The sequence below is a fragment of the Apium graveolens genome, unplaced genomic scaffold (assembly GCF_009905375.1).
Source record: "Apium graveolens cultivar Ventura unplaced genomic scaffold, ASM990537v1 ctg5576, whole genome shotgun sequence".
Taxonomy (NCBI): Eukaryota; Viridiplantae; Streptophyta; class Magnoliopsida; order Apiales; family Apiaceae; genus Apium; species Apium graveolens.
The window spans coordinates 26,734-98,822 of record NW_027419012.1 but is presented as its reverse complement, the minus strand read 5'-3'; the positions used below and the strand labels follow the sequence as shown (position 1 = coordinate 98,822).

Sequence of the window (72,089 nt, the reverse complement as noted above, 5' to 3'; positions counted from 1 at the left end):
ATCTTGCTTATGCATTGTTTATTACACTGAATTATTTTAGAATTGGATAGTTTTCTTATGTGGACAAGATTCGTGGTCGAATTAGGCCAATGTGTGCCTTGGATCCTGTAATTAGAGCAGTGTTGTGTGCTTTGCTTGGGGTTAGTGCGTGACTGATCAGCAGCCTAACCTTGTTTTTAAAACTTAAAATGAATATCCAATTCTAATGATTAGTTAAAAAGAAACTTGATTCATCTGAATCATCTCACTTGATCATTGTTTAACCTCAGTTATCATTATTATGACTTGCTGAGCTAGTTAGCTCACTCTTGCGAATCTTTTTATGTATTTTACAGTTAAAAAAGGATACGGTTGATAGCGAGGTTTCCCAGTTCAATGTACGAGCTAGGATTCCAGATTGAGTTGGATCGAGCTAGCAGAAGCTTATGGAGGTAGTGAGATAGTAAGAATAATTTTATTACCAGTTGTAAGTTAAATTAGTTGGGATTTGGTACGTTGTAATAAAAATTAATGTTGTGGCTTGTTTTCATATTTAAACCTGTTGCGATCCATGGTTACATAGAGCAGGGTCATTGTAATTAATATTTCATATACAGGTTGATATATTTTGTTTGTGTTATGGACCCCAAACTTCTGACCCGGGTTTGGAGGGCGCCACAGGTTGGTATCAGAGCTATAGGTTATAAGTCACTGAAACAAGCCTATATTGTCGGGATTGGGTAGAGAGTTAGGAATATGAATAGGAAATAGAAAGATAAGACGTTGTGAGGTTGAGTGCGATGGTATAGTAGGTCTCCGGCACGGTTCGTATTGCGATTCGGGATTCTCAGCTTGCAACGTGATTTCCTGACAACGGCAATGGCAGATCTTGATTTCCCGGTGTCATTTGATTGTTTGGAGCGTTCAGTTCGAGGATCGTCATCTTCTCTCAGATTGGATTTGCACCTTGTTCCTCCACCAGCATTAATGGTACTACCTTCTGTTATAACGGTTGTACTTCTTCAAGCTATTCTACGCTAATTTTCCACCTCTTGATACGAGATTACCTATTCAAGGACCTCCATCTATTTATTCTTGCTTTACTGGACATTCGGCTGTGAGTGTATCTCTTTAGTTTACCTTACATCCTATTCTATACCCCCAGTTTAGAACTTATCCTATGAAGCGATTGTACCTACGAGGATGGATTCGAGAGCTACAGTAAATGGTGAGCGCTTGAGATATAAATAAAGGTGAGAAGAAGTTTAGAGAGGAGATTTAAGTGTTTCAGAGGATAGCTGTTATCGGGTTAAAAGAAGCCATTAGTGACTAAGCCACCCGTGAATAATTATGGGATGAATTAGATGAATTTTGAAAGAGTTAGAGAGAAAGGTATAAATCTGGAATTTTTGATGGAATAAATGATGGTGCTATGAAAAATGCGATATGTAAAGTAGTGATGTGATGTGATACGAGCAAACTTTGTTCAATGAAATAGACTTGTTGACTATTGGATAGCATGTTCTACTTAACTACTGCAACGATAATGTCGGGAGTATTACCAGTATGTGAGCCTTGATGTGAAGCTACGAATAAGATAATGTGCGACAACAATTGAAGTTTCGTCGATTAAGGAAGGTAAAGTGGACACGATGAAGGAGAAAAGGTATATTGAAGTGAATGGACCTTTATATGATCGTTCCATTAATTTGGTACCTTGTTATAGGTCGGAAGGACAACAACCAACTCATATAGTAAGGACAACCAGGTTTGTGATTTTCCAAACTTTTTAAACAAGTTTTCGAAAAAGATTTTCCTTTACAAATTTCTAAAAGCCTTTTCGAATAAAATGATTTTTAAACATTGGTTGTCAAGTTACTACTTGAGTTTCTTGTTTGTTAGAAAGCCCAGATTACCTGGAAGGATGTTGTTATTCCTAGTGGACTAACAATGAGATTTACAGAAGGGGGGTTGAATGTAAATCTCAAAACTTTTTCAAGTTTTGAGCAGTTTATGAAAGTTGTGTGTTCAAGAAGAACAAGTGTGTGAATTGCTTTAAGCTAATACAGACAGATATATATTCAAGCACAAATGTAAAGAACACAACAGACCTTAAAAACTTTTCTGGTGGATTTGTTGTTCCACCAGAGATGGTATTTTAGAAAATCTGTGATTAAACAATGTTGATCACAGCTGCATCCTAGTACAAACTAGATGAATTTTCTCTCAATATTTTTCTAAACAGCTCTGGAAAATCTCACTTCTAATTACTAGCTTCTACTTGGTTTATATATTACCAAGTGTACAAGTGAAGAACAATATAAAATACAGTAATAAAATAAGATCTTCACTTGCTTCTTTTCCTGTTCACTCCAGTACTTTGTTGACTATTGCATCTTTGTACTAGAGAAGAACGGCTGCTTTTTCTGTTGTTCCTGAAATTCGGCTACCACATCTCAGTTGTCTCTATCAACCCATGTGCCTCTGTTTGTAGGTACAACTACCCCTTATCAACGGCTAATCATCAGAACATCCGTTGAAGCTTTCATCCGTTGATGCACTCATCCGTTGAAGGATGTTATCCGTTGAAGCTTTCATCCGTTGATGCACTCATCCGTTGAAGGATGTTATCCGTTGAAGCTTTCATCCGTTGATGCACTCATCCGTTGAAGGATGTTATCCGTTGATGACTTTATCCGTTGAAGCTTTAGAGACATCCGTTGAAGCTTAGCTTCTCATCCGTTGAAGGTCTTTAAGTCATCCGTTGATACCACTTCACTTATACAAAATTACAAGGCATGAAGTATTTACAATTGGCCTTCCTATCTGCATATCATCTAGTAGTCAACATGACTCATAGTTTCTCTCAACTTCCAAGAATTACATTTTAAATACAGAGACTGAAATATGCTACAACACTAGACTTATTTCTAAGTAAAGCTACACCATCAACGGATAGCCAAAGTGGTCTTATCCGTTGAGGCTACAGACACTAAATTTCTACTTAAGTATTTTGTTAAACATATCATCAAACTAATGCACATACATTCCTAACAATCTCCCCCTATTTATGTCTATAAGAATTGTAGGCATAAATTCAGGGTTAACTTGATGATAACAAAACACTTAACAGATATATGAATTGAAACTAAGTAGAAATTTAAAAATGCTGCAAAAGTGTATGTACTAGGAGATAATTGAAGATTTACAGTGTTTCCAAGGACACTCCTTTAGTCTGAGCAAATCATCTTTTTCTTCTTTGTTCCCTGGTTTTCTTTCCTAGCCTTTTGTCATTTTCCTCAATTTGGAGTTGGAGTTGTCTGAAGAATTCAGCTTCATCTTCAACACTGACATCCAACTTAGATTGCATTTCTTTGAGAGTTTCATTGCTGGCAATCTTGAGTTGGTCTTCAAGTCTGAAAAATCTTCTGACTCCTTTATCATCTCTAAATTCCATCAACCAATGAGGTGATTTGAGAATTTTCATTTCCCTTTCTTGAATGAGTAAAGTCCTGGGTAAAGCATTGGGCTCCCTCCAAGTTTTCCTTATATTGGCTATCTTGTTGAGAATTTCAGTCTTGGCAGTTCTGGTAAAGCCAGAATCCTTTTGTATAGCTGAATAGACTCTAATCAAGGTAGAGTAGCCTTCATCCAGAATCCTGTGGAGAGGCCATGTTCTTTCCCCAGCTCCTTTATATCTGAACACTAATCTCTCTGGTAACTGTCTGTAGGCAGCTATTCCCCTTACATCCTCCAGCTCATCCAGATAGAGTTCAATGTCTGAAATTTCTTTTATGTCACAGATGTGAACATAATCATCTTTAGAAATGGGTGACTTAGGCTTAGGTTTTTGTTTTTGAGTGAATTTCTTAGAGGTTATGGGAGGTGTAGATTTTGGTTTTCTTTTCTGTTTCTTTGGTAGTGGAAGAGTGGTTAGAAAGGTAGGCAATTTGATAGTGTCCCAATCAATAGGTTCCTCTTTTGGAATGATTGGTTCACCATGGATGTTTATTGTGGGATCAGCAACAAGGGGTTCAGGTATGGAAGGTAGTGGTTTAGATATAGATTTGGTTATTTCAGTGTTATCTCCACTCCTTTTATTTGCCTTGGCCTTTCTTCTGTTTCCCTTCTGCCATTCCTCTCTTTCTTCCACACTCTCACCAAATATACTCCCTAAAACCTCATCTAGGTTTGTAGTCTTGTCTTCACCCCTGACTTCAATCCCTTTTTCTTTTTCAACTAGACTTGACTTTAGCTGTTGTTCAAGCTTTGCTTGTGCTCTTTTGTCAGCCTTTAATTGCTTGTCTTCTTCCTTCTTGGCTATTGAGAATTTGGGATGTCCTTGCATCACACATATGCTCTTTCCCTCTCTAATGATAATAGCTCTATTTCTCCTTACAGCCTCATCCATGGTCTTTTTGAGATAAGCAATACTTCTGCCTAAAATCTTGTTCTCATCAGCTTTTGGAGGAGGAAAGTCCACTTCTTTTAAAGGATTCTTTGTTGAGTCCTTATTGGATCTTTCATTGGGCTTGAGAATTATAGCTTGTAGTTCTTTGGAAGAAGCTTCTCCATCCTTATGACTCCCTACTGGCATGAGCTCCATGTTGATTGGTTCAATTTTTGTGCTGTATTTCACAGATGTTGATTTGTCTTGTGTAGAACCAAACAACAGTTGCAACCTTTCATCAATTCTCCTCCTTTGCTCTTTCACTTGAATTTCAGCTGCTGCTAGCTGAATCAAATCAATTCCATCAGGCTTGCCCTTGATTTGAATGATTGGAGAAGTAGTGATGGCAGGAACTAGCACTTTAGATATGTTGACTTTTGTAGATGGCTCTCCTTCCCCTTCCCTTTTACTCTCCCCCTTTTTGTTATCATCAAGGAGAGGGGTCAAGCCTTGTGCTTTTGCCAGCTGCATTAGGAGACTGGTTTGAGATTGTTGATTGTGAAGAATGGTGGCCACAGAATTTTCAATAACTTGAACTCTGTCTTCTAACTTGGCCAACCGTTTTTCAGTAACAGATTCTTTCTTCAATCTCAAAACCAAGTCCTGCAATGTACCATAGGGCATGACTGAATCCAATTTTTCTGAAGTATAGGTTTTCAAGTCAGCAATATCCTTCCTGAGATCATCCATACTCAGATTCTGCTTCACTTGCTGCAGCTTCATGAGATGCAGTGAGTCCAGGTGAGCTTGAAGGATAGCCTTGATACTTGCATGTGAAGTATTCTGAATGGCCTGTTGAATAGTGTTGATTTGTTTGACTAAAGAGACATTGAATTCCCCTGATCTGTACTACTTAGTCAAGGCCCATTCAGGTAGATTTGGAATTGAACTAGGGCCTTCATCTCCCCCTAAGTTCATGCTTCCATCAAAAGAAATAGAGTCATCATCATCAGAATTTGCTCCAAATTCCTCAGATGGCTCACCAGCTGTAGAAGGCATTTTGTTAATGGCAGCTTTATCCCTTTGAAGAGATTCTGTTGTGTGCACTAGATGTAGTGACCTTTCTGCTTTCTCATTGCCCTGAGCAGCCAACAGTTGATAGGCTGTCACAGGATGAGTAAAAGTGTCAGCATCCAAGGAAATGTTATCAATTACAGCTTTGTAATGTTGCTGAAATTGTCTTTCCTTTTCAGCATCATCCACAATCATTGACTCATTAGCAATGGCTGGTTCCACCCTTGTATCTACTGTACCTTCTTTTCTCTCTTTTTCTCTATGTTCTTGCATCAGGGGCTCCCCCTGGCTCACACAACTCACTCCCTCACCTTCACCTACTAAGGTGGTACTCCACTCACTTACTTTTGCCATGCTGGAAGAAATAGCATGCATTTTTGAGCTCTCAATCTCTCCTTTTGCCTGGGAGCAACCCAGCCTCTCACTCAAATTGTCACTCCCTTCCCTCAATCCTAAGAGTGATTGCACAGTATTCATGTCTTCTACACTTGGGATTAATTCAGTTATTTGTGTAGAGACTGTCAACGGATGTGGAATATCCGTTGAAGGTGAAACTGATGTTATCAACGGATAACTGCTGTTAAGCTTATCCGTTGAAGAACAACCACTTGTCAACGGATGAGTGATATCTGTTGAAGAAGGAAAAGAAGTTGAAATTGAAAGTGATATAACTGTTGAATCTGTGTAGATTGATTTGAGATGTGGTGACACAGATCCTTCAATTATATCTGAAAGAATTTGCGGGTGATCCAACAAATCATCCAAGAGATGATGATCACCTGTATTTGAGTGGGGCTTATCCCTGAGTTGTAAAGAGGGAGAATCAGGAATTGATGGGAATAACATATCCACATCCAGAGATGGTGATGAAGTGTTTGGTGATTGATGTGTGTTTATTGTGAGAGAATGGGGCTGTGACTCCACATTTATTGGAGTCACATCAAACTGAGTTTGAGAAGGCATAGATACAGATGGATGTATCTGTGCAGTGTGTGCACCCTGTGTAGAAGATTGGGTTCTAGCCTTCTTTCTTCTAATAAAGGCTTTTGTTGGTGAGTGTTTAGCTTTAGTGTCCCTCCCTCGTTTGTTCTGTGTTCCTGGTTTGGAACTATTTTCAATAGTAACATCCTTTTGGGAGGATGCTACTAGGGATGTGCTAGATACCTTTTCAACCACCACAGCTTTTTGAGAAACTGTGGCTTGGCTAGCTTGGGAAGCACTCAACTTTCCTTCCTTATCCTGGGGGTTTCTTTGATGTTCACCCCTCCCCTCACCACTCACACCCTGTTCACTCACCTCAGGGTTAATAGTTGGTGTTACAACTGTTGTCTTTTGAGAAACAATAGAGGTGGATTTCTTTGTCTTTGATTTTGAAAGTTTAGTTTTGGTGACCTTGGTAGAAATCTGTTGGGGCATCACAGATTTCATGGCCACATTAGAAGATAAAGAAATAGAGGGGTTGGAAGAAGTAGGAGTTGTAGAAGCAATTACCTCACCTACCTGAGGTGCATTCATGATTGGTAAATATACCAATGACACACTGCTGTTAAGATCCATTCTCATCAAGTCTGCAAGAACTCTTTTCTCTTGTGCCCAGCACTTGAGTTTATTATTCTCATTGATTATGACTAAACCTTCAGCAACATGGTTAGCCAATAACATAAAGAATCTAGCATAATAGATGTTATTAGGTCTATTAGCTTTGTTACCTAATCTAGTACCTAATTCTAGCATCACATAGTTGCTAAAGTTAAAATACCTATCAGAAACAAGCATATAGAGCATATTAACCAGAGATGAAGTTATGGCATCAAAATTACTAATTTTCCCAGAGAAAACCTTTATAAAGGCATCCCCAAGGAAACTCCATTCTTTCCTAAGGCCTTTTCTTCTAATACTCCCTAAATTAGCAGAGTTAAGAGAATAACCTATGGAATCTAACATGCTGGATACATCACTATCAGTGTGTGGTGTCATGGCATTGTTCTCAGGCAATTTAAAACATGCTTGTAAATCATCACAGTTAATACAGTGAGTTTTACCTTTGAGAGTGAAGGAGATAGTCATATCCATGGAGTTGAACTCAGCAGTTGTCCAAATCTCCTCAACTACTTCACAGAAAATTGTTGGGGCTTCCAGCATTGCATAGCTAAGTTTACAGTTTTTGATGAAGTCCATCATTTTGTGATAGTCTGAGTGGGCTTCATTCTTTTCTACCAAAGCTATGAAATTGTTCTTTTCATAGATGAACCCAGATTGAGACATAATCTTCACGACTGGTGCCATTGTTGTGAGTAGAAATTGCAGAGAATAACTTGAAGTTTTTGCAGAGAGAAAATGGTAAATGCTTGAAATTTTAAGAAAGCGTAAAGTAAAAATGAACAATCAGAAGGACTTATATGCTTTCTCAAATTAATAAACAAAAATATAAAATAAAGATTTATCAATAAATATGCGTTAGTGAATTTCAGCCGTTTTAAGAATAAACTGTAAGTATTCTAAAAACTACCTTTAAAACCTAATACATACAGATGTATGTATGAGTATCAACGGTTAAGAGAATAGAATCAACGGCTGTTAAACACCTGAATCGATTGATGTGACATTTCAACGGATAAGGCAAATTGTCATCCGTTGAAAGGTACTTCAGTTTTATCCGTTGACGGATAAAAATTCCAGAAATGTATTTGTCTTTCAACGGATAATGATTATCCGTTGATAGAGCAATTTTGACTTTCAACGGATAGGGAACATCCGTTGATGGAATAAACTATGTTAAAAGTCAAATTTGTTCTTAGCAACTAATATATTTCAGGCTTCAATTCAAATTGCAATAAAGACATGAATTTTAAGAGTAATTAAGCATACCTAGCTCACTTACCAATCTTGTGAATGTTGATTCATCAAGTGGCTTGGTAAATATGTCAGCAATTTGTTGTTCACTTAGAACAAAGTGTAGTTCCACTGTACCATTCATGACATGCTCCCTAATGAAGTGGTACTTGATATCAATGTGCTTGGTCCTTGAGTGCTGCACAGGATTCTCTGTTATGGCTATGGCACTTGTGTTGTCACAAAAGATAGGAATTCTATCAACATGAAGTCCATAGTCAAGGAGTTGGTTCCTCATCCATAACACTTGAGAACAGCAACTTCCAGCAGCAATGTATTCAGCCTCAGCTGTAGAAGTAGAGACTGAATTTTGCTTTTTGCTAAACCATGATACAAGCTTGTTTCCCAGGAATTGGCAGGAGCCTGTTGTACTTTTCCTATCTATTTTGCAACCTGCATAGTCTGCATCTGAATAACCAATTAGATCAAAGCCAGATTCTCTAGGATACCAAATACCTAAATTTGGTGTACCCTTGAGATATCTGAAAATCCTTTTGATAGCAATTAAGTGAGACTCCCTAGGATCAGCTTGGAATCTAGCACATAGACATGTAGCAAACATTATATCTGGTCTGCTAGCAGTTAAATATAAAAGTGAACCAACCATGCCTCTATAACTTGTAATATCCACAGACCTTTCAGTCTTATTTAATTCAAGTTTGGTGGCAGTGGCCATGGGAGTTTTTGCAGATGAACATTCCATTAAGTCAAACTTCTTTAAAAGATCATAAATATATTTAGTTTGACTAATGAAAATTCCATCACTAACTTGTTTAACTTGTAAACCAAGAAAATAGGTTAGTTCTCCCATTAGGCTCATTTCATAATTACTTTGCATTAGCTTAGCAAACTTTTTGCAAAGTTTATCATCTATAGAGCCAAATATTATGTCATCTACATAAATTTGAACAAGTATACTAGAGCCATTAACATCCCTAAAGAAGAGAGTTTTATCAACAGTACCTCTAGTGAAGTGATTCTCCAAAAGAAATTTTGATAAGGTTTCATACCAGGCTCTAGGTGCTTGCTTCAGTCCATAGAGTGCTTTCAACAGATAATACACATAGTCTGGAAAATTTGGATCTTCAAATCCTGGAGGTTGACTTACATAGACTTCTTCCTCTAATTTCCCATTTAGAAATGCACTCTTGACATCCATTTGATAGACTTTGAAATTGGCATGGGCTGCATGGGCTAGAAATATTCTGATGGCTTCAAGTCTTGCAACAGGAGCATATGTTTCATCAAAATCTATTCCCTCTTGCTGAGAATAGCCTTTAGCAACCAGTCTGGCTTTATTCCTTATGATGATGCCATTTTCATCCATCTTGTTTCTGAATACCCACTTTGTGTCAATAGGACTCTTGTTCTTTGGTTTGGGTACCAGCTTCCATACTTGGTTTCTCTCAAATTGGTTCAGCTCTTCCTGCATAGCTAATATCCAATCTGGATCCAATAGAGCTTCTTCCACTTTCTTAGGTTCCTCCTGAGACAGAAAACTACTATACAGACATTCATCTTGAGTGGCTTTTCTTGTTTGCACTTTAGATGATGCATCACCAATGATCAGTTCAAAGGGATGATTCTTGGTCCATTTCCTTTGTGGTGGAAGATGTGCTCTAGATGAGGTGGCCTCAGTATTGTCATGATGTGAGACAGAGTGTTGACTAGTTGAAACTCCCCCTGAGTTGTTGGTCCTTTGCAGGGAACTTGGAGTTCTATCAACTGATGATGTAAATCGATTATCCGTTGATGAACTATGATCAACGGATGCTTCATTTTGTACTTCAACGGATGATGCACTATGTCTTTCACGGATACTGCATTGCCTCTATCAACGGATGCAGTATTTTGTGCATTATCCAAAGGCATGTTTTGAATCCCTTTTGAAGTGTCATCTCCATCAGTCTCCTCTTCACTATCATCACAATATATCTCAATGTTGTCAAATTTGAGTCTCTCATTATGTCCCTCATCTGTTAGTCCATCAATCTTTTTATCATCAAACACAACATGCACAGATTCCATAACAATGTTGGTTCTTAGATTGTAGACCCTATAAGATTTTCCAGCTGAGTAACCAACAAATATCCCTTCATCAGCCTTTGCATCAAACTTCCCTTTATGGTCAGATTGATTCCTCAGTATAAAGCATTTACATCCAAAGACATGAAGAAAGTTTAGAGTTGGTTTTCTTCTCTTGAACAACTGATAAGGAGTCATGCCTTTAGCTTGATTGATCAAAGAAATATTCTGAGTGAAGCAGGCACAATTAACAGCTTCAGCCCAGAAATATGTTGGTAACTTTGATTCTTCAAGCATTGTTCTGGCAGCTTCAATTAAAGATCTGTTCTTTCTTTCAACAACCCCATTTTGCTGAGGTGTTCTTGGAGCTGAGAACTCATGCATGATTCCATTTTCTTCACAGAACAGCCTTAATGTCAAATTCTTGAATTCAGTTCCATTGTCACTCCTGATATTTCTAACCTTCAAGTCAGGATGATTGTTGACTTGCCTGATGTGATTGATAATGATTTCACTTGCTTCATCCTTTGATCCAAGAAAATAGACCCATGAGAACTTTGAGAAATCATCTACAATCACTAAGCAATATCTTTTTCTTGCAATAGACAATACATTGACTGGTCCAAACAAATCCATATGTAGCAGCTGTAATGGTTCATCAATTGTTGTTTCAAGCTTCTTTTTGAATGATGCTTTCCTTTGTTTGCCTTTCTGACAAGCATCACACAAACCATCCCTTGAGAATTCAACTAGAGGGATTCCTCTAACTAAGTCCTTTTTGACTAGATCATTCATTGTCTTGAAATTCAAGTGAGATAGCTTCTTGTGCCATAGCCAACTTTCAACTGTGCTTGCTTTGCTGAAGAGACAAGTAATGGATTCTGCATCTGTAGAGTTGAAGTCAGCTATGTACACATTTCCTTTTCTAACTCCAGTTAGAACCACTTTGTTGTCTTTCTTACTAGTGACAACACAGGCTTCAGAATTGAAGGAAACTGTATTCCCTCTATCACATAGTTGACTGATGCTCAGTAAATTGTGCTTGAGACCATCAACTAATGCAACTTCATTAATGATGACATTCCTTGTTGAAATCAAGCCATATCCCATAGTAAACCCTTTGCTGTCATCTCCAAAGGTTATGCTAGGGCCAGCTCTCTCCTTGAACTCTGTGAGCAGGGAGAAATCTCCTGTCATGTGTCTTGAACAACCACTGTCCAAGTACCATAGATTTCTTCCATTTCCCTGCACACCATAAAATCAATCAATTTGATTTTGGTACCCAAGTTTCCTTGGGTCCATTCTTGTTAGCCTTTCTCCTAGACTTCATTCCTCCTGCATCTTTAGACTTAGGTAAGTTTGAGTCAACCTTGGTCTTAGATGTAGTTGGTTGAGGTGTAGGGTTAGTCACAGAATCATTTAGCACACTTGTAAAGTTATTAGGCATTGATTGTGCAAACATGTTATTCCATATGGGCATATTGTATGGCATTTGAGGCATACTAAATGCAGCAAGATAAGGATTGTTAAAATATGGCATGTTTACAAAATGTGCATAAGGATTTTGTTGAGACATAACAGGCATAGCATGCAGAGGTGATGCAGATATATTAGGCATAGAAGAGGGTACAGTTATGGGAGTCTTCTTAATGGATTTACAACTGGCAGATAGATGATTAACACTACTACAATGCACACAGCTTTTTCTAGGAGCATACCTATCAGGTGTGTAATTGTTGTGTTTATTAACTCCTACCTTCCCATTTCTGTTGGATTTTCTTTTAGATTCCTTTTTATCCTCAACCATCTTTAGCCTATTATTTAACTGTTCTAAGGTCATGTGCCCTACATTCACCTTACTGACATCTTTGGATGTGCTTGCTTCTTCTTTGACAAAGTTCTTTGAAGTTGAACCAAACTTTTTGTTGAGTTTCTTTAGATTCTCTCTTTTAGAAACATCTGCCTGTTTTGATTGAGGAACCTTCAACGGATGCTCCTTTTCTTCCTTCAACGGATAACTTTCATCATCCGTTGATTCCACATCCGTTGACAGCCCATCAATTAATTCCAGTTTCTTTTTATTTTTATCCCAGGCAGTTTCACAGAATGATTCAATTCCTTGGACCTTAGCAATTTGAGCACTTACATCCCTAGATGTCTTCCAGGCTTTAATCACCTCTTGCTCTTTCTCTAATTGATTGGAAAGTATTTCTACTTTCTTAACAGATTCAGCTAGTTCATTTTCAACAGATATACAATGCAACTTTGTTTTCTCTAGGTCAATCATCTTATCTTCTAACAAAGCATTTCTATTACTTAAAAACAGATTGTTCTCTCTAATCCTACTATTTTCTTTAGCAAGAGATTTGAGAGACACACGCAAATGATACAATTCGGTAGACATGTCATTAAAAGCATCATTGCACTCTTCTTTAGTAAGCTGTGTTAAGTCAGTAGTGATTACCTGATTGCTTGATGAACTAACTTCATTTTCTTCAGAATCAGCCATGAGAGCAAGGTTGACATACTCCACATCTTCATCCTCTTCATCTCCATTAGCTGCCCAGTCCCTTTCTTGAGTAATGAAAGCCCTCTCCTTTTGCTTGAGTAGATCAAAATATTTCTTTTTGTAATCTACTTGTTCAAATTTCTTCTTTTCAGAAGTTGGCTTTCTGCACTCACCTGCAAAGTGTCCACTTATACCACAATTGAAACACTTGAACTTGGATTTGTCCACAGTGTTTTTGTGAGGTTTAGTGGCTCTAGTGTTTTTCTTGAATTTCATCTTTGCAAATCTTCTGGACAGAAATGCAAGATGCTCATCAATACCATCTGAGTCATCTTGGCTGGAGTTGTCTTCATTTTCAGCAACTTGCTCTTTCCCCTTGCTTGATTCCTGATTTCTTATACCATCTTTGGAGTTTGATGTAGATCTCGCAGTTTCTTGTCTGCATTTCCTCTCATCTTCAGCTACCAATGCAACTGAACTTCCTTTCTTTCTCCCCTTCTCCAATACCTCATCCTGTTCCAGCTCTAGTTCATAAGTCTTCAAGATTCCATACAATCTTTCAAGAGTGAAGTCCTTATAATCTTGAGAGTTTCTTAAGGAGACAGTCATGGGTTTCCATTCCTTTGGCAAGGATCTTAAAAATTTAAGATTTGAATCCTTCACCTGGTACACTCTTCCATACAGCTTCAGTCCATTCAACAGCTTTTGGAACCTATTGAATGTTTCATTTAAAGATTCATTTTCTTCAAAATGAAAGTATTCATACTGTTGAATGAGAAGCTGCATTTTGTTTTCTTTCACTTGTTCTGTACCTTCACACAGTAGTTGAACTGTGTCCCAAACCTCTTTGGCAGTTGTGCAATTTATCACATTATCAAACATATCCATGTTAAGACCATTAAACAAAATGTTCATAGCCTTCTTATCCTTGTGGACTTCTTCTGTGTCTTCCATTGTCCATTCTGCTCTAGGTTTTGGAATGGATTGACCAACAGCAACTGTGGCTGTAGCAACTGTTGCTACTTTGTGGGGAATGTGAGGACCATTCTCAATGCAGTTTACATAACCTTCATCTTGGGAGAGTAGATGAAGGTGCATTTTCACCTTCCAATGGTGATAACTGTCTTTGTCAAGAACTGGGATCTTTACTCCAATATCCTTCTTACTCATCTTTGTTAGATTCCAAGATCTTTAAACTCTTTGTATGTCAAGAGCCTGCTCTGATACCAATTGTTATTCCTAGTGGACTAACAATGAGATTTATAGAAGGGGGGTTGAATGTAAATCTCAAAACTTTTTCAAGTTTGAGCAGTTTATGAAAGTTGTGTGTTCAAGAAGAACAAGTGTGTGAATTGCTTTAAGCTAATACAGACAGATATATATTCAAGCACAAATGTAAAGAACACAACAGACCTTAAAAACTTTTCTGGTGGATTTGTTGTTCCACCAGAGATGGTATTTTAGAAAATCTGTGATTAAACAATGTTGATCACAGCTGCATCCTAGTACAAACTAGATGAATTTTCTCTCAATATTTTTCTAAACAGCTCTGGAAAATCTCTCATCTAATTACTAGCTTCTACTTGGTTTATATATTACCAAGTGTACAAGTGAAGAACAATATAAAATACAGTAATAAAATAAGATCTTCACTTGCTTCTTTTCCTGTTCACTCCAGTACTTTGTTGACTATTGCATCTTTGTACTAGAGAAGAACGGCTGCTTTTTCTGTTGTTCCTGAAATTCGGCTACCACATCTCAGTTGTCTCTATCAACCCATGTGCCTCTGTTTGTAGGTACAACTACCCCTTATCAACGGCTAATCATCAGAACATCCGTTGAAGCTTTCATCCGTTGATGCACTCATCCGTTGAAGGATGTTATCCGTTGAAGCTTTCATCCGTTGATGCACTCATCCGTTGAAGGATGTTATCCATTGAAGCTTTCATCCGTTGATGCACTCATCCGTTGAAGGATGTTATTTGTTGATGACTTTATCCGTTGAAGCTTTAGAGACATCCGTTGAAGTTTAGCTTCTCATCCGTTGAAGGTCTTTAAGTCATCCGTTGATACCACTTCACTTATACAAAATTACAAGGCATGAAGTATTTACAATTGGCCTTCCTATCTGCATATCATCTAGTATTCAACATGACTCATAGTTTCTCTCAACTTCCAAGAATTACATTTTAAATACAGAGACTGAAATATGCTACAACACTAGACTTATTTCTAAGTAAAGCTACACCATCAACGGATAGCCAAAGTGGTCTTATCCGTTGAGGCTACAGACACTAAATTTCTACTTAAGTATTTTGTTAAACATATCATCAAACTAATGCACATACATTCCTAACAAATAGCCATAAGAGCAAGATTTCCTTCTTCTTCATCTTCACTGTCAGTATCATCCCAGCTTCTTCCCTTTGCCAGATAAGCCCTTTCAGAGTTACTCTTCTGATTTGAATCATAAGAGTTCTTCCTTACTTGTTTTGGCTTCCTGCATTCTGTGGCAAAGTGTCCCAACTCATTGCAGTTATAGCATCTAATGGTGCCCCGATCAACCATCCCCGTTTGGTATCCACCACTGCTGGTGTTAGAGGATGAAGATCCACCTTTCTGGAATTTGTTGTAGTTGGACTTGTACTTAAGCTTGGGATTCCTCCTGAATCTGACATTGGAGAATCTCTTGACAATTTGGGCCATTGACTCGTCTTCCAATTGCTCCAGCTCTTCCAAGGAATAAAAATCATCACTTGATTGATTTGTAGTAGGAGGATCATATTCTGCTACTAACATATTTTCCTCAGCCTTGGAATACTGTACCATTCTCTCCAATTGTTGAGATTGCTGTTGTTGTTGACCTTCAGCTACAAGTGCAGTAGATGTGCTGACCATTCTATCCTTCCCGTAGACTTCCTTCTGTTGAATCTGCTCCAACTCATAGGTTTTTAACACTCCATAAAGCCTGTCCAAAGAAATCTTACTCAGATCTCTAGCTTCTCTAATGGCAGTGATTCTATGTTCAAGATGAGTTGGCAGTGTTAAAAGGAACTTTTTGTTGACCTCCCTAATTGAATAATATTTCCCATTTATGTTCAGGTTATTGATCAACGCATTGTACCTCTCAAACACTTCAGTAATTCCTTCTCCTGGATTTGATTTAAAATATTCATACTCAGAGGTTAGGATCTCCAACTTGTTCTCCCTAACTTCCTCTGTGCATTCATTGATCACCTCAATAGTTTCCCACATGTGTTTGGAATTTTTACAGTTCATCACATGTCTGTTCATCAAGGGATCAAGGAAATCAATTAAAATTAATTGAAGGCTGGCATCCAAGGAGGCTTCTTCCTTTTCATCATGAGTAAAATCTTCAGGATCTTTAGGATAGGTTCTGGCTTTGGTGATCACAACATCATCTATTATCACCTCCGGTTCAATAACCATCGGAGTTTTTATCCCCTTCTTTAACAAGTTTGAATATTTGGGATTTGCCACTTGTAAAAACAAGAGCATCTTCTTCTTCCACATAATATAATTCTCTTTATCAAATTGTGGAATTTTAACGGTTCCAACTTTTTGTGAAGTCATTATGAATTTTTGAATGAATAAAAATTCAAGGAGTTGAAAAATCACAAAAGTCTAGGATCTTGATTTGTTCGTTAATCAGAAGGCTCTGATACCAATTGTTAGGTCCCAATGTGTTTGTAGAAGGGGGGGTTGAATATAAACAGTACTGAATAATCGAATAAATGCGGAATAAAAAATATGAAACAAAATTCAAGTTAAATAAAAATATTATTAAACTTGAAAGGTGTTACAACAACTGTATCGATTACAAGGAATTAATCTCAAATTAATTATCACAAATCTAGAATAAATTCGACATGAACTTTTTCTATTTTCGTAATAATTAGAATCAAATGCTAAATGCAATTTGAGATTAAGTTCTAGAGATTTTGATCCGCTAGATTGTTACACAAGAACAAGATAAAGATTTCTAGTTGATTGGATTTAACTTTACAATCTAGAAATTGATCTTGAAGTTTTGCAGAGAAGATGAAATATTGTTCTGCTTCTTTTTCTTTTGTTCTCGGGTTCTGTATTGTTGGATGATGAAGAATGAATGCTTCTTCTTCTTTTAATCAATTCAGCTGAATGAAAATAGAGCTGGCATGACAATCCTTTGGCTCAGTAAGACAATCGGTAGGACTATCTTTAGAGCTAGCAAGACAATCAGAATGAACTAGCAAGACTTTCGGTATGACAATTAATTGTCATACCGATTGTCATAGTAGTTCAAATAGATTGTTTTTGCTGAATTAATAAGTGATTTTAATCTAATAATAATTATGGTAAGACAATCAACTGAATTAGCATGACTTTCGGTATGACTATTGATTGTCATACCGATTGTCATACTAATACAATCAGTTGTCTTTTTGGAATTAAAACAGATTTTAACCAATTAAAAATTCTGAAAAACCTTAATATTAATTCTGAATTAATTAATCAATTAATTCAATTAATCAATAAATTAATCTTTGCAGATATAATTTATTTTCTTAATTAAATTATATGACTTAATTAATTAATAGAGAATTAATACTAACCTTGAGCAGCAACCATTCTTCTGAAAATCTTATGAAAATCACTGTCAGTTATGAATCAATTCCACCACTTCAATGTTGACACTCGATGTACTGTCTGGTTCAAAAGTGACTAACTTCCGTGACGTTTCTTCATGTCTTGACTTTGATACTCTTGATTTTCTTCAGACTAAATCCTTGTAATTTATGATACTCTGACGAGATCTCTGTCACTTGATTAAATCCACGATCTTGATTTATATCACTGAGGCATGATCAATTTCTTGAACTTCTTCCAGTGAATTAATTCCTCGAGTCTGTACATGAACCTTATTTCTGAATCCTTTGACAGATATTACTTTGCGAGATCTCTCTGACGGTAGATCCACTATTTACTTATTACATTCTTATTTGAGTTAAGTTAAATCCTCGAATATACAAATAGGCCTATGACATATGACTTACAGCAACTGTCCTTGACTTTCCCCCTTTCCTCTTGCTTCTTTGTTCCATCTCAAGTTCATGAGTCTTGAGCATTCCATAGATTTCATCAAGAGTTGTTTCATCAAGATTGTAGTTGTCTCTTATTGTCGTTGCCTTCAAATCCCAGCATTCAGGAAGAGCTAACAGGAATTTAAGGTTTGAATCTTCAAGATCATACTCTTTATCAACCAATGACAAATCATTCAAAAGTTTGACAAATCTATCATATAAATCATTCAATGACTCATTAGTCTTTGAGTCAAAATGTTCATACTCTTGAGTGAGTATTGTCTTCCTGTTCTTCTTAATTGTGTCAGTTCCCTGACACTTTGTTTCCAGAGCATCCCATATCTCCTTAGCAGTCTTGCAGTTGATTACCCTGTTTGACATTACATTATCAATGGCACTATGCAGTAAGTGTCGTACCTTAGCATCCTTAGCAATTGATGCTATATCTTCAGCAGTATAATCACTTTTCTCCTTTGGTACGGTCTTTGCTGCTTCACCTGCAACTGCAACAGCGAGCTTGGTTGGTTTGTGAGGCCCTTCCTTGATTCTATCAAGGTATTCTGGATCTGTTGCTTCCAGGAACATGGTCATCCTTACCTTCCATATGGGATATTCAGATGGTCTTAGTATGGGAACTCTGATAGTCTCATACCGACTTTGAATTTGTGTCTTTGGAGGTTCTTCAGTTTTAGTAGGCTTAGTTGGAGTTTCTGTGTCAGACATGATTGTGTTTGGATCTTTAACTGTATGTGTGTTAACAGATTAGCTCTGATACCACTTGTTAGGTCACACACACTGTAGAGGGGGTGAATACAGTGTAAAATACAATCAAATCAAACTTTAATATATTAAGTAACAGAAAACAAACTTTATTGAAACAATAAACTCTGTTACAATATGGAACTGTTACCTCTCAGTGATGAGCAAATATCACGAGAGCTGCTAGGGTTACAATAAATAATCTTCTCGAATATGATAACACTTATAGTGTAAACCCTATGTCTGTGTTTATATACTACACAGTTACAAGATAATCGCTAATTGATATGGAATATAATTCTGCTTCCTAAAATATATCAATCAGATATATTTTCTTCCAAGTATTCCATTCTTCAAGGAACTCCTTCTTCATGCATATCTCTTCTTATGTTTATCTCGATCTTCTTTCCTTTAATCAGCTACTTTCCTTATCTGATCGTCCTTCAGCACTTAAGTTCTGATATCTAACTTCTGATGATTATCTCCTGATAATATAAGTACTGACATCCTTAAGTCCTGACTTCCAGTATAAGTACTGATCAACAGTTAAGTACTGATTTGTCCTGTTAAGTAAGAACTGAAATCTAAACATAAATTATATTAGCCATGACATTATCAAATATATCTAACAAATTCCATTTATGGACAAAGACAACTAACACCATTAGAAGGTGAAAATGCACCTACATCTTCTCTCTCAAGATGAAAGGTATGTTGATTGCATTGAGAAAGGCCCTAATGTTCCCGTACGAGCTTCTACAGATAATGAAGGTGCTATAGGTAATGAGCAAAGTGTCCCAAAGCCACAAGCAGAATGGACGGATGAAGACATTGAGCAAGTACACAAAGATAAGAAGGCTATGAAAATTTTGTTCAATGGTCTTGATGGAGATATGTTTGACAATGTAATAAACTGCAAGACTGCTAAAGATGTTTGGGATACTATTCAAATTATATGTGATAAAACTGAGCAAGTGAGGGAAAACAAGATGCAACTTTTAATCCAGAAGTATGAGCATTTTCATTGTGAAGATAGTGAATCTTTAAGTGACATCTTTAACAGGTTTCAAAAATGGTTAAATGCACTGAAGCTGCATGGAAGAGTCTATCAGACAAAAGATTCAAACCTGAAGTTCCTTAGATCTCTATCAAAGGAATGGAAGCCTATGACTGTCTCTCTCAAAAACTCACAGGATTACAAGGAGTTTACCTTGGAGAGACTGTATGAGATTCTAAAGACTTAGGAACTTGAGCTAGAACAAGATGAGCAAATAGATAAAGGAAGGAAGAAGGGAGGATCTATAACACCGGTAGCTGAGCATGAGAGAGGGAAAGAGATGAAGGTTGAAGCTGTGGAATCTATACCAAACTCCATGGTTTGTGAAGGCAAAGGAAAAGGGCTAGTAGCTGAACTTGAAGATCATCTTAGTCAAGATGAAATGGAAGATATAAATGAACATCTAGCTTTCCTTTCAAGAAGATTTTCCAAGATCAAATTCAAGAAGAATTTTGGAGCAACCAAGCCAAATAGAAACATGGTGGATAAATCCAAATTCAAGTGTTTTAAATGTGGCTTGAGTGGTCATTTTGCAAATAAATGCAGAAAGTCTAATTCTGAGAAAAAGAAGTTTGAGCCTGTTGATTATAAGAAGAAGTATTTTGAATTGCTCAAACAAAAGGAAATAGCCTTCTTGACTCAGGAAAATGACTGGACAGCAGATGGGGAAAATGATGATGAGGAACCAAGCTATGTCAACCTAGCCCTAATGGCCAAATCAAATAAAGCAGAGGTCAGTTCTTCAAGCAATCAGGTAATTACCACTAACCTAGCACATCTTTCTAAAGATGAGTGTTATAAAGCTATAAATAACTTGTCTACAGAATTGTATAATTCGCGTGTTACACTTAAGTCACTCACCAAGGAAAATAACAGGATTAAAGATAATAATTTATTTTTGAGTGAAAGAAATGTTGTGTTAGAAACTCAATTTATTGAGTTTGAAAAATTAAAAATAGAGTGTAGAATTTCTAAGGAAGAATTGACTGAATCCTTAAAGAAAGAGGAGATTTTAAGAAAGCAGCTTGAACGAGAACATGAAGTAATTAAGACTTGAAAATCATCTAGAGATATCCATGCTCAAATTACTAAAGTTCAAGATATAAAGTCTTTCTGTGAAGAAGCCTGGAAATAGAGCAAGGAGAAACTGAATCATAACTTGGAAGAAGGACTTTCAACGGATGTGGATTCGACGGATAATGAAGATTATCCGTCGAATGATCAAAAGAATTATCCGTCGAAAGACAAAGAACCACATTCGTCGAGTGAAAGGAAACCAGTTAGAAATGTCAAGCTAGCTAAGTTAAATGAGAAATATGGATCAGTTTCCCAAAACTTTGTTCCAGGAGAAATAAGTCAAGTGAAAGAAAATAAGAGAGTCAATGTGGGGCACCTGTCAATGAAGGAGTTGAATGACAGATTAGAGAAGATTGAGGTTAAAGCAGAATCTAAAAGGAAAAATAATAGGAATGAGAAAGTAGGAATTAACAAACATAACAACTACACACCTGCTAAATATGCACCTATAAAAATCTGTGTGAAGTATGATAGTGTTAATCATTTGTTTGTTAATTGCAAACTTGATATGCCTGCACCCATGTCTGCACCTCCATCATTTCCCAACATGCCCACAATGCATGTGAATGCTATGCCTACACATAATTTGAATGCACAATTTGCTAATATGCCATTTGCACAAAATCCTTACTATTCTGCATTTAGTTTGCCTCAAATGTCATTTAGCATGCCTTACTGGAATAACAAAATTGTACAAAATATGCATTTCCATGTTAACCAGCCTATGCATGATAATTCTGTTATGATGAATGGTTTTCAAAGCTCTACTCAAATGACCAAAGTTGAATCTTAATTACCTAAGTCAAATGAGGAAAAGCCTAAGAAACCTAAGAAAAAGGCTAACAAAGCGGGACCCAAGGAAACTTGGGTACCAAAATTAACTTGATTTGATTTTGTTGTGTACAGGGAAATAGAAAGAATCTTTGGTATTTGGATAGTGGGTGCTCAAGGAACATGACTGGAGATTCTACCCTGCTACAAATCAAGCTAAGAACTCAGTTTCTCTCTTGAGAGTTACAAGAAATTTTAGATTTATTTCTTACTTTTTGAACAAAGCATCCAATGTTTACTTTATAAAATAGTAAACACTGTTTTTTACACAGCATGACATAACATGTACTAAACCCTATTTTTGGATAACCAAATCTTTCTATTTATAGCTTAGTGTATCTTTACTAATCTTGCCTGACTGTGACTTTACTTTGCCAGTTAATCTTGACCCTTGATCTTGTACTCTTCAAGCTGCTTTTGTAGATTTTTCAAATCAGTGATTGATTTGTTTGTTGATTGATAATCTTGGATATTAAACTGATCTGCATTCTGTACTTGAGCTTTACATCGAGATCTCCAGTTAGTCATATAGAGAACTCGACATCTTGATAAATATAATGACTTATCGAGATCTCTAATTAATCTATAGTTGTTTGACTTATCGAAGTCTCTGAGTTCTCTATAAGAGAATTTGGCTTGTCGAGATCTCTCATCTTCATGTCTTCACTTTGACATATCGATATCTCTGAGTTCTTTAATGACAAATTGACTTATCGATATCTCAGAGATCTCTAGTGATATTTTGACTTATCGATATCTCAGAGATCTCTAGTGATATTTTGACTTTTCGATATCTTAGAGTTCTCTTGTGAGGAAATGACTTGTCGAATATCTCCAATTTTCATGTCTTCAATATGGCTTGTCGATATCTCTGAGTTTTCTAGTAGCTTTTCTTTGACTTCTCGATAAGTCATTTTGGAGTTCTCGAATGACTTCTCTATAACACAAAATCTGTGACTTGTAGATTTCTTGACTTAAAATGTTTTTCCCTAAACAGATTTATTCAACTTCAAGTTTCTTCACACTTTCTCTGAGGCATGATCTTCATGATCTTCTTCCAGAGTTTATTCTTAAGGCTTGAACTGTTTACAAAATAATACTCCAGTCTAATCTAATTACACTTGTACACACTTAAGTGATACAATACAAAATGCAAACTTAGATTATTATACAACTTACTTAGGGTTGTCAAATTGACTTAGTATTGTTATAGTACATGCATGTCTTGTACAATAAACTTATTCTTAGGGTTGTCAAGATGACTTAGTCTTATTATGTACATGCATGTCTTGCACAACACAGTATACACTTATGGTGTATACACAACACAGTATTAGTTTGAGCATAATTTAATTAAAAGGTTTATTTTGGGCTTTCACACGGGTTGGATTTGTCGCATCGAGCTAAAATAATTTAATAAATATTACAGACGCGGTTAAAAAAAATATTATTAACCTAGGCTTAAAAAACTTAAATTGAAAGATAATTTATTGATAAATATAATGATATCGAGTTAAAATAAAATAAAATAAAATTTAATACCCGTACAGGCTAAATCAAATAATATTAAATGCGGGCTAAAATAAAACTAAAAATAAATTAAATATAATTATTTGGATTTCATTGATATAACGACTTATATAATTACGGGTTTTTTCAAAGTATGTAATATTCATACTATTTTATTTAAACATAACTAGAAATAATATGTTAGTTAATAGCGCCGTACTAAAATAAAATAATATAAACTCACAGGTTCGAATCTCACGGGAGGAGAATTTATGATTATGCCTCATGAGTCAGAGTCTGTCGCTTTAATGCGGTTTATCTTGGTTCACGTGTTTTGTGGTTTGCAGGCTATTGCGTGAACCCGCGGGGTTTACCCAGTGTACACCAAGGTGGCGGCTGCGGGTTACCTATGGAAAAAACTATTCATCTCGACTAAAAGCTATTTATACAACTAATTCAAGATAAAATAAAATTAAAATCAAAAAATAATTAAAACAAAATAAATATACTTTTATATGGATTGGATTAAAATAAAATAATAAGAATGAACAAATTTCTTATCTTAAATTTTTTAATTAAAAATAAATGTTAACCAAAATTATATAATACTAAAAATAATTCGTGCATTGCACGGATTATAAACTAGTGTTAACTATATTTGAAATTAAATAAAATGTTCACTATTTATAACAACCAATTTATATGCGATTAAAATCCCGCAAATAGCAATTATGGATAAATTAGTAATTTTAGTATGCTTAAGTCAATCATAGCTCATAGGTAGTAATTTCAATTTAAGATTGCTTATATTTTTGCATCATAATACTGATATATCTAATGAATTAAATTTCTCAAAAACATTTCGATTTAACACTTTAAATTTTTATAAATTTTGTGGCTCGAGTCCACCGGGGGTAAATCCTACATAACTCGAAATCCTCAAAGTAGATACACACAGCAAACACGCCCTATAAATTACCCTAGCATCATTTTGGAGGCGAAGTGTGTGTTGAAAAACCTAGGGTTAATGGATAAGCAATCGGAAAAAGAGAAATCGAGTCGGCGACACAAAGATTCCGATCGCGATAGAGATCACCATCACAAGCACCACAGCTCCAAGCACAAATCTCGAGATGACGACGACAAGCACAGATCGAGAAACGACCGAGAGAGCGATCGCGAGCGTCGAGAGAGATCTTACGAGTCGCGAGATGAGCGAGAGAGGAGTAGAGAGAGAGTTTTTGATGTGAATTTGAGTAAGCGAAAGGAGAGAGGAGGTAGCGAAGAGGAGAGGTTCGATGAGAAGAGAGTTAGGGTTTCGGAGGAGAAGAGAGAGAGGAAGAGGTTTGAGGATGTTAATGGAGAGGAGAGAGAGGAGAGAAATGAGAGAGATGAGAGGAGAGAGAGGAAGAGATTTGAGGATGGAGAGGAGAGAGATGAGAGGAGAGAGAGGAAGAGGTTTGAGGATGGAGAGGAGAGAGAGAAGAGAGAGGTGAGGAAGGAGAGGAGGAGGTTTGGGGATAAGGTTAAGGAGGAGGATGTGGATGTGGACGGTGAAAGTAAGCGAGGTGGTTTTGATGAGGTTTCGGTTAAGAGAGAAGTGAAGAATGAGGAGGTTAATGGGATTCGGACTGGTCCGGGTGGTTCTGTTGCCAATGTGAGTTTTCCTTGCTGCTTTCTGATGAATATATTTATGTACTGGATTGTCTTGTTTGTGAAGTATTGTGTGATAGTTAATGGTGGTTAAATTACATTGTTTTGATTATTTAATGATGGTTATAAGTTATAACTTATAAATGTGACTATAAGCTGAAAATATCTATTTGATGGATCAATTTAGTGTAATTGTTGCTTCTAAAGTCTTATGTGATGAATTGTGTTTGATTAGCATATTGTGATTGTTGTTACTCCTTTGGAGGATGAGTAGGTTAGAGTGCTATGAAATTGTTGGAGGTTGGGACTTTTAATTAGTTTATAATTATATCTCGGTGTCTGGCTATTTAAAAGTTCTATTTGGATTTTTTCTTACTAACAAAACTTGATCACTGTTAATGATTTTTGTAATTTGTCTTGTTTTTCTCTTATCGTGTGTAGGTATGTCCTGTTTTAAATAATTTTAGCTTGAGAGTATATGCATGTTATGAGAAACTGTAATAATTATAATTTAAAAGCATATTTTGTTCTGGAGACTGACTTGAGTGATTTGTATTTGAGCAAACTGTGAGGTCCTAATTTTAATGATTTATTGTTACTTATTGATATATTTGGCTTTTTGTCGTTCTTTTTATTATCTATAATGCAATATCACTGTCCTGCATATTCAGCTATTATTACATGCTATTTGATCTCATCACTTAGATGATTCCTTCTTGTTCAGGTTGTATACCACTTTTAGTACATATAAGCCCTATAAGACAAGTATTTCTTCACATCTGGAATTATGCTATGAATACATACTTGCTCTTAAACTATTGGAATCAGAGCGTGCTACTCGCGGCTTAGCTCTCAGCATATTTGTTATTGAGCCAATGCCATAAAGCCACGGTCTTTGTAAGACTCTCAAAAACTCCATGGCCCAAAGGTGTCCTATGGCGATATGGCGTTCCCGGTTCATAACATATTTCGAGCACCCACACACACACACACACACATATATATATATATGTTCTCTGCATAAACTAAATATAGCATTCTTGTGATCAACATTGTAGTATCTCACATAAAGATATATTTATTATTAAAAAATCCATGTAGTCTGACAACAAAATATATTTCATTTCAAATGGTTGAACTATGTAATTTTAAATTTAAATATGCTTCTACTATATTATAGTACAAGTTATAGCAACTTGGAAAGGATGAAGTATCTATATGTGTATATGAGGAAACATTAGCATGTTATTTTCATGAATGGGAAAGCCAACTGTTGTACCAAGTATACCTAGTACCCCTCCATGTTCTACAGAAATCAGTAAGCCACATTTTTGCAAATAAATTGTTGACTGGTCATTGATAGTATTTGGAAATGATTTTTAATGAGCTTCCAACTTGTGACATAGCTGTCTTAACATTTTTGTCATCTTGAGAGTTATATCCTCGAGCATATTTTTTTAGTCAATATACGGTTTTAATCAATTTATTTCTAATTCTTACAGGGTGCTGGTTCGGAACCACTCAACATGGTATCAGGAACTCTGCCTGAGGCCTCTTTTGCTTCTGGCCACAATCCTAAGGTATCTTCAATTTATACCACAAATGAAAATAAGGGAGTTATTGTGAACAGATCTTATGAGGTTCCTGGGAAATCTAGTACAGATGGGACAACTTCAGCCACTGGGAAAAGTGGAGGCCTCCAATCTCTTGATGCTTTGACAAAAGCGAGGATAACTTTGCAGAAGCAGAAGGAAATCTCAGAGAAATTGAAGAAAATGCCATTAGTAAGTATATCTAATATCACACTTATCGGGCTCTTGTTTTCTTCTTCAGAAGTTACCTGTTAATAATCCCCTAATATTTCTTGTTGATCTTGTACACCTAATATTTCTTGTTGATCTTGCAGTTAAACAGGAGTGTTGGGTCGAAGGAGGGATCTAAAGCAACAGTCTCCACATCAGGAATACTTCCTACTCCTGCTCCATCTGCTGGAGTAACAATAAGTTCTACTCTTCCTGCTTCTGCTTCGGTGAAACCACTTGTGAGTGGTGTGCCTCATCTAGAGGGCCTTACAGCACCAAAGGTTGAAGCGGTAAAACGTGCACAGGAGCTTGCTGCTAAAATGGGATTCCGACAGGACCCTCAGTACGCTCCTCTAATAAACATGTTTCCTGGACAGTTGCCACCGGAAGTTATTGTACAGCCAAAGCCGGCAAAGGCTCCTGTTCTACGCTTGGATGCTTTGGGCAGGGAGATAGATGAACATGGAAATGTGGTGAATGTTCCAAAGTTAAATAACCTCAGCACCTTGAAGGTTTGTTGTTGATTTGCTTAAGTTTTAAGATTAATATCTTTGTTTGAAGTTATCTCAATATACCTTACTGGTTTTTTGATGTTGTTTGACTGTCCAGGTTAACATTAACAAGCAGAAAAAAGATTCATTTCAAATTTTAAAGCCTGAATTGGAAGTGGATCCAGAGAAAAATCCTCATTTTGATCCGGACATGGGTATTGATAAGAATAAGCTTCTGAGGCCTAAGAGAATGAATTTTCAATTTGTAGAGGAGGGTAAATGGTCAAGAGATGCAGAGATTACAAAGTTGAAGGTATCTTTGTTTTAGTGCCATATTTTCTGTGGTCACCTGAACATTTGTATTTATACTCCTCTAATTGCTTTTTCAGAGCCAATTTGGAGAAGCACAAGCGAAAGAGTTGAAGGCCAAGCAAGCACAGCTTGCAAAGGCGAAAGCAGAGCCGGATATAAATCCCAACCTGATTGAGGTGTCAGAGAGAGTGGTTGTGAAAGAGAAACCAAAGGAGCCAATTCCTGATGTCGAGTGGTGGTAAGATATTATTTTCTATTTACAGTATTATTCTGCTTGCTCCATTTATACATAGGATAATCTGATTAGCTCTAAATTGCTACCGGGTTCTATAAATCACAATGGCATCTTTTTACGGATTTCACTAGAAAGTAGTGAAGTTTATCTACGCTTTTTGAAATTGTGGTTATGTAGCTTTATTGATTACTTGATTATTATGTAAAGTTCATCCATTTCTAGCCTTTGCATTTTTTTTGCTTAGCATTCCACATTACATGCATTGTTTAGGGTATAGATGATATTAAATTGTTTATATTGGTAAAAATGCTAAATTCACATAACAAAGAGGATTGAAAAATCAATTGTATAAAAAAAAGTGTAAGATTCTTTTTGAGTCCATTTTAAATTTACACTCATAAAAAGTGTTGGTGTCTATTTTTATATATGTTTATGAGCTGTGCTAGGTTCCCCAATATTTTCCCCAAATGACGTGGCATGATACATGTTGATTTTTGAATTTGGGGTACATATTTACACACATGGTCCCAAAAAAATTTTAATATCTATACATTGACACGTCATCAATTGGGGGAAAAGTTTGGGGTCAAAATTTGGGGTCCCTAGCATTTTTCTTTGTGTATTATAACAACAATGTGAATTTTGTTGGGGCTTCTATAATTACAAGATTTTTTCCCGGAAAGATGTTGGGTTATATTATATTTATTTTGTTTAAAATTAGTGTCTAAATTTAATGAAATTATTTTTAATATAGTTATTAAGAATGTATGTCATGTACATATAAAATATAAAAAATATATGTAATCATAATATCTTTATTTTAAAATTATTAATCACAATTATTTATTTATTTAAGTACTATTGTTTCAATTTAATATATGTAATGTATACATTCTTATTGACATATTCATTATTTTGCTCAAATAAGTAAAATAAGATTTCTAAGTAAAAATACAATCGCAATATGTGAAAGAAACAGTATTAACACATTTTAAAAATATAATAATTTTTTTTTGATTAAAAAAACACAATATAAATTGATAAGTATTTTAACAAATAATATTTGATGAAAGACAAGAAATTGAGAAATGAACAGATAGTTGCTGGAAGGAGAGAAATGAGGAGGATAGATAATTAGTGGAAAGAAGAAGAAAGAATATTGAGTGTAAGATAATTAATAACTTTAAAAGAAAATAGAGTGTGACGTGTGTACTCATTTAAAGTAGAGAATGACATGTGTTAAGCTTAAGAGGTGATGGTGCCACTTATCACAGTTTGTTCTTTGTTTTAGTTATGGTATGATTTACCCTTTATTATCCAAATTTAGCATTAAACTTATGTGATTACTCATTATTCTCAGGGATGCACCTCTTTTGCTAGCTGGTAACTACGATGATATATGTGATGGTAAAATAGCGGAAAATAAGTTGAGGATAGAGAAAATCACCATTTATGTGGAACATCCACGGCCCATTGAGCCACCTGCTGAAGCTGCTCGCCCACCTCCTCAACCCTTAAAACTAACAAAGAAAGAACAGAAGAAGCTCCGTACGCAGAGACGGCTTGCTAGGGAAAAAGATAAGCAAGAGATGATCAGGCAGGGCTTAATTGAACCTCCAAAACCAAAAGTTAAAATGAGCAATCTGATGAAAGTGCTTGGTTCAGAAGCAACCCAAGATCCTACTCGGCTTGAAATGGAAATAAGAAGTGCTGCTGCTGAGCGTGAACAAGCTCATGTTGACAGGAATATGGCGCGTAAGCTCACCCCTGATGAACGCAGTGGAAAGAAGAAAAGGAAACTTTTCGATGACCCTAATACACTAGAGACTCTGGTGTCTGTCTATAGAATAAATGATCTTTCACACCCCCAAACCTGCTTTAAGGTTGATGTGAATGCCCAGGAAAACCGGTTGACAGGATGTGCTGTGATATCAGATGGCATTACTGTTGTGGTAGTTGAAGGTGGAAGCAAGTCCATCAAACGATATAAGAATCTTATGCTTAAGCGTATAGACTGGACTGCAGCTGTGAAAGATGTAGATGAAGATGAGGATGAAGCTGTTGTGAACAAATGTGTCAAAGTGTGGGAGGGAAGTGTTGCTAAACCAAGTTTTAATAGGTTTTTGGTCCACAAGTGCAGGTCTGAAGCAGCTGCTCGGAAGATACTTTCTGATGCTGGAGTCCCTCACTATTGGGATCTTGCAGTCAGCTTCACAGAGGAGTGATTGTTCTGCTGCAAAGTTAGTTACCTCTGATAAACCAAGTTTTTGCAGTTGCTGAGTTGTATCTCTTTTACAAATGCAAGTATTGATTTAGAGCTTTAAACATGATAAGATGATTGATTTCTTGTTTTCCTACTCGATGGAATACTTGTTATTAGCACTTTTAGCTTGTAATTTCCAGTTTGGTCCATGAATTTCTCTTATTAAGCCGTGTTTGCTATAAAAACAGTCTGAACATTCCATTCCTTCTCTGTTTGGAGAATGATATATGCAATGTTTTGAAAGTCCTAAAATTAACCCAATTATGTGACAGTATGGACATATTGACGGATCCTCCTATATATATGATTATATATATGAGTAGTGCTAGGAACTCCAAACCTTCTCCCAAATGACTATGTAGGCGCATATTTATAAACATCAGGTCCCCTATAAATTATACGTGACAAGTTAGCATTCGAGGGAATTTTTGGGGACTCTAGTCTTTTCTTGTATATATAATTAATCTATTATGTCTATATTATTTTTTTTGTCTTGCATGAAGGAGTATTACTGATATTTGACTACCCGCTACCGATACTTTAACGAGTAGCATTTTAGTTTTGATCCAGTTATTTAAAAATTCTAGAACATTGTTTTCAATTAGATGTTGATGTTTTTTTTCGTGTTCAATTTTTCAATTTAAATTTCAGAACTTCATGTGTTTTGTGTAAAGGAAAGCCTAGATCGTTCCTTCTTAGGTTCTCTATTTTTCCAGCAATTATTTCAATCTCTGCCAATTTCTTGAATGATATTAATTCTTAGGTGCCAAGTTTTGCCAATTGTCGGTGTCCTGCACAATAGGGAGATGCCTTATATTCCAGTGGCAATATACTACATTTGGAAGGAACGAAATGCTCATTTTCATGGTGATGCTTGTACAAGCGCAAATCAGTCAAGAGCTCAAATCAATCATAGGGTCTGGAACGATTTTTAACGGTAGCTTTAATTTCTGGAAGAATGCTTTTATAGATCTCAGTTTTGTTAACATGTTTAACTGGCCTGTAGCTTCGTCTGTCTTCAGTTTATTAGCGCTATATATGGATGCCTTGGGTCAATGTTGTGATTTGTAGTGTCTAGAGTTCTGGGGAGCGAGACACTGTTCTTAAGTTCTCTCGTCCCTTTTGAGCTGGATCATAAGATATATTATGATCTGTAACACGTTTCTTGTTTCTGAAACTGTTATCAATACATTTTAAAAAATCCTTATAAGTAAATAATTCAAAATATTATAGTTTGTTGTAATATATGAGCGGTAGCTCAGTTTTGTAATTTTAGAGAGAGAAATTGATGGCTAATTAGTTGTGCAACTTGAAAACCATAGATGTGTCTGAAATAAGTTTTTGTGTAGTAGCATGGCTTTTTAATTTTGCATTTATCTTGAAGTAGCAAGTAGGGATTAGAAAGGCTGGTTGCCTGGGTGGGTATGGGTAGTATACCAATTACCAGATAATAGAAAGACTTGGCGAGAAGGGCAAGGGGTACAATACAATGACAATACTGGATTTTAATTGCATTCATAAATGTAAGCATTTGAATGTAAATTTTGCGGCTTATATATAGACGTTTGGGGGTCCATACACTATCAGGAATGAAAGAACCGTCTCAACTCGTTACGTATGTTCACTTGCATAATGTTTTGATTATGCTTATTAGTATCCTTTCTAAAATTACTTTCAAGTACATTTACAGATAAGAATAGTGATCTTTGTCCCAATTGTTTTTATATCCTTTTGTTGCAATTAAGAGGTAATAGGATTGATTTCCCGGTGGATCAAAAATATGTTGGGAGAGAGTTGTGATACTTTGTTATGTTACAAGTCTATGATTGGTTTCGAATCACCCACTCGTAGGTAAAAAGTGTTGGTTCATGACTCGGTAAATGTTGGAAATGGAAAAAAAATATACTTTTACGTGTTTAGGTATGGTAAAAAAAAGTTTGTGTTATTGATTTGTTTGTCCATCCATATTCCATCTTATTAGGATCAGTGTTATAGATTTCAGAAATCGGATTATTTGGTTAAGATATTGATTTATGATTTATCGGACAATTTTTAAAAATTCGGATGATTTATCGGCAATTTATCAAAAATCGGTCAAATCGGACAAATATTTTTGAGCGATTTTTATATCAGAGATTAGGGTGTGTTTTTTGTTGGTTATATAGTCATTTCAAAAATAAAAATTGACAAGTATATAAAAATGATAACTTTTAAGAAGAGACAAAAGACAATTGAAAGGGAATGGGGACTAATAGTTTGTACCTGTAGCATACTCGATTGGACAGAATAATGGTACTCCCTCCGTCCCAATATACGTTTGCTCTTTTGACTTTCGGTACTGTTTACGGTAAGCGATTGACTACTAATTTACGTATAATCTATAATATTAAATATAGTGATGAGTGATCTCATTGGATTCGTATTTATTATACAGTGAAATTTTTATATTTAATATTAATACGAATTTAAAGATATTAACAATCAAAAATTTGCATTGACAAATGTGTCAAACACAAAGAGCAAACGTTTTTAGGGACGGAGGGAGTAATAATTTTGGGATATATTGTTAAGGACGTATTTGGTATATATGACTGGTTAGAAGTTTGGTGGCCCAATCTTCATAAATTTTCAATTTACTCCCCAACCTCCTCTTACCATAAAGTTTCAATCCCCCTTTTTTTCTAGGACTGAATCTACAATACTATGTCAATATACTACTGTAATAGTAGTATTAAATAGACGACAAACCAGAAGATGTAAGATGTAACAAACCATTCTACTAATCACCGCACACTTCAAATAATTGGAACTTGATCTCTAATTAACTCAACTGTTTGCCTTTAATTCTAACTAATCAAGTGTCTATAAATTGAAGCTTCAACTAGTCTAGTTAATCTTTAATTTCACATATCAAGAATTGATAGTTAACTCAACTGTTTAGCTTTAATTAAATCAAGTGTCTATATTAGTATTTATAGTAAAAAGCTTCAACTAGTCAAGTTCTTATTATCCTTAATTTTACTCTAAATACTTGAGGAGAAATTAACTAATAATTTAACTAAAAAATGTTTGCATTATATTCCCAATAAAACATAAACCTAAGAATGGAGGAGTTGATATTTTAAAAAATAGTGCTTTCATTTCGGGTCCTAAATTAAAGAGCAATAAATAAGCAACATGGTCACTGAATGGTCACAATATGAAAATCTGATCAATTTTTTGGTGAATCATACAGATCTTAGCTATGCTCTGTTAATATAGGGAAGGGATAAAGTCAAAATATGAAGAAGCTGGTGGTGAAGAAATCACATTATTTAACCTTTTGCATGTGAAAAAATAAAGTTGTTGCCCTTTATTTACCTACAAATTAACTACTACTACTACTACTACTAAATTTAACGATTCATACTAGTATTTTTAACTTAGGTGCAGGACCTGGGGTCGGGCCTGGGTGGCCACCGGCACCAAAATCTATACCTGTCCTGTTTTCTGTTCAGCAGTTCAGGTATTAAGGGTAGTTCTGTTTAGGTTGTTGAGGCTTACTTATTATTCTTCATTATATCTATCTGCAAATCTTTCGTACTTCCTTTTTCTAGAATCTGGTATGAGTTTCGCGACTGAAATTTACGTGATTTTATTTGACTCATGATTACTATTCGGAGAGTACTCGGAAATCGAACAATAATAATGAATCTCTTCAAATTTTTGTTATAAAAATCGGTCAATTTTTCAAATATTGCCGATGAATCGCTCATAAATCAGTCAAATATTTTTAACTGGTTCGCTAAATCTATATCTGACAATTCGTTCGTTTCGTGTACTTTCGTGTCGTGTACTCAAAGGTTAAATACAAAATCGACTCATTTAGGGTTCGTGTACTTTCGCGTGTTGTATTTCATAAAAAAATGAATATTAATATTAATAAAATTAATTAATTAAATAAATGTAAATATTGAATTTTTAGGTAAAATATATACAAAAATATATGAAATATATACATTTAAATCATTTATAATTACAACAATATAAAGCTATGCATTATTTTCAAAGTATTCATTATATTTACACATATTTATATATACATTTATTTAATTTAGATATTAATATTTATAAAAATATTAATATTTAATTAAAAATATATTTATTTCACAAATACTAAATTTTCGTATCGTATTCCTGTCGTGTGAAAAATTGTCAGGTCTAGCTAAATCTTTGAAATCATCCGATTTATCAAAGTTTGCTTGTTATCTCAGTCGAAATTCTGAAATGTGTATTCAACTCGAACACCGAAAATAAACACTCGAAAAGTTTGCTAGTACTTAAATTAGAAAAACATAATCGAGTAAAACTAATTTCCAAATTTCTAATCTGACGCCATGAAATGTAAAATCATTAAATGTGATTGTAATAGAAACAAGGCTAAAAGGAAGCCACATTTGTAGATGAATATAGTATAACTCATCCATGATAAGGGGGAGAGGAAAGGTCAATTCTGAGCTCAACTGTAACCTAAATACCACTCATATCACAATTAATTTTCATTTGACTTATAAATCGGCTCACAATCACGACTGTTCATATGGGCAAATTGACATACAAGTAGATTCATGTATACACATTTCCACATTACAATTTCATTCCCGTTTCATAGTAGATATTAATTCCAATATTTCAAAACTAAGACTAGGCAATTATTTTACGTAGACTGCCCACTTAAAGTAGATACGATAATACAAACATTAATTTTTGTTGACATCAAATTAATTTTGTCTACAACTACAGCCAGCAGCAGCCAGGATCCCATCAAAATGTGCTTCAATCTGTCTGTATATTTGTTTATCCGCAACAAATATCTAAGATTTATTATTTTTATATTTTGAATTTGATTTTTTCTCATCTTTTAGAAGATATACTAGTTAACAAAAATAAAATAATTATCACTTAAATTAGCACGGCAATCTCAGCATGACGTGTTTTGGTTCACATGATTTTTGAGAACATATTACATTTTCGAAACGGCACCTCGAAATATGATTAATAAAGATGAACTCAATCAGTACGAAATATGAGGTAGCGTTCCATGCCTAATAAAACTCAGCATAAATTTCGATTAGGGTCAAAAACCGAAACCAAGCTCCACGAGGATCTGGCAACTAGTAGCTTCTTCCCTCTCTTTCAAACACCAGAACAAGAAAGAACTAACGTGCACATTTATTAATTTAACACAAAATGTAGGTTACCACACACATATTGTCCCCCCTACCACATTCCATGCATATGGAGTGACAACAGATACACACCCAACTTTACATATAACCTCCCATTCTATTAACTTTCCACATACACACACTATTCACACCTCTTTTCATTTTCAAACATTTTTCATATAAATATTCATTACATCCTCTACATAACTTCTACATGTCTATATATTAACTCATTCCTCTCTATATATTCATCTCTACCTGCATTATGGGACTTTAATTCAGCTTCTTCATTCTCATTTCCTCCTTACCTACTTCTAAACCACCCTATTTACTCACCCTCAACTTCTCGATACTATTACGTCGTCGTTTTGGGTAACTTTTGTCCATTCCCGCGGATTATATTTGCCAGAATCAGAAACTAAATTTATCCGTGTCGGCAGAGGAAAAAAAAGTTATGTCTCGTGTGGTAGATGAAAATTCTTCACCGGGAGAGCAGCAAGATATTGAGCATTCCGGTTTGAATATTGCACCTTCTTCGCCAACGCTAGGGCAGTTACTAAAATGTGTTGGCGATGTTCGAAAAGAAGTCACTGGTGACGACACTCCTGTTCATCAGGCTGTCGATATGAGCGGCCCGATGATCACGGAGCCTCGTCCAGTGCCGTTTGTTTTATCTTTTAGTAATCTTACTTATAGTGTTAAAATTCGACGTAAGTTGACAATTTCGAATCTATGCGGAGGCGGTAAAACTAAAGGTTCGGCTAATACAGCCGAACCTTTTGCCAACGAAAATATGTTTTCCAGAACTAAAACACTTCTCGATAACATATCAGGCGAGGCGCGAGACGGAGAAATTTTAGCTGTGCTTGGAGCCTCAGGATCTGGAAAATCAACTCTGATTGATGCGTTGGCGAATAGGATTGCGAAAGGAAGCCTGAAAGGAACTGTTTCACTTAATGGAGAGCAGTTCGAATCGAGAATGCTCAAAGTTATATCAGCTTATGTAATGCAAGATGATTTGTTGTTTCCAATGCTTACAGTTGAGGAAACTTTGATGTATGCAGCTGAGTTTCGTCTCCCGAGAGCTCTATCGAAGTCTAAAAAACAGCTCAGAGTGCAGACTTTAATTGATCAATTAGGTCTTCGAAATGCTGCGAATACAGTTATTGGAGACGAAGGTCATCGCGGAGTTTCTGGAGGAGAGCGTCGTCGTGTCTCGATAGGAACAGATATTATTCATGATCCGATCTTGCTTTTTCTCGATGAACCGACTTCTGGATTAGATTCAACCAGTGCTTATATGGTGGTGAAGGTCTTGCAGAGGATTGCGAAAAGTGGAAGTATTGTGATAATGTCGGTACACCAGCCTAGTTATCGTATTCTCGGGTTATTGGATCGGTTGCTGTTTTTGTCTCGGGGACAGACTGTTTACAGTGGATCTCCTGCTAATTTGCCTTTATATTTCTCGGATTTTGGTGTTCCGATGCCTGACAATGAGAACAGGACGGAGTTTGCATTGGACCGGATCCGTGAACTTGAGGCCACTCCAGGAGGTACTAAAAGCCTAGTGGAGTTCAACAAGACATGGCAGCATATGAAAAGTAGTCGTCGAAACACGACCTCTTATCTCAACAGTCCAAGTCCATTACATAATTTATCTCTGAAAGAAGCGATAAGTGCAAGCATTTCTCGTGGTAAATTAGTCTCTGGAGCAGTGAGTAGCGATATGAGTCGTGCATCTATGGTGCCTAAATTTGCCAATCCAATTTGGAATGAAATCGCGGTTTTATCAAGACGTTCGGTTACTAATTCCCGAAGAATGCCTGAGCTGTTTGGAATACGAGTTGGTACTGTGATGACTACTGGTTTTATCTTGGCATCAATTTTCTGGAATTTGGATAACACGCCTAAAGGCATTCAGGAAAGGCTTGGATTCTTTGCGTTTGCGATGTCTACTACTTTCTACACTTGTGCAGATGCACTGCCTGTGTTTCTACAAGAGCGTTACATATTTATGCGAGAAACTGCTTACAATGCTTATCGACGATCTTCTTATGTTATATCTCACGCATTGGTCGTGTTCCCTACACTAATTTTTCTCGCAGCTTTGTTTGCTACTCTCACATTTTGGGCAGTAGGACTGGACGGTGGATTATCGGGCTTTCTGTACTATTTTCTAATAATGCTGGCCTCATTTTGGGCAGGGAGTTCTTTCGTGACATTTCTATCAGGAGTGGTGCCTAGTGTGATGCTTGGTTACACAATTGTGGTTGCAATCTTAGCCTACTTCCTTCTGTTCAGCGGATTCTTCATAACACGAAATAGAATCCCTGATTACTGGATCTGGTTTCACTACATTTCGCTAATTAAGTATCCGTTTGAGGCAGTATTGCAGAACGAATTTGAAGATCCTAACAAATGTTTTGTGCGCGGAGTACAAATATTCGATAATTCACCCTTGAGTAGTTTTTCTGATGCATTGAAGGTGAAGCTGTTGGAGAGCATGAGCAAAACGCTTGGCGTGCCATTAGACGCAACAACTTGCTTAACAACAGGTGCAGATATATTGAAGCAGCAGGGTGTTACGGATTTAAGCAAGTGGAATTGCTTGTTTGTGACAGTGGCTTGGGGCTTTCTGTTTAGAATTTTGTTTTACTTCAGTTTGTTACTGGGAAGTAAAAACAAAAGGAGTTGATTATTTAAAACAAAATAAGAGAAAGGCAAGTGAAAAGTTGGTTGTGTGAAACCAAATGTTTATGTTTGGCGGGAGACTTTGTGGAATCTATTTAAATTTTAAAGTAAGTTTTGTTAGTTAATTATACAGTTGAATTTAAATGGTAGGTGCAAAACTGTTGCAAATACTGGCAAGTGCAGGTAAATAATGTCTTTGTTAATACTATTATTCGGAGTATGTAATTTTATCATTCTAATACTTTATACATATCACATGCGAATCAGTCTCTTTTCTTTTAAATAATTTGAGTCGAACTGGAATCGAATTCAGGTAATTGTTCAAACTATAACATCACATCCGCTTTTTTCACGAAAGCAGAATTTTTTGTAATTTTGCAGCAAAAAATATTATTTTTATCTTTAATAAACTCGTAAACACCCGGACACACATTTAAGTAGGTCGAATCATTGACCTCCTCCGTGATAGTCATGGAGTATAAAATGTAAATGTACAACGTTGAGTAAGTTCAAAACGTAGCTTCTCAGTTATCATCAATGCTGTTATAACTTGTGGATAACTATGGGGGGTACAAGTTATGTAACACATCTAATAACAAGATCTTGTAAATAATTTGACAGTGATGGTTCTCAAGCAAACTACTCCAATTTTACTACTACTTATATTATACTTCCCTTCATCCCTTTCGATTGTTTATATTTTTTATAGAGTGTCCGACACGCATTTTAAGGTGCATGTAAAGTATAGTTCTGTAACTTTTTTTACAATTTTCTTTTTTCTGAATAAAAGTCAAATGTTTTAATTTTTATTTAGAAAAACAAAATTGTAAAAAAAAGTTACAGAACTATACTTTATATGTACCTTAAAATACGTGTCGGAAACCTTTTAAAAAATGTAAACAATTGAAAGAGACAGATGTAGTATTTATTAATGTTTTGCGTATTTTGATTTGCAACTTGAAATAGATAAATTCAGTGGCATAGTTCTGTTCCTGTAACGGTAACAGTGAAGTGAAGTGGGTAAAAGTAATAATTTGTTAATAACTGCAACTTAAAATTCATTTTGTGAATCCAACTGTTTTTGTAGTTAAATTTTGGCTTATATGCAAATATAATACACACATAAACGCACTTGCACTACGAATGAGGTTTGCAATATGTTAGCATAGGTTCATAAAATATATAAATTTATTAAAAAAATGTAGAGTAATCGATTCTGGTGTCACATAAGTCTCATGCTAACAAACGTAGTATGTCCTGTATCCGCCAAATTAATAAAATGCAGGGTTTCTTGCAAGTAAACATAAGTTGAAAAAACTGAAAATGGGTCACATTATATGCGCCAATGTCTTAATTCATGCGGACACAGATAACGTATATATGTGTACTATGGACAAACTGTGCTGCAAGATTTTGGTTAGCTAAACCTAACATATCTGTGTGTAGCATTATCACAGCTCGTGACGTACAGAGTTTAAACTTTATCAGGATAAAGAGCCTCATTTTGTCTAGTATGTAAATCTAATATTTATTGGTGGAGTGATATTATCATCAAAGATTCAAAATTTTATCAAACACAAAAAGTTTGGGTGAGTGTGTGTAATTATAAAAAAAAAAAAAAGGAAATTTGTCTAGTTAACTTATTAGATCTCTTATTTGCGCTCTCGGTCTATATATTTCTTAGATTTTAGATTTTTTGAAATTAGCTTAAATTAGACTGTAACATATTAATATACATATTTCTTTCTCTTTTGCTGGTTAAACATATTCGTATACCTATCGTTTTTCTTTGACAAGTTTTAAAACTCTCAGACATCTGGTAAAATAAGTTAAAAAAAATTATTGACAAAAAGTGTTGAGTGACTAATATTAATATATATTCACGGGATCTTAGCATGATAATTGAAATAGAAATTTAGAGGGAAAAAAATAAAAGGGGACAATCTACAATAATCGTTTGTTGTAGATCATTTTCTAACAAACAGCTTGTAAGCCGTTATATGGGGGAATGAATGGCTGGGATGAGGGGACGGACCGCAAAAATTGTCCGCGAATGGGGTGAACAGACCGCGGAAATTGTCCACGGTTGATGGATGCTCCCTTATCCCCAGCATTCCAACAACCTCATTTCACCACACAAAACACCCAAAATCCACAACAAAATTCTACTCTCCAAGTGACCATTTTAGGCGAATTTGGGACATTTTCATCAAGAAATTCAAGTACTTTTGTCAATTTAAGATATATTTCTTATCTTCAATATTTTCAAATTTTTATGGCGGATAATTTATTTTCTCGTATGTTTCGTCATAAACGTGAAAATGAAAAAAAAGAAGAGGGTAGAGGGTATTGATCATATTTTACATCTTGATGATTTAGATACTAATGATTTAAATACTAGTGAAGAAAACCCTTGTATTTGTTGAAGATGATGAGTTTGTAGATAAAAATGAGAAATTAATTAATTTAGATGACGATTTGGTTGATGTAGAAGATGAAAATGATGAAAATGAGCTTGAAAATGATCTTGAAAGTGATAATGATAATGTTGAGGGTGAGGATGAAGATGATAATGTATAGGATACAAATATGTATGAAAATGTTGATGAGGGGAGTTTCATATTTGAATCAATTTTTTCAAAGTGTGGATGAGGCCGGCCATTTTTTTTGAGCTTATGCTTTAATAAATGGATTTGCTATTAAAATTCAAGCGAGCCATCGTAATAAAGACAACGAGATATATGGTCGTTTATATGTTTTTAGGCTTTATGGAAAAAGTGTCGTCGCCGAGAGTAGTAAAAATAAACGGCGTAGAGAGGTTCTTCCTAAAAGTGAGTGCAAGGTGAGGATGTATGTCAATTATCAAAAGAAAAAACGTCTTTGGGAGATAACTAGCCTTGAATTTGTACACAACCACAGTCTTGTTTCCCCTAGTAAGATGAATTTGGTACAACGTGAAAGACATGTCAATACCGTTACCCGTAGTTTGATTAAAACATTTTATGGTTCGGGGGTTCGTAATTGTCAAGTGATGAATGTGATTGGTATCATTCATGGAGGTAATGATAAAGTTGGTTTCAATGTTCAACATGTTAGGAATGTGATAAGAGACGGAAGCAAGAAAAGGTTTGATATTAGTGACGCCCAAGCGGGGTTGGACTTGTTGCATAGGTTGAATGAAGAAAGTGGTTCTAAATTTTTTATTAGGATCGAAGTTGATGAAGAGAATCGTTTGAAGTATCTAGTAAAATTTTGGTGATGTTGTGGCTTTTGATACCACTTATCGGACAAATAGATATACAATGTCATTTGTCCCATTTACCGGAGTCAATCATCATTATCAATCAGTGATTTTTGGATTTGCATTGATGCGGGATGAACATGCGTTGACTTTTGAGTGGATTCTTCGTACCTGGCTTGAAGGTGTGGGGAATAAGCCTCCAATGACTATAATCACGGATCAAGATCAAGTTATGGCAAGCGTTATTACGGATGTACTCCCGAATACTACCCATTTATTGTGTTCTTGGCAAATAAGTCAAAAATTCTCCGAGAAATTAGCTCATTATTATTCGGCTTTTCCGGAATTCAAGACAGACTTCAACTATTGTATTTATAAATCTCTCATCAAAGATTTTTTTGAGGCTAGATGGGGATCGTTTGTGGAAATGTATCACTTGCAAGAGCATAAATGGTTAAATGGGTTATATGAGTTGAAGCGCAAGTGGATTATTGCATACACTATAAACACATTTTCGGCATTTCAAAATAGTACATCGAGGAGTGAGGGGATGAATTTTTCCTATGATAAGTATGTGAGTTCGGAAACGGGTTTGAATGAATTCATTGAAAATGCCCAAAAAGAATTGGGAAGACAATTCATGAGAGAGAATGAAGAAGATTATGTCACGATTAATCTAAAACGTCCCATGAAAATGCATACCACATTGGAGTATCATGCTTCTTGTATTTACACCAAGGAAATGTTTAGAAGATTTCAAGATGAATTGGTTGAGTTTTCAAAATACTTTGTTGAAAAAAACCGACGAGCTTGTGAAGAAGGGGAGAGAATGGGGGATGTCTATACGTACTATAGTTTTTATAGGCCCATGTCCGAGCCTATGAGAAGAAATATTTATTTTGTTGTATTCGAGAAAACAAGCTTTTTGGGAATGTGTATGTGTAGAATGTTTGAACATTCGGGGCTACCTTGTAGACACCTATTGACGTTCTTCACTAAGAAACGGGTTTCGGAAATTCCCCCTTATTTCATAAACTCGAGGTGGACAATGCATGCCAATAGAGTTGATGGTGTATTGCCTTACGATTTGGATGTTGGACAAAGTCATGAGATGACCTCAACCGATCGATTTAATAGAATGACAATGTTAACCATGAGTTTTTCTCAAAGTAGCATTGCATCCAAGGAACGGTATGATTATGATGTTGGAGTGATGAATCGAGAAATACTAATTCTCGAAAGAATGAGCGTTGATGGAATTAAATCTTACAGGAGCAATTCTCATGCTCCAAATGCAAGTGCTCATGAAGAACCAATTCTTGACCTTATTATTACCCAAACTAAAGGGAGGAAAAAGGACGTTCGTTTCAAAAGTCCCATGGAATCGATTGGTAAAAGGGTGAGCCTCCAAGAAAGTGTACCTATTGTCAAAGGGAAGGCCATGATAAAAGAAAGTGTGCTAGTAGACTTGAAAATCTTAAAAATGCTTAAGAATTGCAATATAATTAGTAGTGTAGTATTTGTAACGGAATGTTATAATCTTTTAATGAATTTGAATATTTAGTATTTAACCTTGCTTTATTTTTTATTATGTTTTATTATCATATAATTGTCAATTATTGTCATATAATTGTATTTTATTGTGATAAGTTACATGACTAACGAGTATAGTGGTGACAACAACTCTGATCATAGTTGTGATTCGGTTTCCCACATTTGAAACACATTATCGGACTCTCAACCAAGCGACTCGTGGTATGAGGACAATGACTAGGAAGATGTGATCTCACCAACCTTTAGTGAGATGGAAGATGCATGTGCCGAGTTGATGCCCCTTGTGGACAATGACGAGCCGCCCCATGTGAAGGAAGAGGAAACAGACTTGTACCCATCCGATGAGGAGGCTTATAGAGCCAAAAATTGGATTGAGGCATGCAATTGGATGAGGGGTAGTGAACCGTGGAAATTAGTGAACTTTCATCCGGATCCGTACTTCCTTCCGATCTTGAATTTGGGCAACAACACGCCCGATGCAAAATGGAAAAAATCCGGATGAAATGGCGGTAAGCTTGTTAAATGTGATCGGATTGCCGATATTGTAAACTTGAGGCCTCGTGAGGGTTGTAATATGGACCAAATGCGCATTGAATATGTGAAGGATTGAGTTTCACACCTAACGGGAGGGACAAAGAGGGAACGCAGAACATATTTTGCAAGATTTCGTCTCTACGATGGCTCGAGTACCATTCCCATTACCATTTGGAACGACTCCAACCCTTACCCGTGGAAACTTATAGAAGGGCATACCCGTGATGGTTGTGTACTTGTTCTCTACCATATTGCATGCTTCGTGGATACTACACAAGGAGTTGCTCAATACCGGTTATCCGGTGGTCTTTCCAATATACTAGGTATTTTTGGTTAGAATCAATATATTTCGTAAAATTTAGTGATTTGTAGTAATCATGTAAATTTCATTCGAACCTATGTATTTTGTAATTTTCATTGAATTTGAGCGGAAAGTATGTATTTTATATGAATTCAAGTATGAAATTTAAGATTGAAAGTCTACCTATAAATTTAAGATTGAAAATTAAAATTTAAAAGTTCAATTATACATTAAAAATTGTTATGATAACATTTGGACAAAATGTTGACTTTTGTTGACTTTTTAAGGAATTTTCATTTTAATGTAAAAATTGAAAAAAATTAATTTTTTTTCTAAAAATCACTCATTACCCTATTTTAAGACTTTTGAGAGTGGTTAGGAATTTTGGAAGTTAGTTTTAGGACCAACTTCCAAAATTTAAGAAAATTCAACAGAAGATTTGCTCTGTTTTGTAACCCCACTCTGTTTTGTGCTCTGTTTTCTGCTTAGGTCCTGGGAAAAAAGAAAGGGGACGGACAACAGAAATTGTCCGCGGTCGGGCTGGAGACGGACCGCGGACAATTTTCGCAGTTGGCTAGGATTTTTTTTTTGCAGACTACAAACAGAGCAGCCAACCAGCACAAAAATCCACAACAATCCAAAATCCACAAAAACGACTAAAATCCAACAAAACTAAACTACGTCAAACCGAATAAACCGAAATAAACGTAATAAAACCCGACAATATAAAATCAAATTAAATCCAACTACAACGTAAAATCAAATTAAATCCACCTACATAATTCGACAAGTAAAATTAAATTAAATCCACCTATATAATCCAACAACATAAAATCAAATTAAATCCACCTACATAATCCGACAACGTAAAATCAAATTAAATCCAACTACATAATTCGACAACGTAAAATCAAATTAAATCCAACTACATACGAAATGAAATCCAACCACATAAGTACTACGAAGCTTCGTGATGTCTACGCATACGAATCCCGGGAATCTCCCTTGACTTCCCTAGCTGAAGCTCCCTGGCTATCCGATACCTGAAGGTATCCACCTCCTCTTGCGACCAATTTGGTACCGCGGCTAAGTCATATCCTTGTGTGAAGTAGTCCAGGTATTTCATCACATAAACACCGCAATCATTGGAGTTTCATTGCTTTGGTCTAGACGGTAGAGCTAGGACCTCGGCTAAAGTAGGGTCGCGCCGCTCAACTGGTTGTATCATATGCAATAGCCTCGGCAAAAATCATGACTGCAATGAAATTATGCTCAAAAAATGAATACAATATACAATTGGTAAGGACTATATAGAAGACATTAATAGTAGACAAGTAAAAGACCATATCACCACTTGTATATCCTCCCGATATGACGGCTCGTCATTTATTGAATCTATGATAACACCTTCAAATCGTCTAGTACCGAACATGAACAAAACCCAATGCACATCTCCAACACAACATGGGATGAATATATAGTCTGCCTCGAGAACAGAAGGCCCAACATTAGCAGTGGTAAAACCAGTAAAACTATATAATGCTTTATTCCAAGCCCTCTGCAATGTATCTCCACCGATCCTAGATGCTTTTCTGATTTTGTTCACATGTCCTTTCCCAAGTACCATGAAGTAGGGGTCCATGAAGTAATAGACGGGTTTCCTCTTCCATATACCTCTAGTGTGAATCTCCTCCTCCCGACTCCTTAACAATCCCTGAAAATAAATATGAAGGAAAATGTACGCACTTAGCAACAAGTAACATGTATGTAACAAGTAAAATGTATGCAACAAGTTAAATGAATGCAACAAGTAAAATGTATTAGCAATGAGTAACGAACAATATCATATAAGTGTATATGATCCTGTCATCAACCCATGTTCCTGGAGCAAGGCTCTGCATCGCTGATACATGGACGTGATAGTCCTGAACAGTAAGACCACCGGGAATTCTCGGCTCCATCCCAAAGCCCCATCCCCAATCTGAATATATCGCATTCTTCTTTGTCATGCTCAGACTTTTAGTGATACTCCACTTTTCTTCTTTCATCCTGTGGGATGCAAGCTTCGCGGGTCTATTGGCTTTGACACATTCCAATCTTCAGACCCAAATAACGAGCGCACGACTGCCCTATGCTTGAGAAGGCTTTGTAATGTAAGAAAAGCGGTGGCAAACCTTGTTGCTCCGATCCGCACTAAATCCATCCCATTAGTCCTCTCCCTCAATGCATGAAGGATACACCCATGCCTATAGATGAATGTTGTGCAACTTCTTTCTTGATTAATTACTTTTTTCATGCTTGGAATCTTTCCAATATCCTCTAACATTAAATCAAGGCAGTGAGCAGCACACTGAGTCCAAAATAACCAAGGCAGACTTTGTTCCAAGAGTGCACCAGCTAGCTTGTAATTTGCCCCGTTATCCGTCACCACTTGCACAACATTGCTATAGCCAACATTAACTATCATTGCATCTATCAACCCCGACAATATTTCTGCATCACGGGCTCTATCTGAAGCATCAAAAGATCGCAAGAAAAAAGTGCCTTCCGAACTATTAGCAAGAAAATTGATAAGATGCCTTCCCCATCGATTCGTCCATCCATCACACGTAAGGGTGCAACCATATTTTTTCCAGGCCTTCTCATGCCTCTCCCTCAAATTTTCAGTTTCATCTTTTGCTTTTTTAAGTAAGGGCAGCCTTAAATCGTGGAATGTTGGAGGCTTCAAACCCGGTCCGAATTGCCCTATAGACTCAACCATAATTTTATAACTCCTAGAATTTGCGACATTAATGGAATTTAATTTTCGTAGAAGAAATTTACAATGTTCATGGAAACCCTTTCTTTCTCTTCTTTTGTTCTCATCGTGCTCTCCAAAGATGTTTGACTTGGACCAGCCTTATGCTTCTCTTCAATTACATGTTCTAGTGTCCTCATCAACATGGAACTAACAAATTTTTGGATTGCAGGTTTGCGAAAATCAAAGGCAGCCTTGCCTTTTTGCTGGACAGCCTTGCCTTTCTGCTGTTGGCCAGTTGATTTTGAGCTGGGAAATGTGTTAGAAGCTCCAGTAGATTGGAATTCATACGCTTCTTCATCGCTGCCTTCTTCTGAAATATGTATATTAGCACTTTTCAATTTCTTTTTGCTTTGCACATAATCATTCATTTGTTTAGCAATCTCCGTTGTTTTTGGACATTTTATGATATCTTGAAATCCGCAAATTAAATGTTGCTTGAATCTATTAATGCCACAATGATTTTCATTCCCACATAAAATGCATTTGACGACATCCTTAGTGTAAGGTCAGGCCAAACTGCAAATTCTATTCTGGATCATTTGACTTGGCTTTTCTTTTTGGATCTTTAGCAAGATGTAGCAAATGGTTATTTGTGGTCTCCATTGCAGTTGGAGAAGAGACTGCAGGAAATAAAGCAATGTGTAAACGAAGCAAACAAGTAACAGAGGATTAACATTAACACAGCCCAACAAGTAAAAATTGTTTATAAAAAATTTTGATTGGGCAAGAAAAATAGAACACAATTTGTGTTTTTATGTGTAAATTGTATCGACTAAATAAAACATTAAAATCATTTTTTGTACAAATATATAAATTCAAGTTTTGAATAAATAAGTAAAATAAATTTGAAATTTGAATAAATAAGTAATAAAAATTCATTTTTATTAATAAAAAACATATTTAAAAATTATTAATATATACCTGTGTATATATATATACACAAGTAAAAAAAGGAACATATGTGAGAAAAAGAGAGAAAGATAAAGAGATGAGGAAAGAAGAGAGAAGAGGGAGAGAGAGAGACGAAGAAAGAGAAGAAGATTCAAGAAAAAGATTTGAGAAGAAGCTTACCCAGAGATTTGAGAAGAAAGAGAAGATCTGATAAGAGCCGCCGTTGTTGAGACTGTTGCCTTTTTCTTTTCTTTTTTCTATACAGCAGTGTATGTATATCCTTATCTAAAAACCTTTTTTTACCGGGTCGGGTCGGGTGGTTACTGGGTCGGGTTGGGTAAAAGCCCATGGACGCCAGAATCATCAAGTCGCTTGTCGACTTATTCATTGCAGTGACTGGGCGACTAGTCGTCGACTACTCGTTAACTAGTCGTCGACTAGTCGTCGACTCAATAACAATGGTGATAAGTGGCACCATCACCTCTTAAGCTTAACACATGTTATTCTCTACTTTAAATGAGTACACATGTCACACTCTACTTTCTTTTAAAGTTATTAATTATCTTACAATCAATATTTTTTCTTCTTCTTTCCACTAATTATCTATCCTCCTCATTTCTCTCCTTCCACTAACTATCTGTTCATTTCTCAATTTCTCGTCTTTCATCAAATATTATATGTTAAAATACTTATCAATTTATTTTGTGTGGGGGGCTGAGACACATGCTGGGATGGATGTGTCATGTCAACGACATCATGGGAAGGAATGGCTGGAATGTCAAAAGCGTTAGTCGAAGGTGCAATGAAATCTGCTTTTATGTTGTCAAATGTGTGAGGTCTATTGGCAGGTCCTTTGATCTTCTTCATTAACCGGGAGAATAGTGTGAAGAGGTACCAGAAGTCCTCCCAAACTCCTTCAAAAATTCTGGAGGAACCCTAGCATCCAGCTGCTTCAACATATTCAGCCCGACAACCATCTACAAACAAAAATAAACATTTTTTCATTAATTCCACAAGGCTATCATATGTGCAAGATGAAATACGCGTGAATGCAAATTTGGTAGTGTGTGGTGTAATGTAAAATATGCATATTTATAAAACACTTACAACTTCATATCCCTCGAGGCTATCATACAACTCCCTCGTCTTGTACTGTTGCTGAGGCTGTGGATCTGGATTCCCTATTTGTATACGAGATACATCTGTATACCACGCCATGTAATCAGGCTCAGAAGCAATGTCAACCGAGTCATCAACAAGTCAATCAAAATCTGAACAAAACCTGGCCCATTTGCCAATATCAATGAACCACTGTACAAGCCAATCCTCTCCTGCAAACGTGGCCTCCTTAGGCCCCCTATATCCAACCATGTTCACCGGCGCTCGTGAAATCTGGGGACTAGCACCAAACTGTCTGCTCACCCTGTCCGGATGCTGCCACTCGACCACATCATAACATACAAGGAAAACTCGACCACACCCAACTAACTGTGCCTGTATCATCTCACTGTCCATAATATCGTCGAATCTAGCATATGGCCTTCAAACCATCTCATCACCAGCAACACCATCAAACTCACCCCTATAGAATGGTAAGCTGTGGTGAGGACCCGTCTTCCTGCGCTTCTTTGAAACCCCCAGATGAGTATGAGTAGAATAGGCCCATCCCTCAGCAGCCGGATAATCCTCTTGACCGGGAGACCGTAAAGGCACGCCAATATGAGGAAATCTCTCGTAAGACCAAACCTGTAACACCCACGCACAACAAGCAATGCTCTTCCTATCCTTCTTTGCGGTATTCTCCAAACCCCGGTATATATGAGCTAACACAGCTGCACCCCAAGCATAATAAGGAATCTCCCGCATATTAATCAATGGGTGAATATACTGAACATGAACAAAAGACCGGTTGTTGGTAGGGAAGAGGATACAACCCATCAAGAATAGCAGATACGCCTTAGTATGTACAACCGTGGCCATCATATTATTCTTCTCAGGCTTCCGTGCACCATATCTATCAAACAACCACCCTAGCTTGATGTTATTCCGATACAAAGCCTCCCCCACCTCCTCCTCGGTCAAAGGCTCAAATTAGTTATTAACAAAATACGCAGCCTTGTTCTCTATCACCCCACAAGTCAGTACATCCCCCTAAACTGGCAACCCTAGAATAAACCCTACATCATCCAGTGTAACAGTCATTTCCCCCTGTCTCGTGAAGAAAGTGTTGGTCTCCGGTATCCAACGCTCTACCAAAGCGGATATCAACCGAGTGTCAGTAGCCAAGACAACATGAAGGTTTGCAAATATCCCAAACCCGAGCATGTGTAACAATTCCCGCTGTGGTCTCCTTAACTTCCAGTCGTGCAATGACTTGTTCCCATAATTACTCTGCAACTCCTCTCTCCCTGCACCGTCCCAAACATCCTCACTAACGTGATACTGATTATCCCAAATAACATTATGCGCGTTCTGACCCGACAATATATTCCCGAAGTCATCAAAATTAGCCATACCTGAAAATTTTGTTAACAAAATTCATCAAATCACCACAATAAAAAACCACGTACATAATAAAAATAATCACCACATATATAATCACCACGTACACAATACATTCGAAATAACTACCCTTAAATTCAAATTTAATTTTGATTTTCAACTTCATTGCAAACAAAATTCATAATTATACATTTGTTTGAACTATTTACCAAAAATCGAATTAATTACAAATTTATTGTAAAAATCATCCCAAAATCATATGTTAATTACACTAAAAATTTATGTACTGAAATTTAACCCCCATATTTGACCCTAACATTAACCCTAAATTCATAATTATATCTAAATTCGAATTTTACACTAATATAATTCGAATTTAACACTAAATTTATCATTAAAAATTCGAATTTATACTAATATAATTAGAATTTAACACAAAATTTATCATTAAAACTTTGAATTTTACACAAATATAATTCAAATTTTACACTAAATTTATCATTAAAATTTCGAATTTTACACTAACAAATTTAACCCTAAATTTATCATTACAAATTCCAATTTTACACTAAAAAATTCGGATTTAATTTCATATCAACAAATTAAACCAATCAATTCAAAATTATTAATCCTAAAAAATTAAAATTAAAATTTAATCATACTACAATTCATATGTTAATTCGATACTATAATTCATACATTAATTAACCCTAAAAATTCAAATTACATACAAAAAATCATATCTACAACAATAAAAAAATTTATATCAATAAAACTAAAAATAACAAAAAGTAATCGATTATATACCTTAATTAAGAAAAAGGGAACGATTCAAGGCTGTTGATGGTTGCGTTTCTGCTGTGTTTTTCGCATGTGTTTGTCTGTCTGTGTTTGTGGCTGCGTCTCTGTGTTTTTTTGTGTGTAAAACTGTGTTTGTGTACGTGGCTTGCTAGGTATTTAACAAAGAAAAAATGACACCAACCGTGAAAATTATCCGCGGTTCGTGGGTTAGGGGTATTTTCGTACTTATCCCGTACCGTGAACAATTTCCGCGATCCCCTACATCTTATTTTAATTCCCGACCGTTCGATCCACCATATATTAGTCAAAACAAGATAAATAATATGAGATAGAGAGAGCAGCGGGTGAAAGCTGTAAGAAGTCATGTAGTCCTTTACCGGAAGACGGAGAATATAGGTGTTGGCATAATAAATGGTATAGGGCCGGGCGGCAAATACTACTCTACTGTTTCGATTCCAAAAAAAAACACTTTACTGTTTCCGTATTATTGTTGGGGTTGTATATTTTGCCCCTGATTTTGGAATTTAATATTACTACTACTATATTGTATGGTTGACCCGGATTATTCATATGTTTATTTTAATTTTTATTCTAAATTAAAATTGCATCATTTTCAGGTCCAGTTTTATGATAATCGCAAACCAGTCAATTGATCATCAGTGCCTAATTATAAAAATAAAAAGATTATCCTACTTTATTTTTTTTCCTTAATAAAAGTGATAGAACCCCGTAACAATTTTTTAGCGATTTTGGAAAGAAGACATATTTGGTTGGGATATTTATTTCTGATTTATCGAATATTTTTTTATAAATTAAATGATTTTTCGATGTTTTAGTGAACCAATCATATATTTTAACTAATTTATCTGCTTTTTACTTATAATTTTTGAAAAATTGGACGATTTATGTACCATAAAACATAACTTGTAAACTCAACCTTTTAAAATAAATAAATTAATAAAGAAGATAGGTACATTCAAATAAATTGCATTATAAGCAAGGCCATTGTTGTCCATTTCGCTTAACAATGTACTAGTAGATCAGATATTTAATGGGTTTACTGATTTTGGACTTAATCGTTAAGTAAAACAAGTCATTATATTGAACAACTAGATGCCATTGTCTTGAATCACAATAAGTATCGCTATCAACTACCCAAACTTTGAATCAGGCAGCTTTTCAACTTGTACGTACTTCACATGCAAATTTATGCTTTAATTACGAACTTGAATTGTAAACATTTAGTTGATTCTTAAGGTTTGATCGGACGACTTCAGTGGAGAGGAGTACATTGAACTGAATACGTCTATCAAAGTTCTTACCGGTCTATTTGTTGATAATGAGTTCGCAATTAATGTTGGTTGGCATTCAACTCTTGGGTCTTCAGCTCTCAAATCATACATTTGTAAATTTTAAATTACTGCTACGAAAGGAAAGGATGCCGGTTAAGAAACTGCTCATCCCATCTCTTCGAATTCTTTACGTTGAGATGTACAAACTCGACATTTTAAGACTCCTATTTATTATAATCTCTTAAATATTTTTCTTTTCTTAATTAAATTATAATAATTAAATTTTTATATAAAAATAGTATTTTTCAAAAAAATATATGAAATAATACTTTATAACAACATTAAAATACATATCATCCCTCCGACTTATTTATTAACTTCCGGTTCCCCACCTCCACACTCTCGTATTTATAAAGTAATGAGTGGGATAACGGGAGTATGTATGTAATATACTTTAGCGGATATAAATTCATCCAAATTATCATCAGAAAAATTACAAAAAAAGCGCAGAATGGACGTGCATATACCATAAACGTCAAATTTTTAATTTAACATTCAATTATTGACGAGGAAATTTATTTTCGTGAAAAAATGGAGAAAAATATTTGGTCGAGCTTGTTTATTCATATTATAATTGTTCAGATAAAAGAAAGCTCAGGGACACGGAAAATGGTTCCCCGTTTCACTATCCAAATTCCAAACTCACTGGGAAAACTTTGCATGATAGTAATTGTGTATGTTCTTTCTCTCAACCTTGTTTTTTATAGATCATGTATTGCAATTATATTATTTAGAGTTCATTATAGATCAATTGCATCATGACTCAGAAATCATTTTGGAGAACGCATGAAAATTGAGTTTAACAGATAGCTCCAATACAGATGCATATTAATAGCAAAAATATAAAAGCATACTAAGAATGAACGCAAGCACGGCATCTACAAAAACACAAACTTACATACATAAAACACTTTTGGCCTCGGGGCCAAAAGTACTAAAAACCTGACCAAAAGTTAATATCCGCCGGGTCACATACAGTTTAAAGTACCTTGCCACATCAGTAGTGCAAATTTTCAACTAAACTTTGAGAAGAAAATATAACAGGAAGAAGTCAACTACTCAACGTTGCTCGGAACATTAAGCCTGAGCCAAGGAGTTTGAGGGAGTCGCAAATGCACCTTCTCGAGCTCAATGGAATGCTCGGTTCGCCCATCAACTCCATAAACATCATATTTATGCTGGAATGTCCTCTTTAGAACTATTAGTGGCGTCATCCTTTGCCATGTCCAGCTTGATTTTGACTTGCTTATCTGCTTGAGCCTTTAACTTCTCGAGCTCTGCTTTTAGGAGTGCTCGTTCCTCCTCTGCCTGTACACGACAAGTCTCGTACAGTTTGAAGACCAAATCAAGTTTATCCCTAAGATCTGCCTTCTCCTTTTCAGAGTGCTCCAATTGTAACCTCATCACATTTTCAGTCTCGTAGTACATGTTGTTGGCCAATGAAAGTTGATCCCTAAGAACTGCCTTCTCCTTTTCGGATTGATCAAGAGCTGTCCGAAGATTATCCACCTCAACTTGGCCACCAGAGCCAAAACCATCCATTATCCTCACAAAATCAGATAAAACCTGAAATGAGACGAATAAAACTACTGAGAGGACGAGATGATAGTAATGAAACAACTTTTACAATGATCTATCGCTTTACCTGGCCCATTCCATTCAAGCATCGCGAAGTAATCTCTCCGCGAGTCAGCCCATCATCGAACTGTGCATGCTTGCCTAACTTAAAACCGTCAAAAACCTCTACAGGAAAATTGTCCACTGAAGTCCACTTTTCTCCAGGCTGGAATAGGTAGGCCTTGGGGGCAGGAGGGCTCTCCATCTTGGTCTTCTTAGGGCCCCTCACTTGAGAAATCTCATCCACGCAAAGATCCCATTGGGGCCTCTTCCCCAAATGGCGCTCTGAGTTACCGCCTACAGAAGAACCTTCCCCTTCTCTATTCTTCATTATCCATGCATTCATCCAAGGATTTGAAGACATTGTTGCAAGATATCCTGTATTAGAAAATATATTACATGTAGATAATAATGAAAAGTGAGAATAATATCAGCAGTTACAAGAAGGATCAAAAGAGAGACTATAAAGAACACCAACCCAATGATATTACAAGGAATAAGAACAATCTACATTCAGTAAAAATCCTAAAACTGGAATCTTGGAAGAAATGGCACCAAGAACTCCGAATCTCGAGAAAAACTAAAAGATGAGATTTTAAATGAGATGATGACCCTCGCCGCTTCAAATTCAATTCAAATCTGGACTGGACACATCTCCCTCTGTAAACAAATATGGTTCTCTCATATGCTGGTCAACTAAGAATCCCAAAAGGACTTGGTAACATGGAAAGAGTTTGTAATTTTATCATCTACATACTTGCACTACAAAAAAAACCTCTAGGTTGTTTGTAACAAAGTTCAACATTAACAGGTGGTAAGAAGAATGGCCTCTCTCAATCTTTCTTATAGAAAGATTGTTACATTATACAACAATCAATATACTTGTTCACTTGCTTAGCAAAAGTTCACTTGCAATTTTGTCAAAAACCTAATTTTACGGAGACATTAAACTTTAGCAGGCAGCGTCCTTGGTATTAATCTCAACATTTCTACATATATGTTGCAGTTGTCAATGAGCGTTCTTGCATCCTACATAAATGTCGATAATTATGATTCACCTGCCACTAATACTTCATAGTAAACTCACTAATTCACCAAAAAGACTCAGATTTCCAAAATTGAAATATTATTTAGTTCTATAGATCTCAACAAGAAAAAGTTCCATTTTAACTTAAGCAGAAGATAGCATATAAAGAAAATTATATTCCAACCCAGGCAGGAAATATCAAATAGATATCTATTCAGCAAAATTCACAAATTCACTTGACCTCATCACTCAAAATAATAATTCAAAATCCAACATCAGATTAGCAGGAGTAGACTTTAGCATATAAATACATGCCTGTACGCTAAACATCTTTCAAACAAATCAAAAAACATAAAGGTGATAATCAGGCATAATTCCTTTACGAGAATCATTTTTTTACAAATCAAATCTTTCAATCAAATCCAAAACCAAGCACATAAAAGAAAATAATTAAGGACTACAGGTATCTGAGTTCTCTTAGGAAGTGAAGAAAAATTAGAGGGTTATAGACCACACCTGAGTTCTTTAGCACCAGAAGTGATCTCTGTCAAAACCTGCTGATCTTTGATATACTGCTGAGTGCTGCCCTAGCTTTACAACTTCTATGAAAAGGGGATCTAGTTTATAGAATATATTCACAGGTGAAATGACGTCGTTTTACCTGGGAAATATAAAAACTAAAAATTATGTTCGTGCGATTTTTTTCAGGTTCTGGACCGGATCAGACCGAATGTTACCCATGATTTATGGACCTTGACCTAGATTTATCAGGTCCAATTAAGTTTTGGATGACGGCCCAGGTCTAGTCCAACTAACAGGTGGTCCATCTTTTTGTCCAGCCTTAACACAAGCAACATAGTATAACTCATTGGAGAATGTACTATTTATCCTAAGTATAGCTAGCATTAATAAGATATAAATCCAATGCCTTGATTAACTTCAAACTGAGCACTTGAAAACTAAAAACCAGTAATCTCGGGATAGGAAGGAGCAGCAGATGAACAAAATACTAACTTAACTATCAACACTATTAAAGACTAAAACCAATAGACATCAGAAGGAGTAACAGATCAACACGTTTTATGATCTTATTCTGTTCCCCCTCTCACTATACTTATTAATGTCTTCTTTCAAAAGATTGGATGATTAGAAGAATATTTACAATTTAGGAGCCCCTGTTAACTGTACTAAATTACAATCGGATGCCCAACTCTTCTTTTATTTCAATGTTTCCGAGGATAGACCAGAATGACCCACATTCTTCTAGATTTCTTGAAATGTTTAAATATAATAAGTTTGGTTATGAGAAAGCCCGGGTCAGAAAATCATTAACAGAAAGAGTGGCATCTCCATGAGCAACTTCAACTTCTGGTTTTGGCATGAAGAGACTAGATGTTGAAGCCTGCACATGATAGAACAGATGTTTACATTTTGGAATTGTTTCTGGATGTTAACAATGTGCATATGTTCTGTGCAGAACAAATCAGAAAAGAAAGAACAAGTATGACATGAGTCTGTTGTATGCTGCAGGTCAAGAGAGCAACATACTTGCAGCTCTGCTGCACATGGATAACTGAAATGCACAACTGCATATGGAGTAATGGTCTTTTCAAGGGCATTTCGAGATTCAAGCTTATAAATAATAACACACCTTCGTGTCAAGTAGAAAATCGCCAGTATTATCCATAAGACATGCACCATGGGCCTTCAACCATTCCGCACACTCCTCCAGTCCATTTGCATCCTTCTCATCACTTGGTTCATCTGGGAGCAAGACACTACTAAATCCTAGAATCTGAGCAACATATGCAACAGGAAGCGTAGGGCGATATGAACGAGAAATACATTTAACAGCGGTATAACGCATTTTTTCTACATACAGATCTGCAAGAAGAAAATTCCAAATAAAACAAAAGTAATATATCAGGGAAAAAAAGATTACATATTCACTATAGACAGAGGCCAACCCATGAGACATGTGCTCAAATTAGGAGCTTCCTTATATAGCCTGAAGAACAATACATAATTTTCAGAAGTGACTGCTGCACGCACTGCAAGAGCATGTTTTACAGCCTCGTCTTTTCTGGCATTAACTGACAATCTGAAAATGAATAAGCCATCCATTAGGATTAACCTGCCTAATTGAAAAGAGTGTGATAAAACAGTAAACCAAACCAAGAAACTGACAAGTGAGCAAATTCATTCAGAATGCTGGGACAGGAAAATTGTTATCCAGGAGATCTGGACCAGAAACTGTACACCTTCAAAGCTTGGGTATAACATTTTAATCATCTATTTGAGAAGCTCAGACTTACAATGACAGCACAACTCATTCCCCCAATGTATTCATAAAACAACGCAATGGTATATTTGTGGAACCAGAAAGCCCTTCTCAAAGTTTTAGAGGATGCTAAGTTTACGATAGGAAACAGAATAAAAAAATGATGAAGAATTCAAGGATATCATCAGATTACAAGGCCTTTACCATGACGCTCAAGGCCTTGACCCAATTGCAGAAATTTCCAAGGCCCTGAGGCTGAGGCCATGAAGCCTACGAAAATACAATAATTATGTTATTTTTATTCGCTTTGACTGTCGTAAATACTCCCTCCATCTCATATTATGTGTCCTGTTTTGACTAGTCAACAGTCAAATTATTTAAATTTTGACCGCAAATTATGCATAATATATAATTAAATAATTTATAAAACTGGTATCATTAAAAAATATATCTAATTCTCTTTCAAATGTATTTTTTATTTTTTAAAAATAATAAATAAAATTATCGGTAAAAACTTGGTCAATTTGACCACCTATTAGTCAAAACAAGACACATAATATGAGATGGAAGGAGTATATTGGGAGGCTTTTAAAAGCCCATCTAGGGACATTAGGGTTTTAAGGCATATGTACGTGCAATATTATACTTCAGGGGACGATTAGAAACTTTTGACTTTTGTAATAATATTTTGGTTTTGAAACTGGGGTTATCCCTTCTAAATTCTCCTTTAATGCTTCATGTTTTGTCAGCTCATTTAAAAAAAAAGTTGGTCAAAAAGAGGACCTCTCCTTTCTAATTTTCTATGTACCTCTGTCATAGGCATTATATCAATTATCTTTGTGTTCATGAGAAAGTGTTTTTTTCCGCTACGAGGATTTTTTTTCCTAATATGCTTGTATTTTCAAGAGTCGTCTAATAATTGCCTTTTCGTGAGGATTACATGGACTATATCTGCAAGGAATGTAATTCCTGAAGTATCTACACTTTCCACTCATTTTGCAACACTTAATCTTTAATATAATTCAATGAACTTTATCTGTCAGATTTTCATTTATTTGGGGGAAGTGGGGAAGGGGGGCTATGAATCTTGCCCACTTTCTAGGACATTGGTATTTTTAATTCTATAGAAGAACGGAAAGGGTGCGTGGGGCATGGATAAATGGATTTGGGGTGCAAGATCTGTAAAAATATATGTATAATGATTAGCATGATAAAGCACATTAACATAAGTACAAAATTTATGCAAAGTGAATTGAATATTTAAATGCATAATGTTATCTAAACAATATATTTAATATTTTTAATTCAACAAGTTCTTATTATTAATCTATAATTTTATATTTGATAAGATATACTTAATTACTATTTGTATTTAACTCTCATAATATTTTAATGTGTATATGACCAATAACTTTAAAAGTAAAACATTAATATATACAATGCAATACATGACATTGCAAAATGAAATAATAGATAATTAGTGTAATTTTATTTTACTTTATAAAAATATTCAATGGATTAGAACCAATGTGTTTTCTATCTTTTGTTTATTTAAAAAAGAACATTCATATAATTACTTAGGTATTAATATATGTATATTATGTTTATATTTATATATTACGTAAAACACTTTAATTATATTTTATTAAAATTATTATATAAAATAAACATAAATACAATATTCTATTTAAGGTATATTGTTGCGCACATGATTTGGCTTGAAAAAAATTCCCGTTTTCACGGATCACCTGGGAAAGGTTCTTTTAGAAATCAAACGGAAACTCAAGGAGAAATTATTCTCTTGTAAATCATTCAAAAAAGTAAGTAGATTAAATAGGACTATTATAACAGCATTGTACTAGTATATGCTTGCTTTGTAGTTGCCTTGCGGGGGCTTTTGCCTTCTTCTTTTTTGCCGGGTATCCCTAGAGTTGTATTTCTTTCCTTGATGGAATAAACTTTTTATATAGCAAAAGAAGACTACTATGATTTTACGAATATATAATTACAGAAATAATATAAAATACAAAAAGACTAAAATGAAACCAAATTTATATTATTCAATATATTGTTAACTAAGAAAACATAAAATACATGACAAAAAACTGCTACATCACTTTCAAATAAAATAGAACAAATATTATGCTTTGTATTAAAATAATATTTATAATATATAATATATGCATGTTTAATGTAGTAAACGTCAGTAATATAAAACAAAAACTAACAGTTGATAAAGAAAAAAGACTAACACAAAATATTGTACCTTAAAAATAGTAAAACAAAACAAAAGTTTTTTGTAAATAAACAAACATAAGTTACTAAATCAAGTTAAACATAATATAATTATGGATAATTTAATGATATTTCTAGAAATTAATTAGTGTTTTCATACTAATATAGATTTCTTCCATTTCATATCTATCTTTTAAAATGAAACTAAAAAAATTTAAAAATTAATTCTAAGTTTTATTTCAATTACCATATTTAAACTGATCCCCAAGGAAAATTTGGTCAAGCAGTATCTGATGTGGGGATGTGTTGGATAGCTAGGTTACTGAATTTATTTCATTTGTGTAACTGCCTGTCCTCTTCCAAGGTGGAAATTCTACTCTTGTTTAATATTTATATACAAATTTATGTCCACATTTATCATTTATCCTTGTTAATGATTATAATAATTTTTATTTTAAAAGTGCAATGAGACCAAAAACACATCCTGAATTGAAAATGCAAATGAGAATCAATGTATTAATGATAATATCTTTTTAAACAAGATAAGTATAACAGTAGTCATGTAATCTATCCTTTTGTTCCTTCTACTAACCTTGACATGGCTGACAAGAGGTCCCTGTTACTATTAGAGTGTAAAATGATAGAAAGTAGATTGTAAGCCGAAAATTCCATATCACATCCCTTTTTTCCTTCAGCATAAAGTTCTTGCAACTGAGATTGGCACTGCAGAAAGGATTGAAAGTCAACCACTATAACATTTAATTAATATATAAAACAAATAACAAAAGGCTGTTGAAAGTCGAGAGATACAAAGAACTTAATATACTAAATTATACATGTGCTGGACAGGTTGATACGGAAAAATAATAATCTAGTTTGCAGATATAATTTCTTGCACGCTAAAATACCCAGATTTCATTAATATTAATATTTGAAGTAGAGAAATTAACAAAAGAATATATATATCAAGTGAGTAATTATCAGTGTACTGCCAGAATGAAAACTGAAACAAGAAACGAAACCAATGAAGCTAATCGCATAGCACTGAGGATGCAAATTACAATTACCATATATATAAACTAGGTGTCTGATCAAAGGAATAAAGATGATAATTAAAATATTTGAGAAGCAACACAATGATTACAAAAATAAACAGATACTGGATACTGCATGAGATTGAGAATAAACAGTATTAGGCACCGGCTTCATTCATAGTTGGAATAATCTAAATAATCAAAGATTACCAAATTTATGCACCAAAGAAACTAAAGGAGGCTGAAACCGATGTTATGAGATGAGCAGTTGTTTGGCCAAACATTGTATCACTATCAATCAGTGAAGGCCTTGAGATTTGATAAGACAATAAGTTAGTGATGAAATGCTTAATGTACCACATAAAAGAATGCTATAAATTTGAAACATTCCGATTCTAGGCACAACACTTATCTCAATAAACTATCTTGCACATAAGTACAGACCATTTTCAGCTTAAATAACCTACTAATTTGAAGCCATCTAGAAGGAAATTGAAGATATTTCAGACGAACCTGATTATACTCTGATAAGTCGCGAACTTCGATAGCTAATCGAGCATGAGTTTCATAGACCTAAACAAAAGAATAGCCCAACGAATTCACTTCAAAGTCAAAAAATAACATTAAGAGTGTGCTTTTCTAAGAAACAAGGAACAAAAATGGAAAGCGTGGTCAATTCTGCTTTCCATATTCAGTCCACAAAAATATTTGACAAAGAACACAATCATTTTATATGGAGCACAAGATATCGTTCAATTTGAGAATAGTACCTGAACTGTAAGTTCATTTCGTATTCGTTGTACCGTAAGATCTTGGCGGATAGATTTTAACTGATCACATTTGTAAAGGTAGTTCTTTTGGGATTTCTGAACCATAAGAAGAGCTTTTTCTAACACTTCTTCAGGCCTCACCTAAAGTAAACAAACAATTCTATTAATAGCGCATTAAAGAACAACAATTCTTTTGCCTCTTATTCTACGAGTTAAATAAAAACTACTTAAAAGCAAGGGAAAGTTTGAATAAATTACGGTAGCAGGATCAGGCGCAGAAGTAAGGCGTAAAAAGCATTTCTCGAGTGCCTGACAAGTGCCTTTAACACTTAAAGAATCCGCATCAATTTCTTTAACAGCCGTGTCTTTTCCGCCTTGATAATAATTCCTTCTAGTAGACACTCCAGCTCCAACAGCATTATGTCTAGAATAATTAATTTCAGACTGATTGGCACAAGCATTTCCGAACCGTTTGGAACGACTCTCCCTTCTCATTTTCTCATCTACTCTATCCGTGCCACCGGCATAATTAGTACTTAAACTTTGCGAATTATTACTATAAATAGAATTATTATTTCGAGAAGACGAAGCTGCTCCTTGTCGTTGCCGATACGATCTACTCTGCTGCTGCTCCTGATACAATCTATTTACTTGCTGCTGCTGCGGATACGATCGATTACTCTGCTGCTGCTGCTGCGGATACGATCGATTATTCTGTTGTTGCTGCTCCTGATATGATCGATTTCTCTGCTGCGGATACGAATATGATTGATTCCTCTGCTTATTAGCTGCTGCTTGTTTTGAATTTGAAGTAGAAGAAAGAGTTGAATTATTGGAAGGGGCTTGTTGTGAAGTTGAGGATGAGTGGCTTCGATTATTCTCCATTTACGATGAATTTATAACGATCAGATTGGGAATTTTGTAACTAGTAGAAAACAATGAATACGTATGTGTGTATAATTGAGTGGGGTTCTGTTTATCGATCTGTATTTTTAAGGGTTACCACCAGTTTGCAGCGCTGCAGAGGCGAGGAAATCATCTTCTTTTTCTGAATAAATTAGCCTTTTTTTTAACTGCAGTATAATTAATTAACTGGGAAAAAAATTATCAGACACCAAATGCAAATGCTGGACTCCAATTTCAAAACCGTTCCCAAATACCGAGTTACTGACATTTCCATTTCAATGGATATCGGTATGAATAACATAAATAAAATCATTATGTGTTTATTTAAAAATATTTTTTTGAATCTATAATGTTGATTTTTTTCTGAAATTATTTGCTATAAAATTTTCCATCCTCTGATTAGATATTTTCTTTTTTTTTTTTTTACTGTTTTTTGGATCCATGAAACTTTTTGTTTAGGTAAAGCTTTGACAGTAGCTTGACGCTTGATTTTAATCAATAATTTATATTTTAAAATATCAAGAATGGATGCAAGATTATTATAGTACTAAATGAGTTGTAATGGTTGAATTTTATAAAATGGGCGAAGAATTGGGATTAAAATATCAAAACAAAAGCCAAAGCCCATGAGACTCAAGATCGTGGAAACCTGAACAGTGAACTAGATGAAGAATTTATGAATTTAGTTGTATAAAAGATAAGATAAGGGCCGGTCAGATGCAAGTGATTGTTATTATGCTGCTAACAATCTGTTGCCAAAGGCCATATCCTGCAACCTAAATAATTGGAAACATATGTTTTTCTCAGCTTTGTTCTTATAGATTAATAGTTTGCAATCATCATAATTTAGAGTTCGTTATGAATTTCAGCACCATATACAGAGCCACAAATTAAAAAAAAAATGCAGGACTCAAAATGACTTTGTGCAATGCATCAAATTTGAGTTCAAAAGAGTGAGTTCAAAGATAGCTCTCATAAAGATGCATATATAGCAAAAAAGAAAAGAACCGATGCAAGCCCGGTATATCACAAACTAAAACCAATAAAACACTTCAGCCTCAGGGTCGAGAAGTACTAAATAAACCGATCATCAGTAAGAATCCACAGGATCACAAACAGTTAACACTTTAAAGTACCTTCATACCTTGCCACGCCAGTACAAATATTCAAATAAATTTTGAAAAGAAAATACAACTGGAAGAAGTCACGTTGCTTGGAACGTTAAGCCCAAACCAAGGAGTTTGAGGGAGTCACATATGAACTTTCTTCTCCAGATCACTAGAATGCTCTGCAAAAGTTCGTCCAACAACTCCATGAACATCATATTTATGCTGTACAGTCCTCTTTAAAACTATTACTAGTAAAATCCTTTGCCATCTCCATCTTTATTTTGACTTGCTTATCTACTCGAGCCTTTAACTTCTCAGCTCTGCCTTTAGGAGTGCTCGTTCCTCCTCTACACATACACGACGAGTCTCGTACAGTTTAAAGACCATATCAAGTTTATCCCAAAGATTTGCCTTCTCCTTTTCAGATTGCTCCAATTGTAACCTCCTCGCACTATGAGACTGGTTCATGTTGTAGACCAAGGAAAGTTTATCTCTAAGATGTGCCTTCTTTTCGGATTGCTCAAGAGCTGCCCGAAGATTCTCTACCTCAACACCGCCACCAGAACCAAAACCATCCACTAATCTCACAAAATCAGATTAAATCTGCAATGATACCAAGAAAAATGTCGAGAGGGTGAGATGATAGAATTAAACAACTTTCATATAACAATGATAAATCACTTTACCTTGCCCATTCCGTTCAAATTTCGCGAAGTAATCTCTCTACGAGTTAGCCCATCATCAAACTGTGCATCCTTGTCCAACTAAAAACCATCAAACACCTCTACAAGAAAATTATCCACTGAAGTCCGATTTTCCAGGCTGGAATAGGTAGGCCTCTACATCTTGGTCCTCTTAGGGTCCCTCACTTGAGAACCCTCACCCGTGCAAAGATCCAATTGGGGCCTCTTCCCCCAAATGGCGCTTTGAAATACAGCCTACAGAAGAAGCTTCCCCTCCTCTATTCTTTATTATCCATGCATTCATCCAAGGATTTAAAGGGATTGTTGTACAATATCCTGTACTAGAAAATAAATATACACATGCATAATAAGGAAAAGTGAGAAGGATACCAGCAATTACAAGAAGGATCAAAAGAGACACGATAAAGAACACCCGCCCAATGATATTACAGGGAAATAAAAATTTTACATTCAGTAAAAATCCTTAACCAGAATCTTGGAAGAAATGGATCCAAGAACTCCAAATCTCTAGAAAAACTAAAAGATGAGAGCTTAACAGTGATGAGGGAATGAGATGATGACCACTGACTTTTTAAATTCAATTCAATTCTGGACTCGACACATCTCCCTCTGAGAACAAAAATGTTTCTCTCATATGCTGGCCAACTAATAACCCCAAAAGGACTTGACAGCAAGAAAGAAGTTTGTAATTTTATCATCTACATTCTTGCACTTCAAAAAAAAACCTCTACAGTTGTATGTAACAAAGTTCAACATCAACAAGTGGTAAGAAGAATTGTTTCTCTGAATCTTTATTATAGAATTATCGTTTATAATATTCAAGTGTCACTATATGAAATTCATAATACAACAATCAATATACTTGTTCACTTGTGATTTTGTCAAGAACCTAACCTGAGTTCATAATACTTCTTTCTTTTATGTGCTTGGTTTTGTATTTGATTGAAAGAAGTAAACTTTACAGGATTACTTGCCTTATGGACCTAACCTGAGTTCACTAGCACCGGAAGTGATTTCTGTCAAACCCAGTAAAGTAATAATGATCGGCTGATATTGATCCGCTGCTGTCCAAGTTTACAATTTCTATCAAAAGGGATCTAGTTCACAGAATATATTCACAGGTAAAATGACATCATTTTACGTTTTACCTGGGAAAAATAAAAACTAAAAAATTATGTTCGGTGCGATTTTTAGGTTCTGGACCGGATCAGACAGAATATTACCCATGATTTTAAGGACCTTGACCTAGATTTATCAGGTTCAATCCAAGTTCTGGATGACGGACCAGGTCCGGTCCAACTAACAGGTAGTCCATCTTTTAATTCCATAGAAAATACAAATTATAATCTTGTTTGAGATTCATATACAAATTTATGTCCACATTTAGCTTCCTTAACCATTATTACATTTTTTTTATTTAAAGAGTGGAAGGAGACCAAAGACACATCCTGAAGTGAAAATGCAAATAAGAATCAGTAAATTAATGCTAAATCTCTTCAAACAAGATATGTATAGTGATAATCATGCAATATATTCTTTTGTTCATACTACTAACCTTGACATGGCTGACAAGATGTCCTTGTTATTATTAGAGTGTAAAATAAAAGAAAGTAGATTGTTGGCTGAAAATTCCATATCACATCCCTTGTTTCCTTATGCGTAAAGTTCTTGCAACTGAGCACAGCAGAAAGGATTGAAAGTTAACCACTATAACATTAAATAAATTTTGAAGATAAAAAACAAAAGGCTGTTCAAAGTCGAGAGATACAAAAGAACTTTATATACTGAGATATACATATATTGGACAAGTCGATACGAAAACATACTAATCTAGTTTGCAGATATAATTTCTTGCACGTCAAATATCCAGATTTCATTCCTATTGATATTTCAAGTAGAGAAATTAATAAAAATATATATAGAGTGGAGAAATTATCAGTGTACTGCCAAAATGAAAACTGAAACACGAACCAAACCCTTGAAGCTGATTGCATTGCACTGAGGATGCAAATTACAAAATATAAGAGATCTTGGCATAGATCAAAGTGAAAGCAAAATAAAAATGGTAATTAAAATATTTGAGAAGCAACACGATGATAAGATACCAGATACTGCATGCAATTGAGAATAAAAAGTATTAGGCTTCATTCATAACTGGAATAATCTAAATAATCAAAGATTACAAAGTTTATGGACCATAGAAACTAAAGGAGGCCGGAACATAGTTGGAATAATCTAAATAATTAAAGACTAAGAAATTCATGCACCAAAGAAACTGAAGGAGGCTGAAACAGATGTTATGAGATGAGCAAGCAATTGTTTGGCAAAAAATTGTATTACTATCAGCGGAGCCCTTGAGTTAGTACTTACGTATACAACATCATTGATAATACAATAAGTTATTAATTAAATGCCTAATGCACCACATAAAAGAAGGCAAGTAAGACGGTAGATAAGGTACAACATCTCCCCGCTAATTCTAAAAGAAGGCTAATAAATTTGATACATTCCAATCCTAGGCACACCACTTAGGTCAATAATTTATCTGAAGTACAAATTAAGCTAAGTAGAGAACTCAAGCTTAAATCGCCTACTAAGATGAAGCCGTTCTAGAAGGAAACTGAAGATATTTAAGACGGACCTGATTATACTCTGATAAGTTTCCAACTTGGATTGCCAATCGAGCATGAGTTTCATAGACCTAAACAAAAAAATTGCCACAATGAATTTACTTCAAAGTCAAAACACAACATTAAGAGTATGCTTTCCTAATAAACAAGGAACAGAAATGGAACACGTGTCAATTCTGCTTTCCATATTTAGTCCATAAAAAATCAGATAAAGAACACAATCATTTCATGTTGAGCACGAGATATTGTTCCCTTTCAGAATAGTAACTGTAAATTCATTTCGTATACGTTGAACCATAAGATCTTGGCGGATAGATTTTAATTGATCAAATTTGTAAAGGTAGTTTTTTTTTGGGATTTCTGAACCATAAGATGAGCTTTTTCTAACACTTCTTCAGTCCTCACCGAAAGTAAACAAGCAATTCTGTTAATAGAAATGTATATTGCGTTAACAACAAAAATTTAAAAAGAGAGGGAAAGTTTAAATAAAATTACAATGGCAGGATCAGGCGCGGAAGTAAAGCATAGTTTTTGCGACTTCCCGGCAAGTACCTTTGACAGTAAAAGAATCCGTATCAATAGGTTTAAGAACCGTATTTCCAGCTTGACAATAATTCCTTCTAGTAGACAATACAGCTCAGGCAGTTGTATGTCATTAAATAAATATTTTCAGCTTGATTGGCACGAGAATTTCAGAAAAGTTTGGAACGACCCTCCCTTCTCATTTTCTCTTGTGCATTATCCATAGCACCTGTAGCATCTAAACTTTGCTCTCTATTACTAACAATAGATTCTTTATTATTACATAAGTAGACTTCAATGGATATTGTACAACAATGCCTTTAGATCCTTGGATGAATACATGGATAATGAAGAATAGAGAAGGGGAAGGTTCTTCTGTAGGCGGTAATTCAGAGCGCCATTTGGGGAAGAGGTCCCAACGGGATCTTTGCGCCGATGAGATTTCTCAAGTGAGGGGCCCTAAGAAGACCAAGATGGAGAGCCCTCCTGCCCCCAAGGCCTACCTATTCCAGCCTGGAGAAAAGTGGACTTCAGTGGATAATTTTCCTGTAGAGGTGTTTGACGGTTTTAAGTTGGGCAAGGATGCACAGTTTGATGATGGGCTGACTCGCGGAGTGATTACTTCCCAATGTTTCAACAGAATGGACCACTTAAAGCAATACATCATTGTAACGCAAAAGTTGTTACATCACTATCATCTCGTCCTCTCGAAATTTTTCTTGGTATCATTTCACGTTTTATCTGATTTAGTGGACGGTTTCGGCTCATGTGGTGATAAACTTCGCACAGCTCTTGATCAATCCGAAAAGGAGAAGGCAGTTCTTAGGGATAAACTTTCACTGGTCTACAACATGTACCAGACTCGTAATGTGATGAGATTACAATTGGAGCACTCTGAAAAGGAGAAGGCAGATCTTAGGGATAAACTTGAATTGGTGTTCAAACTGTATGACTAACTGATCGAGTAGGTGTGGAGGAGTAACCAGCGGTCCTAAAGGCAGAACTCGAACAATTAAAGGCTCGAGAAGATAAGCAAGTCAAAATCAAGGCGGAGTTTAAAGAGGACTTTACAACATAAATATGATGTTCACGGAGTTGTACCTTTGCAGATACAATCGATTTCTTTGCTGCTGCTGCGGATACGATCGATTACTCTGCTAGTGACTTTTAATTGATTTTGATCAGATTGGGGATTTCTGAAGTAGAACGCAATGAATATATGTATGTATGTATAATTGAGTGGAGTTTTTTTATTTATCGAGCTGTATCTGTAAGGGTTCCGGTTTATTGCAGCGGTGCTGATAGAAGGAAGGGTGTTTAGCCTAATCAATAATCATTCACTAAACTTATTTTTTCTTAAATATAAATTAGTTTTCGCAGTATTTTGGTCTTTTAGATAAATATATCAGAATCTTCGTCCCAAAATATAAGTACTTTTGACTTTTTACGTGTATTTTAAATTTTGTAAAAATCATAATTTCGTATATTTTTTTCTAAAATTTCTTTTCTTTAATTAAAATTTAATGTGTATACTTTTATTTAAAAAAAATTAAAAAATATTTTATAAAACTATTTTTTTATTCACCTTAAAATACGTGTAAAAAGTAAAAAAAAAAACTTATATTTTAGGACAGTAGAGTTGTATCCTCTAACCCGGCTATGCATGATTTCCCAAACCCGACTAACACGACCCTATATGCAGATTCGATCAACCCTATCTTAACCCTAAAAAATTTAATTTAAATTAAATTAAATTAGATTAAAATTTATTAAAATCGAAATAAATGGGTTATGTTATGTTTGTAAGTCGTCCATTCTAATCTAACCCGCACATTCTATTATTAGGTTTGCGTAATTTACAATTCTATAGCTACTTTATACGTACATTTAATACTATTCAAATCATATGTTTAGAACATAATTGCTAAAAGTTTAAATTAATTTATCTTTATGACATTTATAGTTAAATCTTGATATTCACGTTCAACCTCCATAACCATATTTAACATCGATGTATAGGTAAATGTAACTTGAAAGTTGCGTCTAAATACTACACATCACGAGACCAAACTTTTATTTAATTAAGTTGACGTACATGTTTACTTTAATTTCAAATTTTTGAAATGAGAAATTATAAAAATAACTTTAATATATTCTACCCGATCCAAATCAACCTAAATCGACTTGAATTCGTAAATCTCGACCAAATAAAGACAGTTGGTCTAGAAGGATTTATTCTTTAAGATATTCCCTCAAAAGAATAAGTATCTTAAAACTCTGATCGTTCTGGTGTATTAAAGAGGGCCTCTCTAACCGATTAAGAGTGGTGGGTGTCCATTAACGACCATTCCTGACCCGGCTCCGATAACGCAATTTCGGGAGGAGTCGATAGTTGGGCGACTTCTTCATTACTCGTACATGAAGGACTCTCTTTCTGTTTTATTTCTTCTGGATGTATAATGCAATTTTTGTGGTTATATTTCATTTTAGTTGGAAAATGCAGTCAGCTGTTTGGGGCATGATAAGTGATCAAGGGGTAGTAACTCGATGAAATCAAACTTTAATTGAGTTATTAAAACCGATTTTAATGGGTTGAATTAGGGTTTTGCATTAACTCCCATTGACATGCCCCTAAATTTGAGATATTTATTAAAAAATTTAACAATCATATTTGACAAAATGTTAACCAACCAAATATATCATGTTTGCTCATAATATTATAAACCAATTGTGACAACGAGGGGTGAACATAATCCGACCGAACCGCTAAAATCGATAAAAACCAACCCTTTTTAGGCCGACTAAACCGACCCGTTCAAAATCAAAACTCATATGGGTCAATTTTTTAAAAAACCGATTAAGTTGGGCTGATTTGGGGTTTAACATAATTAAACCCTTATTAACCTGACCAACCAATTATATATATAATAATCTTTGGTAGTAATTTCCAGCAAAATGATGACAATCATTTTGTTTTGAATACATTTAGTATTTAAAGTCACCGCTCTTAGCCATTGTCCGTTACGTATGAACCAACTTACATGGTACTAAATTAGCTTTTTCATTAATAATATAAACGCATCAGTTAATCCAGTTCATATAGCTAATTTGATGATTCATTATTTTATTCATTCTAATCAAATATCTCCCCAGTTCAGTATCTTTGCATGACTGTCTATTTAGTTTGTCCCTTAGAATTTATAGAGAATGGATACCTAGTTATTTGGCATTTATCTTTCTCTGTTTATTTGCAATGTCTGAATTATGAAATCACTGTTTATATTAGTAGTTATTGGTGTACATTTTGAGTTTAAATTTGGATAGTAAAACAGAACATAATTAACCCTACCCAACCCAACCCAAGCTACCTGACAAACATATAATAGGGTTGAGCTAGCCGTACATTTTTGAGTTAACGGATTAATTTTTTTATAAACTGAATACAATGGTTGGGGTAATTTTTTTATCAAAAACTCCCCTCCCAACCCGTGTTCACCCCTAGCTAAAGCAACCGCCACTCTTTTTTTCTCTCTCAAAATCCTCTTTCATACTTTATCAACACAGTGGGGATTTCACCTGTCTTTCTTGTAAAAACCTTATTTTTATTTCCTTCAATAATCTTTTTGGGAAAAGATTTCTACCCATTTAAATTCTTTTGATTTATTTTTAAGATCTAAATTTTCGGAGTTACGGAGGTTTTCGTTTTCAATTCAGCGAGATAAATTGGATTCGAGAGGTCGATTATCTCTTAATGTGATTTTATTTTTAAGACCTAATTAAGAGTTTTATTTTGATTTTCAGTTTATAATTTCAGTTTTAGTTATTTTTCTCTCCTTGACGAGAGATTGCTTGTTCTCTTCTATATTCTGATTTCTATTTTAAGTTTTAATAAATTTTAGAAAAACTGTCAAGCAAACTAACCACATTTGATTACCAAGTTGACGAATGTTTTAAAATGACAACATTAAAAATTAATTATTGTTAAATATTAATCTACACACATATCATATTACCGAAAAAAGATAAAATAACAGTTTCATTTTTTTAAATCTAGTATTTTTGTTATTCTAATGTGTATTAACTATTAAAATTAATGGATTATTAGGATTTCTGCTTGTTGAAAATTTTAATTTCAATAAATTTAGAAGAATCCACAAAATACATATATTTTTTTAATTTTTTTAATACTAATATTTTTTTTGGAAGGTGTACACTATTTTTTAGATGGTGTTAACCAACCAACAAATCAATTATACCCTATTTTCCTTATAATAATATAGTATAGATAGATAGAACCCATGCTATGCACATTTCTTTCAATAATTATAGCATTTATAATCTATTGAGATTAAATTATTTAAAAAATAAAATTGAAAATATTAACAATTTTTTAAATAATTATTGGAAATGTTCATATTTTTTTTTGGTAAATGAGGATTATCTCGTAAAATATATTAAAAAGGAGAAAAGAATATACAAAGAGTCAAAGGTCTTTTGGAACAAACACCAAAAGACAAAAACAAAAAAAAAAGCCTAACAAGTTAGGCATAAAAAACCCAAAAAGAATACAACTTAACAAAAAATACAACACTCCATAAAGAAACACAACTCCAGGAACCTAGCAAAATAAGCGAGAAAGATCAGGTAAGAAGTAAGAACCCCAAGCAAAAGATCAAGCAAAAGCGAGAAAGATCAAGTAAGAAGTAAGAACCCCAAGCAAAAGACCAAGCAAAATCAATACAGATGGCAGGAAGGAAAATGTTCATATACCAGTTCAAGTAAATAGATTTTCGAATAATTACACCCGCATGCCCAACTCCGCGGGTAGATATATGTTTTATTTAAAATTTAATTATGATTTATAAATTCATTTTAATTGATTTTTAAAAAATAATTAGACCATTAAAATATGTTTTAAATAAATGATCACATTATCCAATTGAAAGTTCTCAACCATAAAACTTTTGATATTTTAATTTTATAATATACTAGCTTAAAACCCGTGCGATGCACGAATCGTACAGATTTTTTTTCATATTATATAATTTTTTGAATTTAATTCTTAATTTTATTCATTTAAAACTTTAGACTTCATAATAATTATATTAGTAGACATGTATGTTCATAACTTTTTTGAACATTTAAACTTGTTTAAAATGATAACACTTGTAAGGTGGGAAATGTTATTATAACGAAATTATTTACTTATTGAACGATATAATTTTATTGATAATTCTGTGTATATTTTATAAAAAAATAATATTTATGATTTAATTAAAATTTAATTTTTTAGTTCACATTAATAGAATACGAATTACCAAATCAAACTAATTATTTTTAATTTAATTTTAACTTTTTTTAAAGTCTGGATCAATAAGTTAATTTTGTTTTAGACTGAATAATTAGTATATATGATTTTATTTTTGTTGGTCGAATTG

General features: G+C 35.0%; 5 protein-coding genes and 1 long non-coding RNA gene across 16 annotated transcripts; 3 read left to right on the top strand and 3 right to left on the bottom strand.

The window, feature by feature from the left end:
* Positions 1 to 24,103: 24,103 nt before the first annotated feature.
* On the top strand, positions 24,104 to 31,169 carry LOC141702711 (protein RDM16). Of its 4 annotated transcripts, none has more exons than XM_074506337.1 (7): positions 24,104 to 24,843; positions 26,342 to 26,623; positions 26,746 to 27,153; positions 27,251 to 27,445; positions 27,522 to 27,682; positions 29,040 to 29,919; positions 30,706 to 31,169. In XM_074506337.1, the coding sequence occupies exons 1-6, from the start codon at positions 24,214 to 24,216 to the stop codon at positions 29,902 to 29,904; spliced, it is 2,541 nt and encodes an 846-aa protein (XP_074362438.1). In that variant the 5' UTR covers positions 24,104 to 24,213; the 3' UTR covers positions 29,905 to 29,919; positions 30,706 to 31,169. The 4 variants fall into 4 exon arrangements, with proteins under 4 accessions (XP_074362438.1, XP_074362439.1, XP_074362440.1 ...); XM_074506339.1 differs by lacking the exon at positions 30,706 to 31,169 and having other exon boundaries at positions 24,647 to 24,843; positions 26,342 to 26,419; positions 26,497 to 26,623; positions 29,040 to 30,041; XM_074506338.1 differs by lacking the exon at positions 30,706 to 31,169 and having other exon boundaries at positions 24,105 to 24,843; positions 29,040 to 30,146.
* Positions 31,170 to 35,348: 4,179 nt separating this feature from the next.
* LOC141702714 (ABC transporter G family member 1-like) lies at positions 35,349 to 38,103 on the top strand. Its single transcript, XM_074506343.1, has one exon. It carries the CDS (start codon positions 35,604 to 35,606, stop codon positions 37,842 to 37,844), a length of 2,241 nt encoding a protein of 746 aa, XP_074362444.1. The 5' UTR covers positions 35,349 to 35,603; the 3' UTR covers positions 37,845 to 38,103.
* A 3,039-nt stretch (positions 38,104 to 41,142) lies between these two features.
* On the top strand, positions 41,143 to 42,645 carry LOC141702713 (protein FAR1-RELATED SEQUENCE 5-like). Its single transcript, XM_074506342.1, has one exon. It carries the CDS (start codon positions 41,143 to 41,145, stop codon positions 42,643 to 42,645), a length of 1,503 nt encoding a protein of 500 aa, XP_074362443.1.
* Positions 42,646 to 45,514: 2,869 nt separating this feature from the next.
* Positions 45,515 to 46,231, bottom strand: LOC141702712 (uncharacterized). The gene has a single exon (XM_074506341.1). It carries the CDS (start codon positions 46,229 to 46,231, stop codon positions 45,515 to 45,517), a length of 717 nt encoding a protein of 238 aa, XP_074362442.1.
* Positions 46,232 to 52,695: 6,464 nt separating this feature from the next.
* Positions 52,696 to 61,835, bottom strand: LOC141702710 (SAC3 family protein A-like). Its single transcript, XM_074506336.1, has 9 exons — positions 61,039 to 61,835; positions 60,781 to 60,921; positions 60,524 to 60,583; positions 59,569 to 59,699; positions 56,428 to 56,561; positions 56,112 to 56,344; positions 54,977 to 55,862; positions 53,462 to 53,811; positions 52,696 to 53,382 (listed from the first exon to the last, which is right to left on the bottom strand). The coding sequence occupies exons 1-7, from the start codon at positions 61,663 to 61,665 to the stop codon at positions 55,761 to 55,763; spliced, it is 1,428 nt and encodes a 475-aa protein (XP_074362437.1). The 5' UTR covers positions 61,666 to 61,835; the 3' UTR covers positions 52,696 to 53,382; positions 53,462 to 53,811; positions 54,977 to 55,760.
* An 838-nt stretch (positions 61,836 to 62,673) lies between these two features.
* LOC141702715 (uncharacterized) lies at positions 62,674 to 67,987 on the bottom strand. 8 transcript variants are annotated; one of them, XR_012567240.1, is made up of 6 exons: positions 66,625 to 67,987; positions 66,141 to 66,200; positions 65,055 to 65,173; positions 64,474 to 64,563; positions 63,482 to 63,814; positions 62,674 to 63,398 (listed from the first exon to the last, which is right to left on the bottom strand). It is a non-coding gene; the product is annotated as an uncharacterized LOC141702715 (long non-coding RNA). The 8 variants fall into 8 exon arrangements; XR_012567239.1 differs by having other exon boundaries at positions 63,482 to 63,819; positions 64,488 to 64,563; XR_012567238.1 differs by having other exon boundaries at positions 64,474 to 64,560.
* Positions 67,988 to 72,089: the final 4,102 nt, after the last annotated feature.

Bases quoted from the DNA above. Each gene is read 5' to 3' on its own strand.
- LOC141702711 (XM_074506337.1), top strand. From the start codon at position 24,214: ATGGATAAGCAATCGGAAAAAGAGAAATCGAGTCGGCGACACAAAGAT. The intron at 24,844-26,341 runs GTGAGTTTTCCT...TAATTCTTACAG, and splicing joins CGGGTGGTTCTGTTGCCAAT to GGTGCTGGTTCGGAACCACT. The intron at 26,624-26,745 runs GTAAGTATATCT...TTGATCTTGCAG, and splicing joins AATTGAAGAAAATGCCATTA to TTAAACAGGAGTGTTGGGTC.
- LOC141702712 (XM_074506341.1), bottom strand. From the start codon at position 46,231: ATGGTTGAGTCTATAGGGCAATTCGGACCGGGTTTGAAGCCTCCAACA.
- LOC141702714 (XM_074506343.1), top strand. From the start codon at position 35,604: ATGTCTCGTGTGGTAGATGAAAATTCTTCACCGGGAGAGCAGCAAGAT.
- LOC141702710 (XM_074506336.1), bottom strand. From the start codon at position 61,665: ATGGAGAATAATCGAAGCCACTCATCCTCAACTTCACAACAAGCCCCT. The intron at 59,700-60,523 runs GTTCGTCTGAAA...TCCTTTCTGCAG, and splicing joins ACTTATCAGAGTATAATCAG to TGCCAATCTCAGTTGCAAGA. The intron at 56,562-59,568 runs GTTAGTAGAAGG...ATTCATTTTCAG, and splicing joins CTCTTGTCAGCCATGTCAAG to ATTGTCAGTTAATGCCAGAA.
- LOC141702713 (XM_074506342.1), top strand. From the start codon at position 41,143: ATGTCATTTGTCCCATTTACCGGAGTCAATCATCATTATCAATCAGTG.